This window comes from Perognathus longimembris, chromosome 12 (genome assembly GCF_023159225.1).
Source record: "Perognathus longimembris pacificus isolate PPM17 chromosome 12, ASM2315922v1, whole genome shotgun sequence".
In the NCBI taxonomy this organism is placed as follows: Eukaryota; Metazoa; Chordata; class Mammalia; order Rodentia; family Heteromyidae; genus Perognathus; species Perognathus longimembris.
Genome location: NC_063172.1, coordinates 45,506,932 through 45,579,020, shown reverse-complemented (window position 1 = coordinate 45,579,020; position 72,089 = coordinate 45,506,932). Strand labels below are relative to the sequence as shown.

The 72,089-nt window shown below is 42.1% G+C and overlaps 1 pseudogene; it reads left to right on the top strand.

The window, feature by feature from the left end:
• The first annotated feature begins 47,652 nt into the window (after window positions 1-47,652).
• On the top strand, window positions 47,653-48,646 carry LOC125360615 (annotated as a pseudogene).
• Window positions 48,647-72,089: the final 23,443 nt, after the last annotated feature.

Genomic DNA, 72,089 nt, shown 5'->3' with positions numbered 1-72,089 from the left:
CCTCAAGCCTGCTGGGCAGGCACCCTAGCACTTGAGCTCCCACCCTTTTCTGCACTAGTAATTGTTTTGGATAGGCCCCTGTGGAGAGAGCCACTATCTTCCTATCTATGCGTCCTGCAAGAGACTACAAACAAGCCTTATTTGTTTATTGAAATTAGATCCTCACTAACATTTATGATTCTCCTGATCTTGACCTCTGGAGTTGCTGGGATAAAGTTCTATGATGGACTGTGCTGGCTGGGCCCACAGTTAGGACCTTAAAGAGATAATTCCATTCCCAAGTTTGTTGTAGCAAGTAACTGCCGGGGGTTTTTAGCCTCCCGCGCTCCCCTGTCCTGCAGGAGAGACGGGAAAGCACACCCCATGCAGACGGGTCCAGGAAGAAGAAATAGAGGGCTGACAGACTGCCACCCAGCCCTCCTCTCCACAGATAACAGACAGGCAGCCTGGGAGCAGGTCAGGCCAACTCGTTTATTCAGGAAATGATCTATTCTTTTACATGGGTTGAAGGGCAGGAGGAGGGGAGGGGTATGTGCACCTATGTAGGGGCTGTGATTTGATACCTGAGCTGTCCATCAGCGTTGGCATCATGAGACTTCCCCCAGGGGCGGTTGCCATGGCCCACAGGACCGCCTTGTGGATTAATCACCCGCTGCCATCTTGGTGCACATGTGAGCTGAGGCAGGAGATGAGGCTCCTTATAGCCGCCTTTCTGGTTTCGGGCCCAGAGAGGGTGGGCGGGGCTAGCAGCCATGCAGCCCCAGGGTTGGAGAAGAGGCAGGCCTGACTAGGACCACCTCTTAATTCTGTTGCCCTGGCCCACGGGGTTTCGTCAACAGGAGCCCAAGGGGGAATTGACCTGAATGAGAGACAAACCTGACACAAGGAGGGAGACCAAGACAGGATTCTGATCAAGGTCTCAAACTTTATTTTCGCAGGGCAGCTTATATAGTAATCAGCAAAGGGTAACTCACGTAGACAGGGTCATTAGGTTGCTAGGTTAAAGAACCATGGGATGGTCTTTCTCAGGACAGGGACTGGGTAAAGTTTACAAGGTTGTTAATTAAAACTAGACAAGATGTTAGGCTTAACAGGCAAGGTTGTAAAAGCATCAAACATTCTTATCAGCTAAGACTTATAGTGTCTTCTTGTTAGAGCATGACAAACAGTGCCAGATTTTCTTATCAGTTATGTTTTATAGTTTCTTTATGTTATTTTGGCTCCCGGCATCTCCTCCCTTTTTATTATAATTAAAAGGCCAATTATTGCTTAGGTGGGGGTGGAAGGCCCAAAACATAGAAGACAGTTTTTGTACAGTTTAGACTTTAGAAGACAGTTTTTGTACAGTTATGTCAGGAATGGGGGCATTAACCCATGGAAGGAAGTAGGGACCCATCCCCCTAAAGTGTTTTAATGATCCTTTTTGAGGGGAGAGGATTTTAAATGGATCCAACCTCTATGCAGATGGGTATGCTTCCACGAGCCCGAACGGCAATTGTTTATAGCCCTCGCCCGCAGATACTGCTAGGTTCTACCCTCCCATAGGTGCCCATGGCATATGTCTCTAGCCGGTCCGGATTCCGGCTGCCTTGGAGGCGCAAGGCTCTCTGTCCTGGCCACACAGGTAGCAGGACACAGTGACCGCACCGTTGTTGTCCTGCCTTTGGCTGGCCAAATCCAGCCTATGATAGTGAATTTGAAGGGGTTTAGATGCAAGGGAGTCAATTTGCTGTTTTACAAAGCTCGTAATTCTATTAAAAATACAGGGGCCGACAGCCACAAAAATTAACATTCCAAGCAGAGGGCCTAGTAAAGGGAGAAGATAGGGAAGGAGTCCGTTCAGTCTGGTCCACAATGGGCTGTCAAACAGTTCTCGCCTCCGTTTGATCAGGTCCTCCTGGAGCCTTTTGACCTTGTCTCTAACGATCCCAGATTTGTTGTCATAGAAGCAGCAGCGTTCCTGTAAAGCTAAGCAAATCCCTCCCTGTTCTGCAGTAAGTAAATCCAGTCCCCTCCTGTTTTGTAGGACTACTTCAGCCAGGGAGTCAATTTGATCTTGAAGATCGTTTATGGTGCTGGATAGTGCCTGAACATCCTCTATTAGTTGATTAGACAGTTTTGCATAAGAATGTACAGCTACTACCAGGCCTGCAGTTCCCGAGCCCACGGCAGCAGTTACACCTAGTCCTGCCAAAAGGGGTATAAGTTGAACTGCTCTTTTCTTTCTTCCTCCTATCATATCAAAACTAGGAATGGGTAACGGTTCACTACCTGGAACAATGTCTATGTCTGGAAGTAACAAAGCAACCACACACAATCCGGTCCAGTTAGCAGGAAGCATGGAGAAAGCCAAGTTTCCTCCACATACAAAGATCCTTCCTTTTGGGGAGCAAAGGGGGCTTGTGGGAGAAGAATAATTAGTTACTTGTAAGCATTTGCCAAATGAGATCAAGCCCACATCTATATCTAGGCTATTATTTTGGAAATCACCATATATGCAAATAGAAAAATTACCAACAGGTTGTATTTTAAAAGGCAGACTCGGACTGCAAGTAAGATTGTTATCTGTAAAATTAATTAAGTTATCAGAGGGAATAGCAAGGGGCATGGGCGTTCCTAAAGATATGCATAACCAGCAATCATTAGCCAATTCGGGGTTGGAAGTATTTAGGATGTTAAGTGTGGCCTTTAGGATATCTGAGGTATGGACATCAAGATCTGTTTCCTTGGGCCTTGGGAGGGCCAAGGGGTGGTAATCAATTTTGGGGTAAATTTGTCTTTCTAGTTCCTCAAGCCTTTTTTGTACTTCAGCTTCTCTAATTATATCTGTAGGTCCTCCTCCATCAGAGATATGAATAGGGGCTTTAGTGGGCCAACAGGCATCAGTGCCTGGGGTGCCCATGCAGGAGGCTTGAGTGTATTTATTGTTGCCCACTACTTGAGGAAAATTGTATCAATTGCCTCCCTGAACTGCCAGTTTATTTTTTGTAATATGGCAGTAAAATATCTTTTGCTATCCGTGCCAGTGCATTCCTGTACAATGGAATAACAAGAGGAGTGCATTTGGGTAACATAGCTACAGCTCTGGGGACATTTCCCAGGAATACCATTATTGGATGGTATAATTTTTGGCTTATCAATGCATATCCATTCTTGTTTTCTAAAACCTCCTGCATTACTAGGCTCCATCTGAAGGTATGCATTGCTAGTGCCACAGTCAACAACATTAGTATATCGTTTGGGAATGGTCTTAAATCGTCCTCCCTGACACTCGCATGGGGGACCAAAAAGGGCTTTAAGCAATTCTTGTTTGTTTATCAGGGCCCCCAATCCAGCATGAGTTGTGAAGGGCAGGGCCAACAGGATTGTTGTTATAAAGGTCCACGTCTTCATTGTTATTCCTGAAAAAGAAAAAGGTGTTCTCAGGGGGTCATGTTTCCCTGGAAGATAGGTTATGATCAACAGTTTTAATCAAGCATTCAGGAAGCCAGCGTGCTGCACCTTCTTTGTTGTCAAATATACAAGCGGACCCTCCACCCCAGATTAATACAGGGTCCGGGCCTTTCCATTGAAAGGTCAGTGGATCTTTCCACATAACAGTAGCATAATTATGAATTGTTTGTGGATGCCAGAGACGATAGGCTGCAGATCTTTCATTAGCATCCAAAGTTAAAAAATTAATGACAAGCAAGGTGTGATGGAGAATATTTTTGGGGGATCCTTTTGTGGGGTAAAATTCCCCCATTTTTAATTTCTGAAGGGTATTTTTAAGAGTTTGGTGAGCTCGTTCAACAATTCCTTGGCCTTGAGGGTTGTAGGGAATGCCAGTAATATGTTTTATTTACAATTGGTGGCAAAACTGTTGAAAGATTTTCCCTGTATACCCAGGGCCATTATCAGTCTTAATAATTTTGGGCTTTCCCATGACTGTTAGACAATTAAGTACATGGGCAATAACATTTTTAGAGGCCTCTCCAGTGTGGAGGCTGGCAAAAATAAAGCCACTAAAAGTGTCAATGGTAATGTGAAGATATTTAAGATTACCAAACATCCATCTGCCAAATTTCATTAGGGACCAATCCTCTGGGGTTGACACCTAAGTGAGGGATTGGCAAAAAGGTGACACAATTGTGACATTGTTTGACAATTTGTCGTGCCTGCTCCCTGATAATGTTATAGAGGAGGCGTAGGGTTTGAGCATTAAGGTGATGTAGAGAGTGAGCTTCTTTTGCTCAAGCTATAGGGTCACATTCGGCCAAAAGGGCAAGTTGAGTTGCTTGATCAGTTACTTTATTGCCTGCTGTTAAAGGCCCAGGGAGACCAGAGTGAGCATGAATATGTCCTATATAAAAGGGACAATGTCTAATTAAAATATGTTGTTGGATTAAGGAAAACAATGGAGTGGTATTTGTAGTTGGTTTAATATAGGATACAGTTTCAAGTAAGGGGATGGAGTGGGAAATATAAGCACTATCTGTATACAAATTAAAGGGAGTATTAGGTAATTGAATAAACACTTGTAAAACAGCAAAAAGCTCAACCATTTGTGCAGAGCGATAAGGGGATTGTAGGGAAGTGGTTTGGTTGTCAATAGTAAAGGCTGCCATTCCATTTGAGGAACCATCAGTAAACACCAGGGAAGCGTGGGAAAGAGGTTGACGAGAAGTTTGAGTGGGGAAAACAAGGGATTGGTGTTTTAAAAATTGGAGTTTATCAGCAGGGTAATGATTATCAAAGATTCCTTGAAAGGAAATACAAGACACCGTCCAAGCGTCATCATTTTGCATTAGCCACTGAATCTGAGTGGGAGAATATGGCAATCTTATTTTATCAGGGTCTCTGCCAAACATTTTTCTGCTATGTTCTCTTCCAACTTTAATTAGTTCCGCCACCCAGGTGGCATAAGGGGTGAGAACTTTAAGCGGGGAGGCAGGTAAATGTACCCAAAAGAGGGGTCCCTCTTGCGAGAAAACTCCAGTAGGTGTAAAGCTGGTGGCACAAATAATAAATTGGAGGGGTTTATTGTAAGAAATAAAAGTTACTTGTTGATTTGTGATGGCAGTTTCCACTATCTTTAAGGCCTCTTGGGCTGGGGCAGTTAGTGACCAACTAGAGGTTGGATTTGGGGCCCTTTTAAGGATGTCAAATAAAGGCTTAAGTTCACCAGTGGTTAGTTTAAGGTATGGCCGAAGCCAATTAATGTCTCCTAAAAGTTTTTGAAAATCATGCAAGGTACACAAATGAGAAGTCTTAATCTGTAATTTTTGACTAGTAAAATAACAATGACCTAAAATAAGACCAACAAATACTTGCCAGAGTTCTGCTGTAACACTTAGAAAACAGCAGACTGAATGAGATCCATGTGCCATTAAATCAAATCATATTATTTAACCTTACCTTACCAGCAGGTGGAAGAGAACACAAATGAATAACAATCAAGAGGGCAAAGGATCAGGACAATGTAAAAGTCTCAGCTTCAGTGGATCCGAAGTGGCTTATGTCTTACATCCCAAATCAGTAGGCCAGCAGGAGGGATGGGTTGGATCTGGGCAAGGCTGTAGTGGCATCTCTGAGTCCCCTGGATAGATTGTCACAACTTCTTCTGGGTTTTCTGCAACTTTCTACACAGACTGGTTAAAGACATTTGAAACCTTCCAGTATTCCTTGGTTGTTTACCCTGAGTACTCTGGCTTTTGTTGGCTGGTGCCCTAATGGTTTAAGCAGGGTGACAACTTTAAAAGATTTTAGAAGGCTTGGGCCTTTAACCATCTTCTTAGTCACAAAATCCACAAAGACCAAATGCCAACAAGTCTGCTCTCTGCAGCAGCCACGACAGTTTCTGAGACATGGAGGGGGAAGATACCAATGCTTCCCCAATGCAACCCTGTGGCCACCAAACACAACTCTGATGCTTTTAACCTTGGAGTAAATCTCGGTTGCAACTCTGTCATGATAGGCGTGATATAAATCCAACACTAATCTTGGGAGGGGGTGGGGCAGAGCTGGGCCTGTCAAAATCTTTACAGGACTCCTAGATTTCCTGAGCAGTTTTCCATGAAAGAGAGAGAGAGAGAGAGAGAGTAAGGAATCAGTGAAACCAGGCAGTTTGGAATCAGTGAAACCAGGCAGTTTGGGAGCAGACTGTGGAGCCAGCTTCCTGTAGCCACGGACTGCCACAGTCCACACAGCTAGCACATGTGCAGCTAGCACATATGTAGACCTGAATCCTATAAAGCAAAATATTAATTCTGCATCAGGGAAATATAGGTTAGCAGCCACATTTGTATACTTGTTTTAAAATTACTCTGGTCCCTTGATCTTAAAGAGTTTATGAGAGCACAGAAAAAAAAATGGAGAAGAAAAATCTTAATCTATACCAAAGAATTGTCAGGATTAGATGTACACTTGACTTTTAACATAGATAGAAATAAAGAATAAAAAACTGGTTTTACATCATTGTACTTATATCACGTGCTGTATATTAGAACTGTTTGGAGTTTTTCTTAGACACACTTGCTTGAACCCAAACATGGGTTTAAAACCTGTTTTTTTTTGTTGTTGTTGTTGTTTTACTTTTACCAACAGACATACAGACAGACAGACAAACAGACATACACACAGTTGTGCACAAGCTTTGGGGCGCGCTTAGAATTTTTTTTAATTGGCCATGTAAATTTTCTGGAATTCCAGTAGCAAAATGACATTATTTTGCCCATATTTTAGAACCACGTGGTTAGAAAACAAAAAACTTTTTCAGCAAACAAAAATTTTCACAGATTATCTGAGAAGCCACATTTTGAGAAACCAGTTTAGCTCCAATGGGGAGCTGAAATGGGACACTATGACCAGAGAAGGTCCAGGATATGGGAGACAGGGCATGAACAGAAAATACACAGACATGTGGCAAGGCATAATGGCAAAGAAGCTGGTCAGAGCCTTAGCAGGCTCACAGCAAGACAGCTTCACCTCCCAGCATTTGAATTGCAAGGCACCTTTGAATTGAAAGGCCACAGTTCCAGAGTTCAGGGTGGGTTCCACCTCCAACCAATTCTAATGTCCACCATGTGCTGAATGCTAGAGAAAACTTAGGATTTAGCCAAACAAACAGAATTTAATGCAATCTCCAAACTTAACAAACATCAGTAACAAGAATAAAAAACCTTTCTTTGTGTCTTTCAAAACATATGTTAAACAAACATTGGTACCTTTGGAAACTAGCATCAGCCCATCACCTATCACAAGCAGGCAGGCAGGCAGAGTTTAGAGAGAGGCAGAAAAAGAGAGAGACAGAGAGAACTTCGTCTGCCCAAGTGCTCATAGAAGTTAAATAAAATATTCCAAATTTGTAAGGCTGGGCTCAAACTTGAGCAGCTTTTAGATTGTGCTCCTCCCATTGTAGAGCACTCGGTCAGGAGAAGTTACCTCGGTGGTGTTAGCACTTCCCTAGCCTCAGGTCCTTCCCCTCTGTGAGCAGCCTGCACCTAGGAGAGCTGTAACTCTGCCAGGACTGATGGTGGGCAGTGGGCAGAGATGTTAACTCTAACTCAAGATCTTGCAACTGTTTAAGTAGCTGACACTTTTCTTTTTGGCTTGAAGGGGGGCTTTTAAAGACTGAGCCTCCCAGGAGAGTTTAACTGTTGCTTGCCTGGTTATTTCCTCAAGATTGGGGGAAGCAGCAAGAGTGGGAGCACAAAAGGAAGGTGCTGTATTGTAAGGAGGTGGCCGTGCGATGGAAGCGGCCAAGGGGAGCCAGTCAGGATTATGGTATTTAGCTGCCTCTTTCCCTAAAGTGGCACTATCTCCCCATGGAAACATATCATCATTAGAGCCACCGGATTCTAAACCAGAAAGGACCAGGTAAATGGACTTCGGGCCCCTAAGCTGGGGATCACTGCTGACTTCAGGCATGGGAATGGAAACAGAAGGACAAGGAGACATAACAGAGGGAGGGCGGGGCATTTTAGCAGGCTCCCTCTGGAGAGAAGCCTGGCTCGCTTTGAATTTTTCTTTTAGGAAAGTTTCACTATCCTCAGCTACCTTGGAAACATCCGCCCGATAATGGCGAACTTGTAGTGAGGTGCCAGACTTTGAAGTCAGGCCCCACCACGTGAACCCCATTTTAGAATCGAACCCTGAGCCAATCAGATTTGTACCTGTGTTCTAATCTTGCTTGCACAGCTGATTGTTGTAACCTTGTTCTTTGCCTTTATAAGCCCTGTGTAATCACAGCTCGGGGCTCCCTCCTAACCTCCACTGTGTCGGTGGGTAGGACGAGGCCCGAGTTGGCAGCTCGTTAAATAAAGCCTTGCCTTGCTTTTGCATTTCGGAGTGTCTGAATCTCGGTGGTCTTCTTGGTGGTGGTCTTGCGACTTGGCACAACAGTAGGACCTCATGTATAAGATTCCAATAGGAGAAGGCCAGCACAGGTACCTTCTCGGGACTGAAAGTCTGGTAATAGTCTTTAAGGCAATCACTAACACGACACCTTCTTTTTCATCTATCGTCCCTTCCTGTGGGAACCATGTACAAATATCTTCCAAAAATATAAAAAAATTCTACTAAGTCCTTTTTCTTAACCCGTACTCCTCATGCCTTGACAGAGGCCTTAAGCCCCTGGAGAAACAGCTCACACTTGCTTAGTGTTTGTCCCATAATTGCGTCGCCTCTCTTACCTCACGGATCTGTATCGCAGATGGGCGTTTCTGTGGTGATCTCAGTGCGGATCTTCACTCACCGGCTGGGTGGCGATCCAAGGGAGGGTGCAGCACTGCTCTATGAGGTTGACGTTCAGACCAAACTCCGTTCCTCGGGCCCCACGTTGGGCGCCACTCTGCCCCGGCCCGTGGGGTTTCGTCAACAGGAGCCTGAGGGGGAATTGACCTGAATGAGAGACAAACCTGACACAAGGAGGGAGACCAAGACAGGATTCTGATCAAGGTCTCAAACTTTATTTTCGCAGGGCAGCAAAGGGTAACTCACGTAGACAGGGTCATTAGGTTGCTAGGTTATAGAACCATGGGATGGTCTTTCTCAGGACAGGGACTGGGTAAAGTTTACAAGGTTGTTAATTAAAACTAGACAAGATGTTAGGCTTAACAGGCAAGGTTGTAAAAACATCAAACATTCTTATCAGCTAAGACTTATAGTGTCTTCTTGTTAGAGCATGACAAACAGTGCCAGATTTTCTTATCAGTTAAGTTTTATAGTTTCTTTATGTTACATCCTGACAGCCATTTTGGCTCCCGGCATTCTGTAAACCAGTGCCCCACATCTCCCCCTTCTGTTTTTAAAACAGCAGGAGGTGCCCTACTCGAGGACGCGCCTGTCTTAGGTTGCCCCCCCCCCCATGGGAGGTCTTACCCGTCTTTGGCTAACACCTTAGCTCTTCAGGTAAACCTACCTGCAGGGCCTGCCAGCCCAGTGAAAGAACTCAGGGAGAGTGGAATTGACACTCAAGAGAAAGCCCTGTTATTTCTGCCTCATGCCTATATACTCTGGTAAGCTGCGGATACTGGTGGGTGTTATGACCAACCTCATAGGGTTTCCAAATGGCTAAAAGCAGCACAACGCTGCCAGATCACCATTGACTGGACAGCTCTGGCTTATTGCTTAAGAATTAGGGGAAACCTACTTACCCTAGCAAAAGGCAATGTAAACATGATGTAAATGTGGACATAAGGCAAATGTAAACATAAGGCAATTGTAAACATATGGCATATGTAAACACAAACATAAGGTAAATGGGGGGCCTCTCCCACAAAGGGGAGTAGGTGAGGGAGCCACCCATCTGACACAGTCCAGGGAAAATGGGAGTTTTAGTCCATTTCTGTGCCACTCAATGTAACCCAGGCAGCTTTCCCCTTCTCTGACGGCGAGGTAGAAGCAGCTTCAGGTTCTGGTGACTCTGGAGGTCCATGGCAGCCAAGGTGCTGGTAAATTAATGCATGTGGTTAGTAAACATTTATCATAGACATTGAAGCAAGGCGCCAAACCCTTAACGCCTATTTTGTAAACATTTTATCATAAACATTGAGGCAAGGTGCGAAACATTTACGCCTATTTTCCTCCAACGTGCACCCCTAAACTCATCAGCAGGTGAAAGGCAAAAGGGAAACAACAGTGCAATACCTCATTCCAGCCCTTGTGCAAAGCTGTAGGCAATATCGCTACAGCAAAACATTGCGCCATGAAAGACGCCAAGGCAGAGTCCAGGAAATAAGCAGGGCCAGATGCTGGAAGGAGTGTGTGTGTGGGGGGGGGAGTTGGCTGTCTCCTTTGTTGTCCACCACTGATGCACGCAAGCAGGTTTCCGGTATTTCCAGGGAGGAGCATGCACCACGGTCTTTTATTTTTTCCTAGAGAGAATGAGGAGAAGACATTCCTCAAGAGAGAGTGCTCTTGGGTGGTTGTTCTGGTGAAGAATACTTTAAGTCCCTTGCTGGTATCCAGATTGGGCTCAGTTCCCCAAACGGAAAAACACACCCGAAGCCTCTTCCCACACTGATAAGTGGGTCAGGACTCCTCCATGATCCAGTAAAGGGGTCCTTCCAACGGACTTCCACCTTTAAATACGGTGTCTGATTTGACCAATGTCTCTGAAAAGCCATCAGGGGTTGATCTTCGGGGAAATTTAAAATATTTAATGTAAGCATGGCTGTCCTTAACTGGTCATGGGGGCTGCTCCCCCACTTTTGTTTTAATAATTGGTCCTTTTGAGTCTTATTATGCCTCTTGATTATGACTTGACCCCTTGGATTGTACGGTATTCCAGTGGTGTGTGAAATATTCCATATTTGAAAAAATTTCTGCAATGGGGACTGGGGATATGGCCTAGTGGCAAGAGTGCTTGCCTCGTATACATGAGGCCCTGGGTTCAATTCCCCAGCACTACATATACAGAAAACGGCCAGAAGTAGTGCTGTGGCTCAAGTGGCAGAGTGCTACCCTTGAGCAAAAAGAAGCCAGGGACAGTGCTCAGGCCCTGAGTCCAAGGCCCAGGACTGGCCAAAAAGTAAAATAAAATAAAATAAAATAAAAATTCTGCAATGGTTTGCTTATAAAGCAAGGCCCATTGTCTGTCTTTACTTGTAGGGGAATCCCCAGGATGGCAAAACATTGTAAGAAATGGCTTTCAGCATGCCAGGGGCCCTTTTATCTGAATGGCAGTTGCCCAGCACGCGTGTGAGTGGGTGTCTATGGACATAAATATATATTTTAATTTTCCAAAGGGAGCTTAGTGGGTTACATCAGTTTGCCAGATAACATTAGGCTTAAGGCCTCTGGGGTTAACTGTAGGAGATTGCAGAGGCGGGACCTGCAGAAATGGCATACATGAGCTGCATGTCCTTATGATCTTTTTAAAATCCTTTACAGGGACTAAGGGAAATCTTTGATGTAACCCTCTCCAATTTAAGTGCATACACTCATGGAGTCCTTGAGCCATTTGAAAATTTTGAGGCTGTGCAGTGGCTGTAGCTATAATAGTCCCATTAGTGGCCAGATGATTGGCCATATGGTTACCTTGTGCCAGGTTTCCAGGTAGTTCTCGGTGTCCATGAAGATGTTGCAAGAAGATAAGCTCAGCCCATTTCTTTAGTAAAGACCTGACTTGGATCATCAGGTGAGTAATTGGATTTTTATCTAATGTAATATATGAGGACACTAGGGTTGGTAACAAATTAACCACATATAAACTGTCAGAAAACAGGTTCATCAGCTGCTGGACATGGGTTAGTGCCAGGGCAACTGCGTACAGCTCCTTAAACTGTGCAGACCCTGAAACTGGCTCAAAATAGTGGGTGCTCTCTTCTCTATTGGCAGGGGAGGAGGTGGAGTATACCACCGCGGCAGACCCCGCTTTTCCTCCATCAGTAAAAACATTCACAGCTTTGATAAGGGATTTGGTAGAAAAAAGTATGGGTGAGTCCACTGTAACCTTGAAATTAATTGAGGCTTAAGGGGGCAAACAGAGTCTAGCCTAAGCTTGGCCCCCAAAATCTTAAAGGGAAGCAAGGTCTGAAACTTGTCATTGGATATCTGCAATCCTCCCCTTTGTAGGAGTGTCTGAAGTTTTTCATAGGTGGCGCCCAACACCTGGGTGTCCACTGCCCCAATAATAATGTCCTCCATATATACATATAAAACAAAATCTGATTGGCTCCGAAGAGATTGGAGGACCTGTGGCACATAATATTGACAGAAGGCTGGACTGTTGGCCATGCCCTGAGGTAGAACCACCTACTCATACCTTTGGTCTGGCCCCTGGTAGTTATCTGAGGGAATAGAGAAAGCAAACTTTTCACAGTCCTATGGGTTAAGAGGAGTGGAAAAAAATCCTTGATGTCTATTCAATGAGAGGCAGATCATGAGGAATGCAGGGTATCCATGGCAGACCTCGCAAAGAGGTGCCTGCAAGAATCATCCACTCATTAACTTTCCTTAGGTCCTGTAACATTCTCCATTTACCTGTAGCCTTTTGTATAACAAATACAGGACTGTTCTAAGGACTTAATGAGGGTCTAATATGTCCTAGAGTCAATTGTTCTGATACTATTTCTCTTAATTTTTCTAGTTTGTTTAGGGTGAGTGGCCACTGTTCCACCCAACCCGGGGGGCCGGGGAGCCATCAAATGGCAGGGATGGTAGGAACAGTGGCCTCTAGGATTGGGGGTGAGGCCTCAAAAGGGGAATGGGAATCTTCTACCTCTTGGCCTTAAAAAGAGGAACTCCCTGATAGTTGCCAAGGTTACCTGACAGGCCATGATCTGTGGTGATATAGACCTCAGATTCCCCCAAAATATCCTGTTCCAGCAGATTAGCTATTAAGCCGGATGCCACCAGGGGGCATACTTCTCCCTGCCTACCATCTACATCCCACCAGGCAAGCCAGTCCCTGGTTACCTCAGACCTAGCAAAAAACCCCACCCTCTTCAACAGAGGCCCAGGGATCAGCTTCCATTGCAGGGGGACCTCCTCCTTTCTTAATACTGTCCGGTCTGCTCTGGTGTCAATCAAGCATGGGAACCTTTTCCCTGCTATGAAGATGTCTAATTGTGGCCTATTGGGACGTCCAGTGGACCCCAGCCAGGTCACTGGACTGATAGCCTCCTTTGGGTGACGGGGCTGGAGGGTGCCCTGCTATCAGTTTAAAGGCTTCCTCTCAATGTCAAATTTGAACCTACACTCCCTTTGCCAATGAAGTACCTTCCTGCACCGGGGGCACGGTGTTTTAGGTTGCTTCTTAGCCTGGCGTGAGGGCTGTCCTTGTGAGGCTCCGGGTTTTACTCGGCCTGTAGGACACCCTCTTAAAGTGGCCCTGTTGGCCACACCCAAAACAGACCACCTTGTGTGCGAGCAGCAATTAGCATGGGTGCACGAAGTCATCTGGGCCTGTAAGGCTGCAGCCAGCGACTGTGTCTGGTGGGCCTGAGCACCAACATCCTTGGCGGCGACTATCAACCGTTGTATAGATTTATCCTTCATCCCTGCACAGGCTAGTTTATGATCTGTGGTCATTCCCTCCCAAGACAACATCTTACCAAACTGGTCCTGCAGGGACCCGGGGGGAAACTTTCTTTGGAGGCTCTTTTCTACCCTGTCAATGAAGGTGGCAAGTTCCTCCAAAGCCCCTTGGGTAATTCCGGTTATTAGGGGCTCCGAGGGGCCCTCCTCTAACCTTTTCCATGCTGCCAGTCCCAGGGTTCACACCTGCTCTTGACAGGGGGCAGGAATAGCGGCCTGTTGGAGGCTTGTAGAGAATTGATCATTGGACCCTGACAACATCCCAAAGGTTATGGGGACTGGGAGATCAGCTGCTTGATTTCTCTCAGCCTGAGCCTGGCAATCGTCAGTAAAAAAAAAGCAGTCCATTTTATAAACAGTTGGCTAGGAAGCACAGCCTTAGCTAAATTTTTCCAGTCCTGGGTGGTGCACTGTTGATGAGCCAGACCTTGGAGGAGGGCTTCAGCCCAGGGAGAATTAGGCCCATCCTCAGAAACTGCCTTTTTAAGATCTTTAAGGTCGTGGGCTTCCCAGGGGTACAACTTGGCTGGCCTATTGCGTCCCGGGTTAGCATTCACTGGGAAGGACATGCATGATAAGCATGAACCAAGGCCAAGAGTGGGTGGCTCAGCGGGCTCTCCCAGGCTCGCACGACATGGTGGGGAGCCTCCAATGAGGAGGGTGGGGGTCGGCGGAGGCCATCCTCCACGTTGCCCATCCGTCACGTGTCCCGGGGCAGGGGTGTTTGGCTTGCAACCTGGGGAACTTGGCCCAGGCCCCTCCTTCCCCTCCCGGGCAGCGGGAGGGCTGCCTTCCGCTCCTCCACAATGTTCCCTCCCACATGCTTCCCCTCCCAGTGGCTCTCCTTGGAGGGGCCTGGGGAGAGGCAAGCCTTAAGGGCAGAGAGGATCGTGTAGAGCCCGGGAGGGGGCTTCATCCCTAAGCTAACTTGCTTCCATTTTACCATTTGTTCTACTCCATCCCAAGTAACCATACTGAAGAAGTCAGCGGACACCACCCAGGGCGCACCATGCTTACACACTTCCCAGACCCTCTTGGCCTGGGAGTCCGAGATCTCCAAACCTACGTTTTGTAGCAGGAATCACAGCGCTCTGAGCACTCCGTCATCATGCTGAGATTGTGCCTGCCCCATTGCTCTGGGGGCCACCCCCTCGGACTCCAATTGGCCTGGCCCGCTGAAAGCTTTTACCTCATTGTGCTTTGTGCCCCACGTTGGGCCCCAAGAGTGCAAGGGGTTTTTAGCCTCCCGCACTCCCATGTCCTGCAGGAGAGACGGGAACGCACACCCCATGCAGACGGGTCCAGGAAGAGGAAATAGGGGGCTGACAGACTGCCACCCAGCCCTCCTCTCCACAGAGAACAGACAGGCAGCCTGGGAGCAGGTCAAGCCAACTCGTTTATTCAGGAAATGATCTATTCTTTTACACGGGTTGAAGGGCAGCGGAAGGGGAGGAGTACATGAACCTACATAGGGGCTGTGATTTGATGCCTGAGCTGTCCATCAGGGGTGATGTCACGGGACTTCCCCCAGGGGTGGTCGCCATGGCCCACAGGACCGCCTTGTGGGTTCATCACCGGCTGCCATCTTGGTGCACACACGGGCTGAGGTGGGAGGCGGGGATGGTTATAGCCACCTTTCCAGTTCCAGGCCCTCTAGCAGCCATGCGGACCCAAGGCTGGAGAAGAGGCGGGCCTGGCTAGGACCACCTCTTAACGCTGTAAACCAGTGCCCCACAGTAACAAGTTACAGTAACAAGAGTAGAATGGATACAATCCTAATGATCACTTACAGATTCATGGATAAAGAAATTGTAGTATATAAATACAGAGGAATATTGTTCTGGCTTAGGAAAGAAGGAAATATTGCCATTTGAGACAAGATGGGCGAGACTAGAGAGTACTACAAAGTGAAAGAAAGTAGCTACAGTAAGACAGATACTGAATGATTCCAGCTACCTAAGGTTCCCACAGTAGTAGTGCAACTCCTTGAAGCAGAAATCCCAATAGTGGGTGTCAGTGACTAGAAATGGGGGCAATGGAGAGTTTTTGTTCAATGGATATAAATTTAACTTTTTCAAGAAGATTAAATTCTAGGGACCTGATGGGCAGCCTACTGTTCAAGACAGACCACAAGCACTCTACTACTTATCACTGTGTTCAAGGAAATACAGGGAAATGTCCAACAAACTAACCAATTGAAACCAAATATTATTTCTAAAAAAGAAGACTTCAAGATATCATGGAAGTTTGTTTCACCAGACTTGATAAGTTTGTGTAAATCATAGGGGAATCAGGAGAAGTTAACAAAATGTGAATCAAACCAAGCAATAGACTTGATTATTCTTTATAATTGACCAAATAAAATGGTTCCTGAAACTCGCCAGAAATGAAGTTAGGCTCAACTTTACACTAGATAGGTGAGATTACCTTATAAATGGTTTCATGGGACATAAATTTAATATATAGTTTAGATAGATAGACAGATAGATAGATATAGTCAATGGTGTATAAAGCAGAGTTTTGCTGTTTCCCACAAGTGAAGTTTTAGGAGAAGGATTTTCATAATAGAATAAAACAGTTAGTTAAATATGATCAAAATAAAGCTGGGCATACTTGTAAATATGTGTATATGTGCTGGGGATTCACGCTAGCCTTCTCTCAGCCCTGGGGCAGTGTGGGAGGGAGCCCCTCCCACCTTCTGGCCTCAACCAGAAGAGAAGCAAGCGGTCCCCGCCTCTTGGCTCGGCCACGTGTCTAATGGCAGAGGCCTGGCCCTTGAGGGATTGTGGTCCCCGCCCACAGAGGAAGTTTCATGACATCACCTGATGGGCAGCCCAGTTCAGCCAATTAGCTAGTCACCCCAAGTCCCTCCCCTTCCGCCTTTGTCACCGGAATAAATTCTTCTGCCCACCCTCTGGATGGGTGAGACTCATGGACCATCGAATATGTCTCCCCGATGCCGCTCTCTCTCTCTGCCGCCGTTCCTGACACGTGAGGGGACTGGGGGAGGGAAGGGAGGCTTCGGCAACCTTTCCTCAACTTACTGTAATCCATGAGAACACGCTTTGTCCCTTCTGCCGGCGGGAGGGATTAAAGCCGAGAGTTCTTTCATGGTTTGGGGTCAGGCATTTCCCCTGGGAAATAGGGGGGTAAAAGGGGTCCAGAGCCCCCCAACATATATGTATATGCATATATGTATACATATGTATGATTTGGAGAATGTAGATTCATGGATGCATGAAACCCCTAAAGCCACAAGTGTATACAGCTTCTCTTTCTTCACTGTAACTTAAGAATGCACACATGCATACTTTTATAGATATTAGAATTTGAAGTTCTTAGGCATTTTATCAAACACAGCCTGGTTTTCCAATAATAAGAAAATATGTGTGCCACAATAGTTAGCAAGTCTGTTTCAAAATAATTCATCTCTTTAAACATCAGAGGAAGACTTTTATTTTACTACATATACATATTTTTTCTTTGTTTTTAAAGATGACTCTCACTATGAACCTTAGGCTGGCTTTGAATTTGTGATCCTCCTAGCTCCAAGTACTGGGATTACAGGTCTGCACCATCATGCTTCGACACTGCTTCTCTTTTAATTAAGATAAAAATGCTTTTCAAAGAAGATTTTAAAACTTCACCAAACCTGAGTGATTAATAGGAAGACAATGATTCCACAGGTATTGTGATGTGCTGCCTAAAGCTATCCAGAAATAAAGGGTTGGCTTCTGCATCTGCTGGAGAATATGTAACAGATGGCTTTCAGCTGTTGGCCCTCTCCAGAGAAGTGTTTCCATGGGCAGGAAAGAGCTGCCTTGTCTCGTGTCATGCCCTCTGTTGGGCAGCCCAGGTCCAATCACTGCTCAAGGAAGGAATATGAAGAATGACTTCTCTCTACAACTTGAGTAAGTTCCAAATAGTCCTATCAATTTCAGAATTCCCCTTAGGGTATTTTATTAAGACCCCCCCAAATTCCAACGTCTCTTTTTGTCTAGTTTCACTTCCTCCTTTTCCATGTGTTGATACTATGGGAGAATAAAACATTCCCATCTCAAATATATTTTTGGCATATTTCAAGTTGTTTACTCAGAACTGTTGGCCTCTGCAGACACAGGAATAACACAAAATGCTTTGCTTGAAAAACAAACAGACATCTACTTAAATTAGTGAACTGAAGTCAGAACCTTTTGTATCTCATATCAGAAATTACTTTCACAGGAAAGAAAAGATTGTAGTCCTGTAGGCCATACACAGATGAGGAGAAATGCCTACTACCTGCAAGAACTCATTTGCATAAGCAGTAACTTTGATTTCAACTTATGTCTACCACCTCATCTTTCCATAACTTTCTTCACTTCCTTTCCTGACAGAGACATGTTGATTAACAGAAATTTCTCTCGATTCCTTGGTGTAGCATGATAGAAGTTTCAACCAAAAGTATGTGTCTCATGTGCTTATAATAAACTATATAAGCTTGTCTTGTTATATGACTAATGTTAGGAGTTTATTTTGCTTCATAGACTAAAATTATTGAAACTGTGGTGAGAAAAGAATATACTTAGCCAGGCAACAGTGACTCACACTTGTAACCCTAGCTATTCAAGAGACTGAGTTCTGAGGACAGACCAGGAAGGAAAGTTAATAAAACTGTTACCTTCAGTTCACCACTAGAAAACCGGAAGTGGGTAGATGGCCAAAAGTGGGGCTGCTGGGTAGTAGGGGAGTTCTATGTTTAGCCTTCTGAGGAACCTCCATACCACTTTCCAGAATGGTTGAACAAGTTTATATTCCCACCAACAATGTAGTAGGGTTCCCTTTGGCCACATCCCCTCCAGCATTTGTTATTGTTAGTTTTCCTGATAAGGACATTCTTACTGGGGTGAGGGGGAATCTCAATGTTGTTTTGATTTACATTTTTTTATGGCCAGTGATGTGGAACACTTCTTCATGTGTCTCTAGGCCATTCCCATTTTCTCTTCAGAAAAGTCTTTTTTTAGGTCGTTAGCCCACTTGTTGTGGGGGACATTGGTTCTTTGAGGACTCTATGGTTTCCCTCATAGGGAATAATTAGTACATGTTTAGGCTAGTCCTAGCATAAGATCACAATAGCCCAATGACTATGCCCCTATGAACACATAAGATGATGCTAAGAGAAATGAACTCCACATTTTGGAAACAAGTGTTATATCATTGTTGTAAAATGCCATGTGAAACAATACCTTTTGTTTTTGTCTTGTCTGATTGTTTTTTGTTTTGTTTTGTTTTGTCTCTTTTGTATTCCCTTCCTGTGGTTTTATCTCTGCTATCACTGTATTTGATCTTAGTACCCTGGATACTGTATATATTTGAATTAGAACTAGGTAAGGGAAAGGCAATGCCAAAATCGAGAGACAAAGGATAAAAAGACAAATCATTCCAAAAGCAATACTTACTAAACTATTTGGTGTAAACCAACTGTACAACTCATGGGAAAGAGAGGGGAAGGGGGGAGAATGATGAAGGAGGAGGTACAAAGTTGAACAAGAAATGTACTCACTGCCTTACATATGAAACTGTAACCCTTTTGTAATTCACTTTGACAATAATGGGGAAAAATAAATATTTACAGAATTTTTCAGTATCAAACTGACAAAGGAATTCTCTATTTGAGTGACCACTAAGGAATGACTATTGAAGTTCTATAACAGGAGAAGTTCTATAACTAGAAAAGAAATGAGCATGTACTTGGAATTTCAGAAAAGAGAGATAGCTGTAGTGTATAAAAATAAGGATGCATTCATTTTCAAATAAATGGAAAGACTTGGGGAAAAAAAGAAAAAAAAAACTGAAGTGGTGCTATTGTTCCATATGGTAGAGCAATAGCCTGGAACAGAAAACCTCAAGGACAGTGCCCAGGCCCCAAGTTTCAAGCCCCATGACCTACCCCCCCAAAAGAGTAAATTTAAAACTGCATTGTGAGGCCAACAGTAATCCTTACTAATTATTCTACAGGCTAATCTATTTCGTCATCAGCTTTCCATGGGATCTAACATTTGACCAAGTGATATAATCACATCTCTGTAAAATTGGTAATGTCAGAATTAAATCAAATAATGTGATTTATACCATTTTGCTTGCAAGAAAACTAACATTCATTCTATACCTGTCAAAATCGTGTGTAGTTTATATTAATTGATGTGAATTACATTATCATATTATTTTCTCCTGAATAATTACTTATTTATTGTCAAAGTGATGTACAGAGGGGTTACATTTTCATACATAAGGCAGTGGGTACATTTCTTGTTCAATTTGTTACCTCCGGGCCGGAGCACTGTCTGTGGCTTCTTTTTGCTCAAAGTTTGCACTCTACCACTCAAGCCACAATGCCACGTCTGGCCTTTTCTATATAAGTGGTGCTGAGGAATCAAACCCAGGGCTTCAGGCATGCAAGGCAAGCACTCTACCACTAGGCCATATTCCAAGCCCTTAACATTTGTGTAAGATATAATTTCCAGTAGTAAGAAACAGAATCATTATTTTGGTCACTGATCTCAAGATAATGTTCCATCACTGTCTATCCCAAAGTTATTGAATCATAATTACTGTGATAAGCATCTTCAATAATGTGTTATGTTATTTTGCAGAGAGATGATTATATGCCAAGCTCGAAGTTAATCTAATGTCCTCATGGAAAAAAAAATATTTCAGACTAGAGAAAATAAATAGGGTAACCATAGTCATGAGATTCATCATGTGCTTACTTTTGCTGCCTCAGCATCCCATGTGTTTTAGGGTTCCTTCAAGAAACACTCTCATACTTTAAGATAATATTTTTATTTATAGTTTCTTAAAACAAGAAATTATGGTTTGGATAATGTTCCAATTTTTTTCTTTGAGAATGATCTCAAAGTGGATGGGACACTTGCACTTCAGAGGCTTCACAGTAATGAATCATTAAACCTCATACTCTGTAAAAAAAACTATTTCCCTCTCACCATCCCTTGCCCTAGGTATTAAAGTAACTTCTCACTTTCATGAATACTGTTCACCTGTGTGCATGCCAAAGGAAATCCAATACAAAAACAACATTTGGTGGGGGTGGGGGGCTTAGATTTATGCAAAGTTTCCATAACAAACCAATCAAAGTAGACAGAAATAAATTAGTAGTTTTATAGAGCCAGACTAAGGAAATGGATGGAGAATGATATTATGAGTTTGTGTTTGAGTGATGCAATGTTGAAAAATTAGATTGAAGCATTGGATGTATAACCAAATATACAAACTGTTGAATAATGTACACTAAATAGAGTCCTTGTGATATTCAAATTGTAGGGACAGCCAGCTCCTTGTGGTCCTAATGGTGGAATAAATACTGTGATCATCACTCCCAGATCTTCTGGAAGGCAGCAAATTGCATCAGCATTGTATTGCTCTTACAGAGTCAGCATTGGCACTTTTGTAGAGAACTGATTTTTTAAGAAGTACACAATTTTTAGTGACAATAGAATAATTTCAGTTTTTTTCATTTTAAACTGCTCATGTTCACGGTTGTTGTGGATTCTTAGCCATCATGTTTGCTGTCACTTGGTTGTCAGGAAACCATCAACACTCTTTTCATCAGGAAACCTGAAATCAGTTTTGCTGAGCTAATAAAGTCCTCTCATCTGATGTATCAACTTTGGGCCTTGGATAAATTTCTGGAAGTCAAATTATTCTAAACTGTACTGAAAAGTACGGGATTGTCACAATGGACAAGGGATCAAGCTCTTTCTAATCAAGCAAATCAATTGAATTACAGAGATAAGTTGTGGAACATATAAAATTGCATGCCAAACAATACAACTGTTTAGTTTCTGCTGTTTTAAGCCACTAGCTTGTAATATTTTGTTGTATGTCAATACATGCCAACTACTGTTCCATCAGAAAATAAGTCATGATATAAATAATGCCAATATATGCTACCACATGAAAAAACTTAGGAAACAGGCTAAGGGACAGAGATCAGACACTGAAGATTGTTATCTCCCATGGTTCCATTTATATAAAATATTCAGGAGTGGGGATCAATGACTGTGTAGAGAGGGTGAGTGACTGTTAGGGAAAATGGTGAGTGACAGGTTGTCAAGTATATAGTTTCTTTTTAGGGTGATGGAATATTCAGACTGTGATTATGAAGATGCTTGCAAAATTCTATGAATATAATAAAATCATTAACTTGTGTTTTTTAAACGACTGACTTTTTTTAAAAACAACTTTAGACTTCTTGGAACATGGTGGAGGAGCAGCAGAGTCCTAGCTGAGCTCCCTCTGACATCACAGTTTTACCACTCCAGAGAAATTTTACTCCTAGAAAGACAGCCCAAATAAGTTATAACAGCATAGGGATTCTGGCCAAGGAGGAAAAATCGACTTTGCTGGCCAGAAAACACAGATTTGAGCTCCGGGCAGCTTCCCGCTGCCACTCCAGTGCCTACACAGGCTCAACGCCCTGCACTCCCCACACCTAAAGCACATAGTGGCGACCAGGGAGAAATCCTCCAGACAGCAGCAGACAGTGGTGGATTGCAGGCTGAGCACAGACAGGCTGAAATCACAGAGAAAGCATGAGTACCCCAAAAAAGACATTCTCACTCGCTCCCACAGTGCAGCTTTAGGGAGGTAGCCCTTCCCCCACTGCCAGAGGAAAGCGTCATCTTTGACACTGGCATAGGGACAGACCAGACTGGAAAAGTAGACCTGGAGAAAGTGAGGACAAAGGGGCCATATTTGAAAAGGGCAAGAGGGACCGACCAGTGAGAGCGTGCTTTGCCCAGGAGAATGACCCCTAGCCAGGCGGGAGGCTAATCCAAGGCCGTGGTTCACACACTCATGTGAATTCAGCCAGAGGTGCCCCGCCCTGCCTGCCAGAATTTCTAAATTAAAACAGAAAGCGGCGAGCAGCTACCTGCAGCAACAAAAAACCAGACTGGAGAACAAACAGTTCCCAAGACAGATAAACTGTCCCGTCACAGAGGAAGCCCAATTCCCAGCCCCAAATGGAGCTGAATTCCATAGCCAGATCCACTGGGGGAGGAACCTCCCCCAGGCAAGCAACTCTCAGCCAGGGAAACCAGGCCAGAGGTGCCCCTCCCTGCTGAGTCCACAGCCTATTCAAAGCCAGGCATTAAAGGCAGTGGCCCATGGTTCCCAAGACTGTTCACGTCCCCCATCTACAGAGGACACCCAAGGCCTACTGGCAAGCTGTGCCAAAAACAGATCCCCAGGATTTCACTAATAGAGGAGGGGAGGTAAAAGCAGATCCACCCTCTGCAAACTGAAAGCTAGTCAAAGCAGCCAAGAAGCAAAATAAACTGCAGACCATCCCAAGGAAACCAGAAACTGTAGAAAGCCCACACAAACGAGGAAGACTCCATTTTTTTTTAACATTTTTTAAACATCTTTCTTTTTTCTTTTCTTTTTATTTTTCTTCTCTTTTTCTTTCTTTGTTTTCATTTCTGAGATGTCGTTGGTTTCTTGTTTTCCCTTATTTGTTTGTTGTATCAGGTTTTTTGAGGGGTTGTTCGTTTTTCTCTTTTTTAAAAAATATTTTTCTCTGTTTTGTACATTTGTCTTCCAATTTTTTTCTTTGTTTCTTGCTTCACATTCTTTTTCTTTAAAATTACTTCCCTATGAATAACACCTTCACTCTTTTCTGCTAACCCTCCATTGTCAATCAGTTTAACCTCTTCTTTCTACCAATTCTACTCTTCTCCACATTTCCACGCCACTGAAACTAAACCAAAATCATCACCTCCCCCATACATTTTTACTTTATTCTCTTCACTACCTCTAACCTACCCTCCTGATTTACTTCCAGGACCTCCAGATTCCATTTACCCTTGGTTATTGGATAGAAGATATCCCTGCTCAATCAGAGTGAATCAAAGGGGTTCATAGAGAAAGCCAGTCCAAAAAGAAATTAATATAAGAGCAAAAATTCCTCATAGGGTTGCAACTGTAAATAAGTAACTACTGAATACAGGGCTTAGGATTGGTTGTTATATCCAAATAGTACTCTTTAGGTACACCAAATCTAATTCTATATACAGGTATATAAGGTATCTGTATATAATAGTGTATTTCTAAGATTTACACAACATTGCTCGGTAAGGTCTGCTTTGGGTCTTAAACGGTGCTCACAGGTGCTTGTAGATTGGCATCCCAATCCAAATAGGCAGAAGAAACACAAGAAAGATGGCAAACAATAGAATTTTATCTCCCACTCAAAACAAGCAGGAAGCAGAGCAGTCAATCAAAGACATAGAAGAGAACCCTCAAAATGCTCTACAAAGATTACTGATAAACATGATAAATGAAGGCTAATAGGTATCAAAGAAAACCTAGAGAAATAAGTTAATGGAATAGGTAACCTAACAGAATATTAGCTGATAACTCCCCAAATATCCAGAAAGATAGACCTATATAGATACAAGAAACATTTAGAACCCCAAACTGACCTGACCAGAATAGGACATCACATCAACACATTGTGATCGAAACAGGATCAATAGAGTCCAAGGAAAGAATCCTTAAAGCTGTTAGGGTGAAGAAAATATTCACAGATAAAGGAAAAGCAATAAGAATTACCCCAGACTTATCAGCAGAAACCATGAAATCAAGGAGAGCCTGGAATGAGGTATACCAAACCCTAAATAAAAATAACTACCAAAAAAGAGTACTGTACCCAGCAAAACTCTCATCCATAGCTGATGGTCAAATAAAAGTCTTCCATAGTAAGGAAAAACTGAAACAATATATCTCCACCAAATCAGCTTTACAGAAAATTCTCAAAGATGTACTATACATGGAAAATAATCAAGATCACAACACAGACAGAGAAATGCACCCTAAATAGAAAACCAGAATATTAGATTGAGAATTGCGAAGACACAGCTTTTAACAAGATAGGTATAATGAAAGGAACAAATGATCATCTCTCAATCTTAACTCTCAACATTTATGGACTTAATTCTCCAATCAAATGACATTGGATCATAAGATGGATAAAAATCAAGATCCATCTTTCTGCTGCCTCCAAAAGACACAACTACCCAGCAAAAGTAACATCTTCTAAAAGTGAAAGGCTGGAATCAAATCTACCAAGTAAATGTCCCCCATAAGCAGGCTGCAGTTGCAATCCTAGTATCAGACAAAATTGACTTTAAACTAAAAACGGTAAGAAGAGTAAAAGAAAGTTACTACCTACTAATAAAGCTATCTCTCCTACAGGAAGATATAACCATCCTAAATATGTACACACCAAATATGGGAGCACCCAACTTCATCAAACAAACACAATTGACTCTGAAAACACTCATAGACCCAAACACATTGATAGTAGAGGACATTAACACTCCACTGTCACCTCTGGACAGATCACCACGCCAAAAACAGAACAACAAATCCAAAAACTAAACAACTGCCAACTAGACCAAGTAGACTTCACTGACATCTACAGAATATTCCATCCAGCAACACCAGAATACACATTCTTTTCAGCAGCACATGTAACATTCTCCAAAATAGATCACATCTTAGGGCACAAAGAAAATCTGTACAAATTCAGAAGTATCAAAACCACTCTCTACATTCTCTCAGACCACAATGGAATAAAATTAGAGATCAACTCAAACAGCCACCATAGAAAATACTACAATTCATGGTGACTAAACAACACACTGCTGAACCATCAGTGGGTCATTGAAGAAATTAAAAGAGAAATTCAAATATTTATGGAATTCAACCAAGATGAGTACACGAAGTACCAGCTGTTTTCAGACACAGCAAAGGCAGTACTCAGAGGAAAATTTATATCTCTGAGTGCCTACACCAACAACCTGGAGAAACAGCAACTCAATAACTTAAGGAAGCACCTTAATTTCCTTGAGAGAGGACAACAAGCCAAACCCCAAGTCAATCGATGGAAGCAAATAATTAAAATCAAATCAGAATTAAATGAATTAGAGACAAAAAAATTGAAAGAATCAACAAAACAGAGAGTTGGTTCTTTGAAAAAATAACAAGATAGGCGGATACCTAGCAAACCTGACCAAAAAACAAAGGCAGCACTCTCAAATAATCAAGATCAGAGAAGAAACATGTAAAATCACCACAAAAATCACCAAAATTCAGAACACAATAAGGGACTATTTTGCAAACCTTTATGCCAACAAATTTGAGAACTTGGAACAAATGGATGATTTCCTAGAAAAAATTGATATCCCCAAACTCAACCATGAAGATTTAAACCTTCTAAACAGATCCATATCCACCATTGAAATAGAAATGGCAATACATGATCTCCCATCCAAGAAAAGCCCAGGTCCAGATGGTTTCAGAGAGAATTCTACAAGGCCTTCAAAGCACAACTCACACCAATATTTCTCAAACTCTTCAATGAGATTGAAAGAGAAAGTTCACTACCAGACACATTCTATGAAGCCAGTATAACCTTCTTCCAAAAACCAGGCAGGGACACATCATGGAAAGAGAACTATAGACCAATTTCCCTGATGAACATACATGCAAAAATTCTCAACAAAATTCTGGCCAATCGACTTCAACAGGTCATCAAAAAAGTCATACACTGTGCCCAAACTGGATTCATCCCAGGGATGCAAAGTTGGTTCAATATATGCTAGTCAATTAATGTAATCCACCACATCAACAGGAGCAAGGTAAAGAACCACATGGTTATATCTCTGGATGTGGAAAAGGCGTTCAATAAAATCCAGCACCCATTTATGCTAAAAGCCCTGGAAAAACTTGGATTCCAGGGAACACTCCTGAATATAATCAAGGCAGTTTATGACAAACCAACAGCAAGCATAATTCTAAATGGGGAAAACCTAAAGCCATTCCCTTTAAAATCAGGAGCAAGACAGGGATGTCCGCTCTCTCCCGTTCTCTGAAACATAGTACTAGAATTCCCAGTCAAAGCAATTAAGCAAGAAGAAAATATAAAGGAGATCCAAATAGGAAAAGATGAAGTTAAACTTTCTCTCTTTGCAGATGACATGATCCTATACCTAAACAACTACAAAAGGAATACTTGCAAAACTGTTTGGTGTAAGTGAACTGAACACCCCATGGGGGGAAAGGGAAAGGGGGAGGAGGGAGCAAGGTATGAGGGACAAGGTAACAAACAGTACAAGAAATGTATCCAATGCCTAACGTATGAAACTGTAACAACTGTAACCTCTCTGTACATAAGTTTGATAATAAAAATTTGAAAAAAAAAAGATGCATGCATGAATTCATTCAAGTAATCTGGCATGATAGGTGTCAGGTGAGATTCCTAGAAACTTGTTTTCCTCAGGAGAAAGATGTTGGCTTGTTGGGGTCAGCTGTGCCTTTATGAGGCCACAGCTGGCTTTGGCCCATCCCCTCTTCTTCTGCCTTTAACAGGAAGAGAAACCCCGCCTCTGGGGCCAGCACGTGTGCAATGACGGAGCGACCCCAAAAACTCAATCTTTAGGGGCCTGGGCCTCTGCCCACAAGGGAAGTCCCCTGACATCACTTGATGGACAGCCCACTGTGGCCAACCAGAGGCCCTCCTCTTGTGCCCACCCTTGGGGGCTTGTGCTTCCTCATTTGAATAAATCAGACGTCCTAGAGGCGGTCTCCAAGACCACCATGCGCTCCTGTCTTTCCTTGGGCTGGCAAGCATGGGGTTTTGCAACTACACGCTAACCGAGGTTCACCCAGGACCCCGCTTCCACGTCTAATCCCTACTAGCCATGGGGGACATGAGAAAGTAAGTTTGGATCCCACACAGAAGAGATAGATAAGCCCAGGACCCCTCCCCACATGTATGGGGAGGAGTAGAGCGAAGCCAGGCAATTGGCGGCCCAAATGTGGGGGCACAGAACCCACTCGAGTAACCCCGTGGCTTCTGGTAGGCCTCGGGAAAATTAAAGAGAAGGAATTCTCTGGGCGTGTGGTCCCCACCGAAAGAGAAAGAAAAGGTGGGGCAAAACCAATCTGTGTCCAAGAGACTGAATCCAATTTTGTCACAGGCCAAGGGCCGAGAGATTTCTGCAGACTTCGGGGTGGCGCGCATCCCTTATGCATCTCAGGGCACCAGGCGGCAGCGATGGCTGATTGCTTGGGGTCCGGGACAAGCGGCGTGAATTACGTGTCCCACCGAGAGAGATTGCAGCCCCAGTAATGTTGAGACATGGCAAGCCTAGAGACTCGCGGGGTGCCTGGAGAAGCTTGCCTTCACACCAGTGCCTGCTTTTCTTCTCTCTCTGGGACCACCGATAGCTCCAGTAATGCGGCGCAGCAGACGTTCCCAAGTGCTGGAGCGGTGGGGCCCGGGCAGCTGTGGGCGGTGCCAAGCACATAGTGCGAGAATCTTTGAGCTGTTGGAGCACCGAGCTGGCGGCTTGGTGCCTGTGCCTGGGTAGCGAGAGCGACAGTAGCACAGTGCCCCCAAAGCGCGCGAGCGCCGGAGTGGCCCGCACCCCCACAGCTACAGGCGGCACTTAGCGTTGCAGTGTCCCAGGGCACAGAGCTGTGAATGCTCTCTCCACCCCCAAAGCCAGCCCCAAACCCACTGGATTGCATTATATGGCCGCCGAAAAGAGACAGATCTTAGATTTCTGTTATCAGTGTTTACTAAGGCAAGATGATCTTCTCCCCGCCCCCACCCTTGCTGGTGGGCCCACGGAGGCTTTGGGGCGGAAACTGCTTTATGCTCCCTCCCCCCTGCCCTGCCTTTGAGGCCTGGGAAGGTGGATAATCTGCTTTAAAGAAAAAAAAAAAAAAAGGTTCTCTGTTTTTTGTCAATGTTCGCCAGTCGGAGACTCGTTAATTCTGAGTTTGTGGGCTAAATTCCAAACTTGGTTAACAGATAAAAAAGATTCCAAATTTTCCCACCTCCACCGCGGAAGGGCGGGGACTCAAGAGATGGCAGACCTCCCTCCAGCGATTGTGCTGCAGCTGGGATGGGCTGGTGCCTGTCTGTGAAAAACTCCCCTGCTGTGCTTGCCTACATGCTTTCCCTGTGTTAAACTCACAGCTACAGGCTGAGAGAGAGAGAGCAAGAAAAAAGCCCCAAATTTCCAACAAAAAATGGAGTAATTGGAGATATTTTAAAAAGGGAAACAGAGTTTTGATACAGCAATAAATAATTTGGTTGGATTTCCTATAATTACCAGCTCAGAGATACTCAAAATCAAAAGAGTTTTTCTACATGGTTAAAAGGTTTGCTTGCCTGAAGTGATTTGATCCTGCGATACTCTTTTAATTTGGAGATATTACAAAAAGCAAAGTGCTGGGGCCAAAATCCCTTGTATTTTAACCCTGATAAACACAACTAAGTTATCTTGGATATTAGTCTGATGATTCAGATACTGAATTTCCATGTGAGACTCCTATCTTGAGTTACATATAATCAGGCAGGCGTTTAAAGTATGTTTGTTTAACTATAATGATAAGAGTAAATTCTCGTTAACCCTGTATGTATACAAAATATGGCAAAATAAGCTAATGGTTCTCATTAATTTGTTAAAAAGCTAAATGAATAAATGCCTCTAAATTTGTAATTATGATTCCTGCATTAAAAGAAAAAATTGTCATTTGAGTTCAAAGTCTTTCGGATACAAACAAGGCTAAGACAAAGGCCTGAAAGTACATTCCTAAATGGAAAATTTAAACAAAGTGCCAACAAGTTGCCAGATTAAAGGCACCATAGCTGTTAAAAGCTACAGAGTTTAAATGGGATTTTAGAACTAGGAAAATCTCTTAAAATCATCACCTTGCTTAAGCCAAAAGGGCATCTGCCTACAAGGCCAGGGAATACTCAACAACCAACCAGAATATGCTGGGGGGATTTAAATGTCCTTAACCAGTCTACTTTTCTGGTTTATGCCCAGGATATACTTTATGCCATTCATGCCAACCAGCTCGGAGAACTTGTCAATACTTTGCTTGATCTTTTCAAAAGTCTCTTTTGACAGAATAACATCTCCCTAAAGTCACTAACTGGAAACTTGCGGTTCAAGGCCATCCTCATTTTTCCATAATGCTGTGCCAAGCTACAGGGTGGCCAGATGAGACCAGAACACCCATTGGCCCGGATAGCCATTCCATTCTTGTGGTAATGATAAGAACTTTTCCCAGCCACACTGGACAGTGCCAGGCTGACCAGGGGCCCTTGACCACCTAGCCCCCTTCCAGCAGGAAGTAGCTTCACAAGAAAGACCACCACCCTTATTCCCAACCCAGCCTGGTGCCCTGCCATGTCATGAGAAAAAAAAAAAAAAGGAGAGAGAAGGGGGAGTAGACCCCATGATTAGTAAGGATAGCTATGCTTACATTATATATCTTAAGAAAATATCTTAAGAAATTTTAAATCTTCCCAAAACAGTGGGAAAGAGCTTTGTAAATGCTTTTTTACAGATTGGAAAACTAAACCCAGAGCACTTTCTCTGAAGAAATGTCTCTTCTTGTTCTCTTCAGGAAAGCAAGGAACATACTGGATTCCTTCTGCTCTTCTAAGAGAATATAGAAAACCTGCCTGCATACAACAGTGGTAGTGGTAAAAAAAGCAGCCAGCTTCCCTTCCCTGTTTGTTTGCTTTCTAAACTCTTCATTGAGCGTTTCTTGAGGCACAATATTTAGCTGTGGCAATGTCGCTTGCAGTTTTGTACAAAAAAATTAAAGAAATTTTGCACCGTGTTTCTTCCGCTCCTCTCCCCCTACTGTTTGGTTTAGGGGAGTTCCATTAGAGGGAAATAGGAGCTGAGGGTTTGACACTAACGTTTCATGATAAAAATGTTTTAAAAAAGTAAGCTCAAAGGTTTAGCACCTTTGCTTCAATGTTTATACAAAAAGAATGTTTTACTAACCACATATGTTTAAGTCACCAGTGGTGGACTACCAGAGATGCCAGAACTTAAGCCTGCTTTTACCTCACCACCAAAAGAGGAATGGATGATGTCTGCACTTTCCTGCACTTGGCGCGAGACAAGCTAAAGACTCCAGCTTCTCTGGACAAAGCCAGACAGATGGCCACTTTACCTACCCCTTATATATATGTCTTATGTCAGCATTTGCCTTATGCCTACATATGCCATGTTACAGCATCTCCTGCTAATTTAAAGAAAAGAAAAAAAGAAAGGAGCAGATGTTGGGGTCAGCTGTGCCTTTAAGAGGCCACAGCTGGCTTTGTCCCATCCCCTCTTCTTCTGCTTTTAAGAGGAAGAGAAGCCTCCACCCCTGGGGCTAGCACATGTGCAATGGCGGGGGGACCCCAGAAACCCAATCCTTGGGGGGCTGGGCCTCCGTCCACAAGGGAAGTCCCCTGACATCACTTGATGGACAGCCCCCTCTGGCCAACTAGCGGCCCCTCACTTGTGCCCACCCTTGGAGGTATATCTGTGCCTCCTCATTTGAATAAATCAGACGTCCTAGAGGCAGTCTCTGAGACCACTGTGCGCTCATGTCTTTCCTTGGGCTGGCGAGCATGGGGTTTCCCAACCACACGCTAACCGAGGCTCACCTGGGATCTGACTTCCGAGTCTAATCCCTAACGGAGGGGGGGGGGGATGTGAGAGAGTGAGTATGGTCCCACACGGAAGAGATAGATAAGCCCAGGACCCCTCCCCACGTGGATAGGGAGGGTAGAGCGAAGCCCGGCAGTGGCTATCTCTCCTGATACATTCACAAACCCCATTACTTGTTCTGTCCAGAATCTATAGGAAACTAGGAAGGTTTTCTTCACCCTCCAATATGAATTAAAATGTAGATATCTCCAGGACACTGTATCCAAGTTAATCCTTTCAAGTGCTATCTGTTTTTGTCTCCACACATCTCAACAGAAATGAATGTTGAGTATTCATTTGTTTGTTATTTTCTTCTGAGACATACTATCAGTGGTTGTGTAATCCTCCTTTTTTATGTGAAAACAGTTTTAGAAGAACAGATAGGAAGAATTCAACTTCCAATATATGGAATAGTAAGTAACTAGTGACATGGTAAACTTGGAAAGCTATTCTGTCAAACTTTTCAGAGAAAAATGCAAATGAAATAGTATGGAATAGCACTGTAAGGTGTCAAATGCTTCATTGACTTTTTTATTTATTTAAGCAATAAAGTGGATCAGAATTTCCTACTGGCAGAAAGGACATGGTCCATGGTAAGATAATTATTAATGAGTAAAATCAAAGAAAGTAAAAAAAAAAAAAAAAAAAAGAACAGAAGTTTTGGTCCTGGTGCAAAAGTAAACAGTGGTGTCAGCAATGGCTATTGTGGTTAATGTGAGTATTGGATAGCCCTCCATCAAGATAATTCAGAAAAGCTGGAATATTCTCCTGCTTTAATATAGTGACTACTTGAAAGAAAAAAAGATTCAACAAGAGATCGTTCCTCTAATATCTTTCTAGGAAATTGTGAACACAGTATGGTACTGGTGGGTGAAAGTAACCTGAAAATCTAATTTTAGAGCAAGACATATGAAACCAAATGGCAAATAATATTTGTGTGTGTACCAAACAGCTTTGAATGACAAAGGAGAAACACAGTGAGAAATATGTTTTCCATATGCACAATGTAGGTCAGCTATCTTAAAATATCTAACTAAAAGAACAACTGTAACAACAAAATAACACCAGAAACAACGAAGTGTTTCATAAACATTTGGTATGCAAGTGACCAGCTTACATTTATGCTTCTTTAAGGCTCAGCCTTAGAGTTCTGGCAATAGTATTTGTAGCAATTGCTTCCTGGATCTATAACTTTATGTAGCATTTCTTCCTCCTACCATCCTATTGGCTCCCTGAATCCAGAGATTCACCAAACTGCAGTCAGCCTTATGAATTAAATCAAGGCTTTTCCTAGTTTTTTTTAGGATAAATTATATTTATACACACAAATACATTTATAACATATATTTATATCTATGTAAATATACTTAAACATATAATTCTGTACATATACTATGTATATGCATGATATATGTGTATGTATATAATTATATATAATTTTATATAATAGAATATATATTCATTAAGGCCTTTGATCCATTTAAAGTTGATTCTGGTGAAAGGTGATATATAGGTATCACTATCTATCTATGTATCTCTCTATCTATCTATGCACACACATTGGGACATGCTAAATTATACAAGTCTCTAGTCATTCACATACTGAGGCCAAAGGAAGGTACACACAAAGTTTCAGTATCTATCTGCAGATGGTCATATAAAATAATATTCTATGAAATGAACTCCAAGGAAAGGAAACTAGAGACATTTTTTTAGTCTCCATTGTTGCTGGGTGTTTTTTTTTCTTTTCAATTTTTGTTTTATTTTCCTTTTATCTTTTTTTGTTGGTTTGTATTTGGGAGGATAGAGCACATAAAATGTGGAACAAGGTTGAACAAATGCAGCAATGATACTCACTAGACACTCTGTGGAAAATGAACTGGATATCTTATATGAGGAGATGGGAGAGAAAAACTGGGAGAGAGGGACTGAAGAGGGAGACATGGTTCAAAATCGTACCCATTACTCATTACCTGATTCGTGCAACTATAACCTGCTGTATACCAACTCTACAATAAAAATAAAAAACAATTTAAAAGAAAAAGAAAAAAAAGTACAATGCGCAGATAGGAAGGGTATTGCATGAGGATCTAGTATACTTTTTAAAAAAAATTTTCAAAGTGAAGTACAGAGGGGTTACAGTTTCATATGTAAGGCGGTGAGTACATTTCTTATCCAACACTTTACCTCCTCCCTCCTTCCACCCCTCCATTCTCCCAGTTTCCCTCCCCCCCCAGGAGTTGTACAGTTGGTTTACCCCATATAGTTTTGTAAGTATTGCTGTTGCATTGGTTTGTCTTTTTATCCTTTGTCTCTCGATTTTTGGTATTCTCTTTCTCTTTCCTAGTTCCAATACAGGTATATACAATATCCAGGGTACTACAATCAGTTACAGTGATAGCAAGGGTAAAACCACAGGAAAGAACTATGAAAAAAAGGGAGGGGGCACAAGATCTAGGGTACCTAAGAGGACAATATACAACTTCTTTTCATTGTTAAATTGGAGCTATTAGGAGTAGAGAATATGTGGGCCAACATTTTAGACCAAGCAAGCCCCAGTTTGACTATGTCCTAGAGTGTCTCTGCTGGAAGCTGAAGCAGATGACGAGGGACTGCTGGGCCCCTATAGTCACTAGGGTGCACTTCCTGTAGGATTCCCACATGGAATAAAGACGTTGGAGAGGGATGAAGAGCACATAGAGTAAGCAGGGCTATTATGTTTCCTGTATGTTCTCAGGAGCTTTGTCCTAGGGTAGTATGGTTAAATTTCAACAGGGATTAGCAATGCAAGATGGCAGGCATTGAAGCGTAGTTTTATTACAGATGGTGGAAACCATGAAGTAGGAAGAATTTAATTGAGGGAATTTATTAAACTATTCCTGCCTAAAAGCAGATGGAGCAATCTTGCCTTGAAGCTGACAAATGTGTAAGTTGGAAAATGAGGGAGAGTTTTTGTTATTTTATCCTATTTATTTTGTCATTTTATTTCCATTAAGAATAGAATGACAGTTAAGCTATCTTATAGAAGTCACAGCAATTATTTATATTAGATTTTCAATCATGTTAAATGTGTTAAATGTTACATAAAATGCTTGGATTTGTAGGTACTGGTGCTCGTAACTGTAATCTTAACTACTCAAGAGGCTGAGATCTGAAAAATGTGGTTCAAAGCCTGCTGGAGCAAGAAAAGCTTTGGAGATTCTCTTTAAATTAGCCACCAGAAGACTGGAAGTGGCACTGTCACCCTAAGTTGGTAGAGTGCTAGCCTTGAGTGTAAAAGCTCAGGGACAGCTACCAGGCCCTGAGTTCAAGTCTCATTATCGACAAAAGAAAAAAGCTTAAATTCAAATTATATGGTACAGATATTCAGTAATTAATATATTTATAATATTGGTGAATAGCACTACTATAAAATGTTTTAAAATGTGATGCATACAGTAAAATACAGAAGAGGACAGTACTTTTAAGTTTTACTGTTTAATTTTTCATATGGTTGCCATTTTTTCCTCACTTTGGGACTAATTTGTAGTGAAGTTTAAAATGAAATTTTTACAACATAAATTACACAATGCATACTAAGTTGTCCAGCGGCCTCCACAAAGTATGGAGTACATGGTAAAGGTATTTTGCCAGAGACAGTAATGCTCACTCCATCTGTTTTCTCTATCCTAGGAAAACTTGCAATGTCTCAGAGTTATAGTCATAATTCTAACAAATGTTCTGTGGTCACAATTTCTGTTTTTTATTTCTTAACAATACTGTTGAGGTTTTAATAAGGCCCTGGCCCTAGCAATAGTTATTTTCCTACAGCTGGCTTTTTACTACTTGAGCCACTCCTCCAGCACAGCTTTTTAGTGAGTAATTGGAGATGGAGTCTCACAGATTTTTCTGCCTGAGTTGGGTTCCAACCTTAAGTGGCCTATAAGTGATTAAAGTATGGAAGAGCAATCTCCAAATCTCTAAGCAACCATTATAATTGACACAAATATCCTTGATAGATTTTGAATTCTCATCAGTATTAGAAGAATAATGAACCTGAAAATTGCTCAAACCCTATTTTTTAAGAATATAAGTTAGTATTAGTTTGGGAGGGAAATCAAGAGATTTTTGTTTTGTTAAGCCAGGGGAAGTAACATGGTATAGTTTGATGAAAGCTTAAAAATATAAATTTGTTTACCTAAAACAACAAAAAGAAGAACTTTAGATATTACATTAGCTACCAACTATACTAGAGGAATCTTAAAAAGATGTGATGGAAATTTTAGGGCTAAACTTTAGAATATTATTGTGCCTTGAGAAAGAAAAAAAGTTCAATATTAATAATATATTGCCATTCACACTGGCAAGTGTTTGCAGCACCGTGTTTGTTGTAGCAAACAGAGTTTGGCAAACGATAGACTTTGGGTCAGGTTGGCCTGTCATGTGCTTATGTAAGTAAAAGTTTATTGAAATATAGCCACACCCATTTGTATTTTGTTGTCCATGCCTGCCTCCATGAAAAAAACGCAAAGTTGATTGTGACAGAGACCTTACTTTCAGCCAAGCAAACAATACTAAGCATTTGAACTTTTACATAACAACTTGATAGATCCTCAATAAAAACTGATGACTAATTGAGGATGGATCCTGAAATTTTAGAGGAAAAGAAAACATTTCATGAGAAATATAATTTTAATTACAAATAACTCCAGTGGATTATACCTTAAAACAAATGCAATAATGTTTCTGAGGACAGGCTTGACTCTATGTTTTATTTTTTTCTAATTTAATGAGGATAGTACTTTGTCTTCTGGGTGGTGCTAAAATGGTAGTGATGCTTATGTATGTATAGAAAAGGATCCATTGGTATAGTCCCATGCATTTACTTTAAATTTCCCCTTGTTTTTGTTTGTTTGTTTTGGTGATTTGGTCCTGAGATGATTTTGCTGAGATGAAAAGCCTTGAGTACAAAATAAAGATGTTATCCAGATGGTGGTGTAAGAAAAAAAAATGACTTTGTATTTTTTCGTTTTCTTTATTTTTATTTCAATAGACTGGTTTTAGAGCAGTTTTATGTTCAGAGAGAAAGTCGGTGAAAAGTACAAAGAGTTCCCGTAGACCCACTGTGTAACAGTGATGTAAAACCTCCGATATCAACATTCCATACCTTTCTAGTACATTTCTCACAATAAAATAAACTAAATAGGCATATCATTGTCACCCAAGCCCATAGTTTACATAAAGGTTTACCCTCGGTGTTGTACATTCTATGGGTTTTGACAAATGTGTAGTGACATATTATTAAGCACAATAGTTTCCCTATCCCAAAATCCTATATGCTTCCCATTTCTTTCTTCCTCTCAATATTCCCTGGAAAATGCTGATAGTTTCATTGTTTTTATAGTTCTGCCTTTTTTTTTTTTCCAAAACATAAGAACCAATAGGCAGCCCATACTGATTTGTTTCTTCAGCCTATTAATACTCATTTAAAGTTTTTCCACTTATTTTCATGGCTTGAAAGTTTAGTTCATCATAGAGTTGAATAATAGTGTAGTGTCTGGGTGTATGACCATTTATTCACTTACCTATAGGAGGATATCTTGGATGTTTCCATGTTTTGATAATTAAATAGAGATACTATAGAATGTGATTTTTGAATCATATTGTAAGCATATGTTTAGTTTTTCTTAAAGAAAATAAACAGTGGGACTGGGGAGGAGGGAAGATGGAAGAAAAATGAGGGAGGAAGTAACAAGACTGACAAGAAACGTACTCACTACCTTACATATGTAGCTGTAAACCCTCTATACATCACCTTGACAATAAAATTCAATTTAAAAATTACTAAACCGTCTTTTAAATGGGTATAGCACTTTGCATTCTCACCAGATCTGGAAGAACTTAATCTCCAATGAATCATCAGCTATGGCAAATGAAATTCCCGAGTCTCAGAACCATCAGGTTTATTTTAGGGAAAACAAAAAATAAGGGGTTAGGCAATAGCATAGGCAGCAAAGGATTAGTTTAAAGATGTTTTCCATTTGCCATCTTTGCCAACAATGAAATGTTAAGTTACATGCTTTACTTTTCTTTATTTTGGCAAAGTAAAAAGATATTTTAATGTTGGCACTTTTCTTTGTGGACTGCATAATTAATCATTCTGCCTATCAGAGATCTGCACTACAATTTAGGCATGCAGGACAGTATTCTGTGTCCTATACAGACTGACCAAATTCTTGTATTTACTGAGGAAAGCCTCAATCATCTATCCAGAACCCATCCTCAAAAAGCAAGCATATCCAATTTTCTTTAAAAAGCCATTTGAGAATAGTTTTTCACAGACATCTTTTCCTCAAATTTACTTAGAGTCAAATTTAAACCCTGAGAGTGCTGCCTTTTGAAAATAAAAACAAGTTCTCCATTTTTTTTTTCCAGTCCTGGGGCATGGACTCAAGGCCTAAGCATTGTCCCTGGCTTCTTTTTGCTCAAGGCTAGCCACTCTGCCACTTGAGCCACAGTGCCACTTCTGGCCTTTTTCTATATATGTGGTGCTGAGGATCGAATCCAGGGCTTCATGTATACGCAGCAAGCACTCTTGCCACCATGCCCTATTTCCAGCCCCTCTAAAACTTTTTAAACATTCTGTTCACTGAAATATGCTTTTAAGTATATTTATTGTTTGGTTCAATAACTTTTTAAAAATTCAGATCATTTAAAAATTATCCTTAAATAGTTATACAAAGGAGTTGCCATTTAGCAAAGCTGTTTATGAATATAATGCATCTTGATCAATATCACCCTTTGCAGCATTCTCAAACATTCCTCTTCTACTGTCCACTTTCTGCATTATTCATAATTTCGTAGGATATATATTGAATTCTTGGCTGTACTCTACCTCTCTTCTCATCATTTGTCTTCGTCTTTCTCCTTGATTCCATACCACCTCTCTCAAGTATACATTTCCTGGTGTTTTGTTGAACTTTTACTTTGCTTTTCTAAGGTATTGCATTATTTGAGTTCTCCCTTGAATCTGCTATATTTCTTTTTTTTAATTAATTGAACATAATTTTTTTTACAAGGTGTTGTTCAAAGAGGGTGCAGTTACATAGTAGGGCAGTGTGTACATTTCTTGTGATATCTTACGACCTGTTTTTCTATCCCTTATCTAGGTCAGGTAGACATATATGCAATATACAATGTATCAAGAACATATACAGTATTCACAGACTTGGTCTCTACTGTCTCTCCGTCTCCCTTTGTCAACAGTCATATATCAGGGAGATCATGCCCCTTTGTTTTCTGTGTTCTAGGCTTGTCTCACTCAACATTATTTGTTCGAGTTCTGACCATTTCCCTGCGAATAACAATATTTCACCATTCCTAATCGCTATGTAGTATTCCATTGTTTATGAGTACCATATTTTTTTGATCCATTCATCTGTGGAGGGGCATCTGGGTTGTTTCCATATTTTGGCTATTGTGAATTGTGCCGCGATAAACATGGAAGTACAAATGTCTTTTTGATATCTTGGGTTTTGCTGTTTAGGGTATATGCCTAGGAGTGGTATGGCTGGGTCATAGGGTAGGTCTATATTGAGCTTTTTGAGAAACCTCCATACTGTTCTCCAAAGTGGTTGTACTAATTTGCACTCCCACCAACAATGGAGAAGGGTTCCTCTTTCCCCACAGCCCCTCCAGCATTTGTTGTTTCCTGAGTTCAGAGTATAGGCCATTCTAACTGGGGTGAGGTGGTATCTCAGGGTTGTTTTTATTTGCGTTTCCTTTACTAGCAGGGATGTTGAGCATTTCCTCATGTGTTTCTTTGCTATTTTTATATCTTCTCTTGTGAAGTCTCTCTTTAGCTGTTTTGCCCATTTCCTAATAGGTTTATTGGGCTTGGAGGGGCTTAGTTTTTTGAGTTCTCTGTAGATGACCGATATCAGGCCTTTGTCTGTTGCTGTGCTGGTAAATATCCTTTCCCATATCGTTGGCTGTCTTTCTATTTTGGTGGCTATGATCTTAGCTGTGCAGAAACTTTTTAATTTGTAGTAGTCCCATTTGTTGAGTCTTTCCCCTATTTGTTGTGCCCCTGGGACTCTGTTCAGGAAGTTCCTTCCTGTGCCTATAAGTTCTAGCGTCTTTCCTACTCTGTCCTTCAGTAGTTTCAAGGATTCAGGTCTGATGTTGAGGTCCTTGATCCATTTTGAGTTGATCTTGGTGCATGGTGATAGACTTGGGTCTACTTTGAGTTTTCTGCATATGGCTACCCAGTTCTCCCAGCACCAGTAGTTGAAGAGGCTATGTTTATTCCATTGTATGTTTTTAGCTCCTTTGTCGAATATGAGTTGGCTGTAAGAGTGTGGTTTTATTTCTGGGTCTTCAATTCTAATCCACTGGTCTTCCGATCTGTTTTTATACCAATACCATGCTGTTTTTGTTATGATGGCCTTGTAGTAGAGCTTGAAGTCTGGTATTGTGATACCTCCTGCACTATTTTTTTTTGCCTAGAATTGCTTTGGCTATTCTCGGTTTTTTTTGCTGTTCCATATGAATTTATGGATTGGTTTCAGTGAAAAATGTGGCTGGGATTTTGATAGGTATTGCATTGAATTTGTATAACAATTTGGGCAATATGGCCATTTTCACTATATTGATTCTGCCTACCCATGAGCATGGGAGGTCTTTCGATCTCCTTGTGTCTTTTTTGATTTCCCTTATTAGATTTTTGTAGTTTTCATTGAATAGGTCCATCACGTCCTTGGTTAAGTTGATCCCTAGGTATTTTACTCTTTTTTGGCTACTGTAAATGGAATTGTTTCCATAATTTCCTTTTCTGTTTGTCTATTGCTGGTGTACAGAAAAGCTGCTGACTTTTGTGGATTGATTTTGTATCCTGCTACTGTGCCAAATTGGTTTATTAGGTGTAGGAGTTTGGGTACTGAGTTTTTTGGGTCCTTCAGATATAAGATCATGTCGTCTGCGAATAGGGATAACTTGATTTCTTCCTTGCCGACATGGATCCCTTTGATGTCCTCCTCTTGCCTTATTGCTATGGCTAGGGATTCCAGCACTATGTTGAACAGAAGTGGGGAGAGTGGGCATCCTTGTCTTGTTCCTGAGTTTAGGGGGAATGATTTAAGTTTCTCTCCATTTAATATGATATTAGCAGTTGGTCTGTTGTATATGGTTTTTATTGTTTTGAGGAACGTTCCATCTATTCCTGTTCTCTCCAAAGCTTTTAATAGGTATGGATGTTGTATATTGTCAAAGGCTTTTTGGGCATCGACTGAGATAACAATGTAATTCTTAATTTTAGATCTGTGTATGTGGTGAATTACGTTGATTGATTTACGGATGTTGAACCATCCTTGTGACTGAGGGATGAAGCCTACTTGGTCAGGATGTATGATTTTCTTGATCAGTTTCTGGATCCTGTTAGCTAATATTTTATTGAGGATCTTTGCGTCTGTGTTCATTAGTGATATTGGCCTGTAGTTCTCTTTTTTTGTTGGATCTGTGCCTGGTTTGGGAATGAGTATGTTATTAGCTTCGTAGAATGAGTTTGGGATTTCTCCCTCTGTTTCTATTTCACGGAAGAATTTGAGGAGTATTGGTATTAGCTCCTCACTAAAGGTTTTGTAGAATTCGTTGGTGAATCCATCTGGGCCTGGGCTTTTCTTAGTAGGGAGGTTCTTGATTACCTCCTGTATCTCACCGTAAGTTATTGGTTTATTTAGTTGATTTATTTCTTCTTGGTTCAGTTTGGGAAGTTTGTACTTCTCTAAGAATTGATCCATTTCTGTAAAATTATTGTTTTTTGCTGAGTAGAGGTTTTGGAAATAGGTCCTTATGATTTTTTGAATATCGTGTGTACTTGTAATTTTTCTGGTGGAGTCTCTGATTTTACGTATATGAGTCTCTTCTCTTCTTTTTTTTGTAAGTCTTGCAAGGGGTCTGTCAATTTTTTTTATTTTCTAAAAGAACCAGCTTTTAGTCTTATTTATTTGTTGAATGGTCTTTCTATTTTCAATCAGATTTATCTCTTCTTTAATCTTTGTGATCTCTCTCCTCCTAGTCGTTTTAGATTCTGTCATTTCTTGTTTCTCCAGTTGTTTTAGTTTCTTCGTGACTGTATTCACCTGCTCTGCTTCCATTCTTTTAATGTGGGTGCTGAGTGCAATGATCTTGCCCCTCAGTACTGTCTTAGCCGTGTCCCATAGGTTTCTTTGTGATGTGTTTTCTTTGTCATTGTGGCTTATGAATTCGTTGATTTCATCTTTAATTTGGTCTGTGGCCCAAGTGTTGGATAGCAGCGTGGGGTTTAGCCTCCAAGAGTGTTTATAGCCTCTGTAGTATCCTTTGTTGTTGAGGGTTACCTTCAATCCACTGTGATCAGATATAACACATGGGATGATGTCAATACTTTTGTATTTGCTGAGGTTCTTTATGTGGGCTATGATGTGGTCTATTTTGGAATATGATCCATGGGCTGCTGAAAAGAAGGTGTATTGGGTCTCTGTAGGGTGAAAAGTTCTATATAGGTCTGTTAGATCCATTTGGGAAATGGTGTTATTTAGGTCCTCAGCTCCCTTACTAATCCTCTGGGTGTTGGATCTGTCTCTTGGAGAGAGAGGAGTATTAAAGTCACCCACTATGATTGCGTCTATCTTGCTCTGTAATTCTGTGAGAATTTGCTTGACATATGTAGGGCCTCTTTTGTTCGGTGAGTATACATTTATCACTGTCATTTCTTTATTTTTTTGGCCAGTCTTGGGCCTTGGACTCAGGGCCTGAGCACTGTCCCTGGCTTCTTCCCGGTCAAGGCTAGCACTCTGCCACTTGAGCCACAGCGCCGCTTCTGGCCGTTTTTCTGTATATGTGGTGCTGGGGAATCGAACCTAGGGCCTCGTGTATCCGAGGCAGGCACTCTTGCCACTAGGCTATATCCCCAGCCCCACTGTGATTTCTTGATTCTGGATTTTTCCTTGTATTAATATGCAGTGTCCTTCTTTGTCTTTTTGAGTGGACTTTAATGAGAAGTCCAGCTTGTCTGAGATCAGAATGGCTACACCTGCCATTTTGGTGGGTGCATTTGCTTGGTAGATCTTGCTCCATCCTTTCATTCGAACCCTGTTTTTGTCCCTTGCTGTAAGGTGGGTCTCTTGAAGACAGCAGATGTCAACTTTTTGTTTGCAAATCCATTCTGCCAGTCTGCTCCTCTTTATCGGGTGTTTAAGCCATTTATATTTAAAGAGATGAAGGATAAGAGTGTTTTTTATCCTTCCATTTTCTTGTTGGGCTGTTTTTTCCTCTTTTTTTTTTTTTCCTTTCTTTAGTGAGCTGGTCTTTCTGCTGGACTTTGGCTATTGAAGTTTCTTTCTGATTCTGTCTGTGTGTCTTTTACAATCTCTGTTGGGTGGAGTTCAGCTCTTAATATTTGCTGTAGGGCTGGTTTTTTATTCACATACTCCTTTAGCTCCTCTTTGGTGTGGAAAGATCTGGTTCTCCCTTCAAATGTGAACTCCAATTTCGCTGGATATTTGATCCGAGGTTGTAAATTGTTATTCTGAAGTACTTGGATGGTGTTCTTCCACTCACTTCGAGCTTGGTAAGTTTGTGTGGATAAGTCGGATGTTATTCGAATCCTCTTCCCATTGAAAAAAGTTTCCTTCTTCGCTTTGGCTGAATTCAGAATTTACTCTTTAATCTTGAGGTCTGTAGTCTTGAACATTATGTGCCTTGGGGTAGCTTTCCTGGGGTCTGGCCTGCCAGGTGTCCTATAGGCTTCGGTTGCCTGGATGGGGTCCCCTGTGAGATTGGGGAAGTTTTCTGCAATAACTTTATTGAGAACATGATTAAGCCCTCTGTTCTGGTATTTGGCTCCTTCTTCTATTCCTATTATGCACAGATTATATCTCTTGTCTTTGTCCATTAGTTCCTGGATTAGTCTTCCCTGAAGCTTCAGCTTTTCTTGGAGTGTGGTCATTTTCTGGTTGTTGTCAGCTGTTTCATTTTCCAGGCGAGAGATTCTGGATTCCATATGGTCCACTCTTTGTGTTATGGTTTCAATTGCGGAGTTTATGTATGTCAGAGAGCTATTTATGATTGTCATATCAGCTGTGATTGTGGAAATTTCTTCCTTTAAAGAGTTGTATTTTAAATCTATTTTTTCATGCATTTCAATTCTCAGGATGTGGAGATTTTCTTTAAAGGTGGCTTGCATTGTATCCATTTTTGCTTCCATTTCTTTAATTGAGGCTTGCATTGTATCCATTTTTGCTTCCATTTCTTTCTTGGCTTCCTGCGTGTCCTTCAAGATTTCTGCTCTAAACTCCTGGAATTGTTTTCTGATTTCACTTCTGATGCTTTCGATCATTCCTGTTAACATGGCTTCATTTGCTTTTTTAGTCTCCATCTCCTCTTCAGTCGTGATGCTTTTTGGAGCTGGCGAGTTGGCTTGCCCTTTGATGAACTGAGTTATGTTTCTTTGTGATTTGCGCATCTGGAGGTCTGTGTAGATCTTCCCTCCCTCCTGTGTAGGAGTATCAACGGCAGCAGGTGCTGTTGCTGTGGGCCCCCCACCAGTGCGGGGTACGCCTACCAGAGCAGGCGCTGTCGCCGGGGGCCCCGCCCTCCTGTGCGCTGTGCGTCCACTACAACAGGCACTTTAGCGGGATATGCTGCCCAGAGCGAGCCCAGGGTTGTTGGGTTGTGTTTGCGCCCTCCCGCGAGTCCGTTGGGTGGGGGGCGGTTTGTGTGGAGCCCAGTGGGATCGACTGTCCAGGTGTGGCTTGGCACCCTCAGACCTCGCCTCCGCTGCAAGGGGGGGACGTGATCAGGCTCAGGTGACCCTGCTGGTCTGGTATTGCCCACCAGCTCCTGTGATTTTAGTTGTAAGAGTCTGAGAGGTCCAGGTGCCTTGGGTGGGGCTTGCACTGCCTGCCGTTCCCCGGCCCCTGTTGGGAAGGGGGCGGGGCCATTTCTGCCAGTTCAGGAACCTATGGGGCCTTGGGGATGTTCCACCCTTTCCCTGCTAAACTGACTTCCCAGCGCCTGATGGGGGCTCCCCGCCTGATTTAGGGGTTCTTTGTTCCCTCGGGGTGGGGAGGGGGAGGGAGGGAGATCTAGCTTCTTTGTCGGGCTTGGGTCTCTGATAGCTGGTCTCCATTGGGGGAGGGGGTAATGGGGGACTCACAGTTGCTGCTTTGTGTGTGTCCCTCACAGCCGTTGGCCCTTCAGGGGTTGGCGAAGTGTCGTGGTGGCTTCCCCGGTTCCCTCTTTCTGCTGCGCTGGGTTCCCTTGTCCGAACCTGGTGTGGACCTGAACTTCTTGTCGCTGCCGGTGTGTGTCTTGGTCCGCACCCTGCCTTGTGACCGTGCGGTCTCCCGCTATATGGATTCTGCTCTCCTGGCAGCCTGTCTGCCGATCGCCGGGTTCCCCTTTCCCAGCCTGGCCCTGTTTGGGCCAGGGTCAGCTGGTGGGGGGAGGGTGCCCCGGAGATTCTCTGGCTCCGTGTAGGTTTTCGGTTCTTCTTTTTTTGCTCTTTTTTTCCCCCTGCGTTTTTCCACTGCTTCTGGCTGCTGGTTTTGCTGGGTTCTTGATGGGGTGTTGGGTGTTGGGAGTTCCCAGCTCGCTATTCAGTTGGAGCGAGTCAGGGTGCCTCCCTATTCTGTCGGCGCCATCTTTCTCTTTGTGCTATATTTCAGTTGATGCATCTGTATACACTTGCATACCATGCATGTATTTATTTATAAGTTTATATGCTGAATCTAGCTTCCATATACAAGGAAAAACATACATCTTTTTCTCTCTGGGACTGACTTAATTTTTCCAGATCTTTCCATTTCTTTACAAATGGTACAATATTATTCTTTCCTAATGAATGAGTGTAATTCCATTGTATATATACACCACAATTTCTTGATCCATTTGTCCATTGAGGGCTGTGTGGGCTGATTCCATACCTTGGCTATGGTAAATAGAGTTGCAATGAACTTGTTGTGCTGATCGCTTTGTTGTATTCTATTTTTTAAATAATTTTAGCATGCATTAGCTGTATGAAGTGGGAGTCATCATGATAGTTGCATACATGCAGCGTATCTCTATCAAACTCATGTCTTCTCTACATCTCTCTTAATCTTCCTCTTTCCCCTTTTAAAATAATTTACAGGCTTCAAGGTTCCATTTTCATTCATGAATATAAAATATTTTGACCATATTTATGCTCATTCAGCTATTTGTTCTTTCTGCATCAACTGGCACCTGTCCCCCAATTGAGCCCACTTTTTCTTTTTTTTTCTTTCTTCATTTTCTATAATGTATTTTTTTTTTTTTTTGCTGGCCCTAGGGCTTGAACTCCATGCATGGGAGCAATCCATGTTGCTCCCTAGAGCAATTCCTAGTGCTCTCACTTGAACCACAGCTCCATATCTGGCTATTTGGTATTTAATTGGAGATAAGTTTCATGGACTTTCTTGCCCCAGCTGCCTTGGAACTGTGATCACCAGATCTCAAACTCATAAATAGCCAGGATTACAGACATGAGGCACCAATGTCTGGCTCTATAACACATTTCTTAATTTAAAAAATATTAGGGGACTGGGAATGAGGCTTAGTGTTAGAGTGTTTGCCTAGCATGCATGAAGCCCTGGGTTCGATTCCTTATGTACCACATAAACAGAAAAAAACAGAAGTGGCACTGTGGCTTAAGTGATAAAGCACTAGCCTTCAGCCCATAGAGGCTCAGCGATAGAGCCCAGACATTGAGTTCAAGCCCCAGGACAACCTCCCCCTCCCCCTCCCAATTATTGTAAAGGTGATATACATAGGAGTTACAATTACATAAGTAAGGTAGTAAGTACATTTCTTTTTGCATAATATTACCCCCTCCTATAATGTACTTTTGTTGCTCCAAGACTTTGTTATTTGCTTTGTAGGCTTAAACTTACTTAATTTTAGAAAGGTGGTTGGTAGTATACTCAGTGTTAATTTAACCCAAGTTATTCAGGATGATCTGTACTGAATCCTCTAGTACTATCAAAAAAATTAAAAGAGGGAGGAGATGAACAGCTTGGAGAAATATCTATGACAAAACAGCAAATGAAAAATTAGGAAATGAAGTTAAATCTACACTATGGTTTCATACTTGAAAAAATATTTGAATCTTTTATGTGTATGTGGTGGGGGTGTCAGTGTGTGTATCTGTGTGTCTGCATATGTATGGATATATACAAGCATCATACTTCCCCATATATGCAAAAATATATCTTAAGTAGTAAAATCTAAATTATATATCATATATGCACATATGTATGGATATATGCATGCATCATGAGTCTTCGTATATGCAAAATATATCTTAAGTGCACTGGAAATATGGCCTAGGGGCAAGAGTGCTCGCCTTGTATACATGAAGCCCTGGGTTCTATTCCACAGGACCACATATATAGAAAATGGCCAGAAGTGATGCTGTGGCTCAAGTGACAGAGTGCTAGCCTTGAGCAAAAAGAAGCATGGTACAGTGCTTAGGCCCTGAGTCCAAGGCCCAGGACTGGCTATATATATTAAGTAATAAAATCTAAATTATATATTATATGTATGAAGGTAAAACATTGGAAAAAATAAATCAATTATTTTTGGTTTATTTGGATTAAATTTTGTTTCTCCCTTATATTATCCTGTATAACATAGACACTAAGCTTCTGTATAATTGTTAAGTACTGTCATTACCATCTTCTGTAATTACCTTGACTTCAATGGAATTTATGGTTGCATTTCTTCTCTTGGCTTCTATATACTCCTCTGCTGCTTTCCTCAAATTTTAGATTTTATTTTCTATCTTGTTCTGCACAGTATATTCACAGCTGTACTTTTTCTGGGGTATAAAATCTTCATAGTCAGAAATGTAGGGTTTAAGGTCAGTAAACCAAGTATACTCTGCCTGCCCTCACGTTTATAGAGTTATGAGTTCTGCTGGCATGTTTTCAATACTATGCCCAGCATCATTTGTCACACTGGCCCCTTTCACACCATCTAATGGATTTCGAGGTTTGTTCTCTTTGCATCTCAGCATTGGCCTACTTCTGTGCTAAAAGAAGCTGTGAGATCACCTTCTCAGTGCACCAGAGAGGAATCTGTCTCATCACCATGATGTGAAGCAAAAAAGAAAAGACTTAAATGCAAAAGAGACATTAAGAGTCATCTTTTAAAAAATCAGGCTCCTTTCTGTGGTTTTACTCCCAGAATCACTTACTCCTACAGCAGATCATAAAGACTAAACCTATTTCTAATATAATTTAATGTATTTTAGATCCCTGAAGTGATTCATGTATGAATCTTATTAAATGAAGTTGATTACAAAAATATAGATCATATAATACTCCTTTTAGAGACAGCCTCAATTCATATTGTTCTATATGTTCCTCCAGATTTTCACATGTGTATATGGAAGTATGTGTATGTTTGTGTATTTATGTAAATAGTTCTTTAGCCAGTTTCATGCCAGATATCTTAGCTTCTAAAGAGGCTGATATCTGAGGGTTTCAGTTCAAAGTTATCGCAGGTAGGAAAGTTAATGTTGGAGGATTTTTTTGGCTTCTTGGGCAATCACAGTAGAAGTGGAAATGGCAGAAGAAGTGGAGAGGACATGATGCATTCACTGAAAGTGTCTTTAGAAGATCTGTACAATGGTAAGAAAAGCAAACTACAACTTAGCAAGAATGAACTTTGTAGTGCATGCAGTGGTCAAGGTGGGAAGTATGGAGCTGTTCAGAAGTGTACTGCTTGTCGGGGTCGAGGTGTGTACATCATGATCCATCAGTTGGCTCCAGGAATGGTACAACAGATGCAATCTGTGTGCTCTGATTGAAATGGAGAAGGAGAGGTAATTAATGAAAAGGATTAAAGAAGTTAAGATTCTTGAAGTCCATGTAGACAAAGGCATGAAACATGGACAGAGGATTACCTTCCCTGGGGAAGCAGATCAGGCCCCAGGAGTGGAACCCAGGGAAATTGTTCTTTTGCTACAGGAGAAGGAACATGAGGTGTTCCAAAGAGATGGGAATGACTTGCACATGACATATAAGATAGGACTTGTTGAAGCTTTATGTGGCTTTCAGTTCACATTTAAGTACTTTGATGCACGTCAGATTGCGGTGAGATACCCCCCTGGCAAAGTAATTGAACTAGGATGCGTTCATGTAGTTCGTTCCAGGTGAAGGAATGCCTCAGTATCGTAATCCCTTTGAAAAAGGTGATCTTTACATAAAATTTGATGTGCAGTTTCCTGATAACAACTGGATCAACCCAGACAAGCTTTCTGAATAAGAAGATCTTCTGCCATCTAGGCCCGAAGTTCCTAATGTAATTGGAGAAACAGAGGAGGTAGAGCTTCAGGAATTTGATAGCACTCGAGGCTCAGGAAGTGATCAGTGGCAGGAAGCCTTTAATGATAGCTCTGATGAAGAAAGCAGCAGCCATCATGGACCTGGAGTGCAGTGTGCCCATCAGTAAACTGCAAACAATTGCACAGGTGGAGTTTCTTTCCACATTTGCCTAATTTGTTCTCAGTAATCTAGCTATTGGACTGTCTGATCAATCCAGATAAAGTGATGGTCATCTGTTGGTCTATGTGTAACTTTTAAATTGGTATAATTTAAACTAACTACAAAGCTTTACATCTTCATTTCACCTGTTCTGTAGCAGAATAAAGCACTTGAAAGGAAACAAGACTCCCTTTCACACATGGGTTATAAGTTTCAGTCTTGGTATATATGCTTGATTTTTATCAGTTTTGTGTAGATTTTATGTTTCATACTTTAAATTCAAATCCCACATTGTAAAGTTTGTACAATTCGTCCTGAAGCTTTGTGTTTGGCTGCACCTGCATAAGCTGCTATAAATAGAATAAATAATTTCATAGCCTGTGTCTATCATTTAGGTGCATGGAAAAATGGGCTTTGCACACAATGGGTTTGGAGCTGACTGGGAACAATGGGAAAAATACATTAGTGGTGGTTGTAAATTTTTTTAACCATCTTGTGAAAGGTTTCAGAAAATAAAAAGCAGTTAGTGTAAAATAAAAAAAAAATAGGCTAAAAATGGACCCATAGCTCAACTGGGAAAAAACTAGCCTTGACCATAAAAGCTCAGGGCTAGTGGCCAGATCCTGAGTTTAAGCCCAGGATTGGCACTAAATAAATAAATAAATAAACAAATAAATAAATGTCTTTATAGATAAATGTATAATCATTACAATGAAGATTAGGAGGGTTAACTAGGAAGTACAAAAGTCACTAGAAACAAAAGCAATCTATTGCTTTTCTTTGGCATATTTGAATTATCGACATACTACTTTAATTCGCTGGGAGTATTATTAAGTGAAATGAAAATGACTTGAACAAGTGACTCCATGTATCTATTTGACCATGGTATGACTAGGTAGATAGGCTGTACAGTTATGCACATGTGTGGGACAAAACAGGATGGTGTAAAATGTTGTCATGCTACCAAGAATGGTGTTTAATTTAAAACTGATTAAAAACTCTAGTACCTGCCATTTAATTTTTTTTTGATAAAATCTGACTATAAATGACTGAAATGAGAAAAAAATAAAACTCTTTGGTAGAGGAACACTACTGTAGTTCAATTAGTATATATTACTAAATCCATGGAATTACTAAGGTTATATATCTTGTGCATTATAAACATAGATAAGTTAAGTGCCAGTGTCTCACACTTGTAACCCTAACTACTCAGGAGAACAGAGCTACCGAGAAGTGAGGATCATGATTTTAAGTCAACTAAGTCAGGAAAGACCATGAGCCAGAAGTGGAGCTAGGGCTCAAGTAGTAGAGCACAAATGTTGAACAAAAAAGGTTCAGGGACAGTGTCCAGCCCATGAGTTCAAGACCCAGACTGGGAAGGAAAGAAAAAGGAACAAAGGAAGGAAACAAGGAAGGAAGAGAGAAAGGAAGGAAGGGAGAAAGGAAGGAAGGAAAGTAGGAATGAAAAAGAAAGGAAGGAAGGAAGGAAGGAAGAAAGAAAGAAAGAAAGTGAAAAAGAGAAGGAGGGAGGGAAGGAAGGAAAGAATGAAAGAAAATTAAATTGGATGGCATACAGATCCAAAGAAATATGGACTCTATATTGGCACAGGTTTAGGCTAGTCACAGCAAAGGATCCCAAGAGCCTAATAGCTATACCTTTATGAACACATAAAATGATGCTAAATGAAATGAACTCCATGTTATGGAAATGAGTGTTATATCACTGTTTTAATTACTTTCAAAACACCATGTGAAACTGTAGCTTTTTTTGTTGATGATACTCTAGTATCCATTCCTGTGGTTGTACTCACGCTATCATGGTATCTCATCTGAAATCACTGGATACTGTATATACTGGTATCAGAACTAAGGAAATGAAAGGGAATATCAAAATCAAGAGACAAAGAATAAAAAGAAAAACGACTCCAAAAGCAATACTTGCAAAACTATTTGATGTAAACTAACTGAACAACTCATGGGGGGAGAGGAAAAGGGGGAGGGGAAGGGGAGAATGAGGGAGGAGGTAACTAACACTACAAGAAATGTACCCAAGGCCTAATGTATGAAACTGTAACCTCAATTTGTACATCAATTTGACAATAAAAAATTGTTTAAATTAAAAAAATTAATCGGATGGCATGGACCTAAAACTAAAAGTAGTCATTCAGTAGAAAAAGGCACATGATATTCCTATCCTCGGTTTTACAAAGAACTTCTTTTGAATCATAAAATATATAGAAAAATGTTCCATTTACAACATGCAAGTAAATTAGTTGTCAAAAGGCATGCATAAATCAGCAGCACCCTCCTAACCTCCTGGGGTATATGCCTAAGAAACCTATATTCTCTCATCTAACATCATAACTTACTTAGCTTTTTTTTATTTGAAGAATATAGAAAAGAATTTAATATTTTACTTAAATATCCAGATTTCTGAAACATTCATTTTGTCTTATTAAAATACCTTTTGTTCTTTTGAATTTTAAAATAATGTTTAGTTTTATAAAACAATATTCATTGTAACACTTAGAATATCTTAAAGTTGGGCTGGGGATATGGCCTAGTGGCAAGAGTGCTTGCCTCATATACATGAGGCCCTGGGTTCAATTCCCCAGCACCACATATACAGAAAATGGCCAGAAGTGGCACTGTGGCTCAAGTGGCAGAGTGCTAGCCTTGAACAAAAAGAAGCCAGGGACAGTGCTCAGGCCCTGAGTCCAAGCCCCAGGACTGGCCAAAAAAAAAATTCTTAAAGTTTATCATTTTGATTTATATACAGTGACTTGAAGTTTGCCACATAGTTTTGTGAGTTTGCATAAAGGCATGGAAACACGACATATTTGTAACTCTCCAAGAGTCTTCATGCTATCTCCACAAACCCTCCCCCAGCCCCCTACCGTTGTAGATAAGATTTCCTATCCCCATGGCCTTAGCCCTTGGGAACTCGTCAATTCTCCGTCCCAAGTACTTGCCTTTTTAAAAAAGTCAAATTAACAAAATTATCGTTAATCTATTGATTGGTTTCTTTATTTTGTGGTGCTGAGAATCAGAGTTAGGGTTTACATATGCTAGACAGATGCCCTACCACTGAGTTACATTCCTAGCCCAAACCCAGGATCCTTTTCAGCCTAGCCTTTTCCACTTAGAATAGCATATTATAGTATAGTTGTGTGATAGCATAGACCAGTAGTTCATATTTATTGGTGAAAACAATTCTACCATATGAAGATGCGGTAGGTTTTCATTTATTTATCATCCATTGGACATTTCAGTTGTTTCCAGGTTTTTGAGATTGCTAGTAAAAATCATTAGAAATAGTCACACAGATTTTTGTGCAAACATTCTTTTTAACTATTCATGACTATATGCTTGTTGGGTAATAAAACTGTAGGCATAACATTATAACTACCAAAAGTTACTGGGCACAATAGTTGGAATGTACTTCAAAACTAGTGATCAGGAACATCATTGCACAAAGCCAGTCAAAACTTTTCCAAGGTTTCAGCTCAACCAGTAAGCAGGGCATTGAATTACATGTCTCTTTATTAGAGCATAAGACTCTATCTGCAAATTAATAAAGCAAGGTATTTGGCACAGTGGCTCAAGGAGTTGAACTCCTGCTCAGGAATGCCAAGGTCCAGAGTTCAAACCCCTATACTGCACTAATAATAGTAGTAGTAGTAATAATAATAATAAAAGATGCTGCCAAAATAGTTTCTAAATAGGTTCCATGTGTATTTGCTGCAGCAGAATATGAGAATTTCAGTGACTCTGCACCCTTGCAAGCACATGACATTAAAAATATTAGATGTTCTAGAAGGTGGATAATGGTTTCTTGTTTTAGTCTAAATTTGCATTTGCAACTAATTGCTAACAATGCTACATTTTTATGTAATTACCATGTTAAGGAACTCCTATTACTAGTCTGATGAGTATTGGGGGTTTTATCATGAATCAATACTGATTTTTCCCACATTTATTTATATTTTCTTTTTCACTTTTTTGCTTCAAGGGGTTGAAATAGTGAATTAAACTTAATTTTTGAATTTCAAAACAATCTTGGCATTTGGGAAAAAAATGCCGTTTAGACATGATGTGCTATTTTTACTCGTTATGTTGTTAGATGTGATTCTTCTAATATTTCCTTATTGGGGTTTTATTTATTTATTTATTTATTTTTGGCAGTCCTGGGCCTTGGACTCAGGGCCTGAGCACTGTCTGTGGCTTCTTTTTTCTCAAGGCTAGCACTCTGCCACTTGAGCCACAGCACCACTTCTGGCCATTTTCCATATATGTGTTGCTGCGGAATCGAACCCAGGGCTTCATGTATACAAGGCGAGCACTCTTGCCACTAGGTCATATTCCCAGCCTTTGTTGGGGCTTTTAGCCTCCTGAGCTCTCCTGACCTGCAGGAGAGATGGGAAAACACGCCCCAACCAGGCGAGCCATGAAGAGGAAATGGCCAAAGGACTGCCCACACCCAGCCCCCCTTTTACCAGAGGACAGACAGTCCGGGAGCTAGTCAGTGCTAATTCTCACTTTATTGGGAGGAGGGTGCCACTCTTAAATGAGTCAGAGAGCAGCAGAAGGGGAGAGGCACGTGCACCTACGTAGGGGTTGTGAAGGGAGGCCTGAGCTGTCCGTCAAGGGTGGAGGGCCAAGAGACCAATCCTAAGAAGCAGCCTAATTCTACGTCACAGCCCACAGGACCACCTCCAGGTTCACCACTAGGCGCCATCTTGGCCACACGTCGTCCCAAGGCTGAGAGGTGGGGTCAGCTAGAACCACCTTTCTGGGTTCCACGTAATAGCCACATGTGACCCTGTGGCCAGAAGATAGGCGGGGCCAGGTAGAACTGCCTTTCTGGGGTCCGTGTAACAGCCATGTGGCCCCAGGGTTTGGAAAACAGGCAGGGCCAACGAATTGCCTCTTAATAGTGAAAGGCATCCGGGCAGGCACGCCCCACATTTCCAAAGAGTTTTTCATGTTTACTCAGGAGGGGTATTCATGATCAGTGTCTTTGAAATATTATCTCTTTTATTTTTTACTGTACTGGGGTTGAACTCAGGTCCTTACACTTGTAGGCTAGGTGCTCCACCACTTGAGCCACACCTCTAGCCCTTTTTCTTTTAAACATGGTTATCTTTGAGGTTAGGCTTCCTCTTTTGCTCTGGTGGCCCTGGGCTTCACTCCTCCCACATACTCATCCCAACATCTTTTCATACCATTAATGCAATTAATTCTTGTACAAATCTGCTTTTAATATCAACAATGAGAAAAATGAATGACAGGAAAGTCAAATTGAGGTGTATTGGACCCGGGTAACTGTAACCATAATCAAGACATGGGGAATGCAGAGGTGAGTGGACCAATGCACACTTTATTTTAGGAGGGCCAGGGTTTATATGGGGTTAGAATTAAATTCACAACTTCAAGAGTAAAATTAATACAGAAAGATATCCATATCAATACAAAAGTTGCGGATGTCATTACTAAAAGGGATATTAATAGATACTACAAAGGATGTCGCTACAACAAAGGGGTCAACACTACAACAAAGGATCAAACCAGTCAAGGCAAAACTCTAACTATCACCTAACTATTATTTCCTCAATTGACTTCCCTATTTACTGTAAAAAGTTTTCCCTGGAGCAGCTGGGCAAACAAGTCTCCCCAGGAAGGCTCTATTCAGGGGAGGAGAGTCTCATGACAAAGTGGCTTCCTTTGGCCAACAAACACAGGAGACTCTTTTAATGGAGATGTTTCCCCATTGGCCTATTAGTTTGGTAATAAGGCATCAGAATATCTGTGCTGACGATAAATCCCCCACTGGTCAGAGAAATTATTCTCCCACAATTCCCCCTTTATTTATTTTTCTACAGCTGCTTCTCTAGTAAGCTTAAGGGCAGTGAGTAAAATATTAGAAGATCTATTCTTAGTAAAACGCTTCATTACTGCTATGATAGAACAGAATCCTAAGGTAAAAACACATAAGTATTGAGGCAATAAAAGCACTTCCAACACAATGCATAATACTTTGCCACCACCCCCTGGGGTATAATCTTTCTAAGTTCTGGGCTAGGCCCTGGGCAATCTCATCAATAGAAGAGGCATTTGGTAAGTCCTTTTGAAAAGCTTCAAAAACCTCCAAGTATAAACTTTGCTCACTTAAACAACCATTTACTATGGCTCCATCTATAAGCATTTGAATATTATTCCATTCACATTCAGAGGCATTGTATTTCTAAGATGTTACAAAGACATGACAAGAATTCCAATCACAGGTCAAAAACAATCCTTGCTGCAAAGCCAGATATTTCTGTCCAAGCCAGAACACACTCCTCCTTTGATGGCTTCTATCTCATCTTGAAGGTGGCCCTATACTCCTGCCGAGCCAGCCGGCAGGGAACGGGAATCCTGATTGAGGGCGGCGAGGATTAAGGAAAAGGAAAAATACAAGACAAGAGAAAAAAGACAAGAGGCAAAGATGGGGTATGGGAAGTCTGCATCTCGAGATTGAAACTCAAGACTGCAGCCCAGTTTATTCTTAACTCCCAGCTTATGTGCAGTTTTGGAACCAGGGAATAGCATAGGGTTGTTAAAATTCCAGAACACAAAGAGGCTTAGAAGTTTGCAACATTTGATTACAGTAAACACAAGGTAACAAAGCAATTCCGGATAGTGGCTGTGGACAAATATCTTTGGATTTAGCACATCCTGGTGATAATAGCAGAGCCAGAGGTGAGAATGAATTTAGTTGCAAGTTTGGCTCCCGACATTCTGGTGACATCAGCACAGCCAGAGGTCAGGACAGCTTAGCTGTTAGCTCGGCTCCTGACATTTACTTCCAGCTGATATTGCCATAAATTGGAGGAGTGCTAGTGCCAATGCAACATAATGTCATGAGTCTGTACAGATTTTCATAATGCAGCTTTGAATATCGCTGCACTAGTTGCAATGGCAATCAGTCCTACAAGTCCTGTGATAATTAGTCTAATTGCACGATGACTCCTCTTCAAAAGCTGCTTGAAAAAGTGCATTACTAGTCCTTGTACAGGTTCTCTGGCTCAAGGACGATGCATGTGAACAGGCACCCAAAGTGAGTGTAGTTGGATCAAAATTACAATCTTTCTTGACACAGTATGACATGGTAGGGGTGCCCAGGCTGAAGATGTAGATTCTTCCAGAATCTTTCAGGCAGAGAAAACTAAAACTGGACATATGTGCAAACAGAAAATGGAGAAAAGCTTAGTTTGAGAAAAGTGATCAGATACATTTGAAGTGACCTCTATACATGATAAATTATAGGTGTTCTCATTTCTATTTCCATTAAAATGCTGTTATCATTAAGGAAAAACAAAAGCTTCTTCACCTGATTCTATAACTCAGGATTTTTTTTCTCATTGATAACTTGTGTAGTGGGTAGTCAAATTTTATAAGATGTTCCCAGTCCTTAATCTATCCAGACATAAAAAGTAAATCTAGGTTCTCAATGATGTTTCACGTGTAAATTGTACAAAAGAAATGCATCATCTTTTTCTTAATAATTTTTCACAGCAAAATTTTCTTTTTATATAACATCTTTTTGGTCAGGTTTATAAAAAAGATGATTCTCATACTTAATAAGAGGTGGTCTAGAAGTAGGGAGAAGTTGTTCTAGATAATCTAATAAGAGTATTTGAATATATATAAATATATGTATATATACATATATATACATATATATGTATATATGTATATATATATATATATATATATACATACATATATTATATATAGACTGTTATAGAATCAACTTTTTTGACCCGGGTAACTGCAACCGTAGTCAGGACAGAGGGGATGCAGAGGCAAGTGGACCAATGTACACTTTATTTTAGGAGGGCCAGGGTTTATATAGGGTTAGAAATCCACTCACAACTTCAAGAGTAAAATCAATACAGAAAATATTCATATCATTACAAAAGTTGCGAATGTTGCTACTGCAAGGGATGTCGCTACTACAAAAGGTATCGCTACTACAAAGGTTGTTGCTACCGCAATAAAGAATCAAACCAGTCAAGGCAGAACTCTATCACCTAGCTACTATTTCCTCTAGACTAATTAATTATCTTAGAACAATGATTTCTCTGTAAATGCGCCTCTGGATATCACTGTTGTCATATCAATGGCAATCAGTCAGACAAGTCCTGCGATAATCAGTCCAATTGCACTACAACTCCTCTTCAAAAGTTGCTTGAACAAACCGCATTACTAGTCCTTGTACAGGTCCTCCGGCCCATGGATGATGCATGGGAACAGGCACCCAAAGTGAGTGGCACTGGGACAAAATCACGATCCTATCTTGACACGATAGGGGTGCCCAGGGTGAAGGTGTAGATTCTTCCAGATGACTGCCAGGCTGTCCTCCATCATAACCCAAATGGGATGAACAGGGGTCAAGGTGGCAGTAGGTAGCAGTGTCTCCCAGTGGCTCCAATAGAATGTCACATCTCCTGCTGGGCTGCCTGCAACTTTTGGCATAGACTGATTACAAAGGTAGGATATAAAGCCTGATTTCAGCAAAATCCATTATTTTCCTGATTGCTTTTTAAGTACATTGGCTTTTGCAAGCTGGTGCCCCACTGAATTTCAAGAGAGCTTTAGGCCCTCAATGGCCCTTCGGTAATTTTGCCAGGGCAATAATTTTTAGTAATCAGACATTTTTAATAAGGCTTGGGTTTTCTAGGACAACATACAAGGTTTGGCCTATAGCCATCTCTCACAAGTGCAGTCTCTATTCTTGAACCCTTTTTAGCACTGCTTTCTATATGTCTGGTTTATCCTGTCTCATCTTTTCAAAATAACTATAATCCTTCAATCCTTAATGGGAGCTGATGGGAAAAGATCATCCATCTTCTGTAACTTTTTCAAGCTGACAACAATGCTTACGTTAATCTTTAATAATTATATACAATTTTTCTTGGGGCTACAGCACTGTAACATTTTACTTTGTAAAAGTATTTTCCTGACTGGCTGGGGTAACTGATAGACAAGTTAAAAGATCGTCCTTCTTCCATAGGAAAGACTAAAATACCAGACCCATAAGGGGGACAAAGTAAATCAGAAATAGATGTAGGAACAGAAACAGGGGCTTCCGTCCATAAATATGAACGCAATAAAGGAGGGTTAGAAATATAGGCTCAATACATTACTTCTGACGTAAGCCCTACAGGTTATCAGTGCATACCTATCCATTAGAATGGCCTTATCACTTGGATGAAGATGTCTCATCCCTGTCTTGATGAACAGGGGTGTTTGTTGCCGGATCCATTGGAGCAGGTGCTAGAATGATCAGCTCTCTTCTGTAGAAACATAAGCATACCCTAGCCCCTGGGTTATTATCTCCACGGGAAGACAATCTAGCCCCACACCAAATCAAGGCCAGACAGCCTGTGGCTTGTTTAACAAAGTTGGGGCTAAGAAGTGGTGCTCTGCTCTGGCCATTATATCTCCTAGAGGCAAATTTTAAAAATTAAGAACAAATAATGCTTCCTCAATAATGGCTCAGGCTACTTCATAAAGATTTTCCATAGAAATCTTGTACCCCTCGGTATTATCCATACTCCCTCCCCCTTTTATTTTGAGCTTGTTCTACTATATCTTGACCTTGAGGATTATATTTAATTCATGTAAGGTATTATGAAATTTTACAGCTAGCATGTTCTTCTTTTGCGGGAGCAAAAGAGACAAAAGCATCTACTTGAGAATTACCATATACCATAGGATCTGGCAAATTAGAATGAACACGAATGTGAACTATATCCAGGGAGTGCTGTCTTTGGCATAACAGGTTTTGTAATTGTTTGAATAGTGAATCTAGTGCGGGTTTTATTTGAGAAATATTATCAGAATATATATTGCATAATGCATGGGCTATATCGGCAGAGCCAGTGATTAAATTAAAAGGTATTAAGAAATTTTGTAAAGCAAACAAACAAACAAACAAACAAAAAACAGCCTGTAACTTGTTGTTGTGCCAATTGCTAAGGAGTGAGAAAAACTTGATATTTATCTTTTATCCAAAATGTACATTTGTTATGTTGAGTACCATCTACAAAGACCATTGGAGCATTTAGAATGGGCTCAGAAAGTAAAATATTATTAATAATATAAATTTGTTTCTGAAAGAATTGCCACAAAGGGCTAGAAGGTAAATGGTATAAAATTTCTCCAGTAAAGCCATTCAAGGCCAAAGGGAGGATATTAGAGGTTTGTAGTGCAAATTCGAATTGCTGATTAGGTATAGGTATGATAATGAAATATATGTTTTGCCTGCTGATTTGTAGGCACCTTTTATGACCTAGTATAATAATAAAACCAATCATTTTAGATGTGTTAATTTATGAGGACATTTTAGCCAAATCTCCTTGAAGAATGGACAATAGATTATGTAAAGCATAGGTAGGGATCAGTTAATATCTCCCAGTAACTTTTCAAAATCATTAGGAGTGTTTAATTCTTCAGTCCAAATCTTTATTAACTGCTTGTCTGTCCCGACCCGCAGGACATCAACAGGGGAGACCACCTACGAGAGAGAATGAAGGGAAAGGGAGACGCAAAGAGAGCAGCAAGACAAATGGGAGTCTGTTCAAGCTGCCAATTTATTTTGATTTTTCACACACTTATATACTCTTAAAGCAGGAGGGGGCAATCTTGGAGCAGGAGGGGGCAGTCTTGGAGCAGGAGGGGGCAGTTCTTCAGCACCTGTAGGAAGTTGGCTTGGGGTAGCAGGACGTTGGCAGGGAGAAAAGGTTACTGGTCATGCTATAGGGAAGAGTTGCTAAGTGACCTGACCACAAAATGTTCCTATACACTGGGTCCAACCTGGGTTGCTAAGAGACTTGACTGTAGGACATTCTGGTAGGTTTATTCTCAAGAATTATCTATTATTATTGCTCTTTGAACTGGGCCATCTAGCGTAACCAAGGTGGTGCTGACTCAATGGTTGGTTTCTTAGCATGTTTTCTATGGTGGCTTCTAGCCAGAGGCTCAAGTCAGGGTCTCGGTCCCTGACATCTCCTCCCTTTACTTTTATTTAGGACCAAGCAAGAGCTGAGGAGACTTAGAGGGGCGACAGGGGCTCCATCCCACAAGGACATTTTCCTGGAGGCAGCATCAGGAACCGTGGGCGTCCCCTCGGCCCCTGAGCTTACTGGAAAGGCGCAGTTTTTGAGTGGGGGCGGAAAGGGGTTCCTGCGCAACCGCCACGCAATGGAGTATGCCGCCGGGGTACTCAGGCTTATCGGAGGACTCCACCGAGTCTTTACCTCGCACAGTCCTGGCTGTGCCCTCTTTGCTCCTCAACACTTGAGCCCATGTCCCAAGCACATTAGCATCCCCGCCTGAGATTTGGGGAATGTGCAGGGGGGCTAGGGGCGATGCCCCTGTCCTCTAGGTCTAGCCGATGATAATGGACCTGAATGCGCTTCTCCGAGCTTTCTCTGAGCTGTGTTTGAACAAACCGCTTTAGTCATGAGAAGGCCCATGGTCCAAAGGTTAAGATGATAATTAGGCTGACCAGTGGTCCGAGGAGGGAGGGAAGCAAGGTGGTGAGCCATGGAGAGGTGGAAAACCATGTTTGAAACCAACCAAGCTCCTTTTCTCTTTCTCGCTTACGCTTTTCTAATCCTTCTCTTACTTTGGCCATGCTATCTCTAGCGACCCCGGTGTGATCAGTATAAAAACAACATTCTTCCTTGAGGGCCGCACACAGGCCTCCTTGTTGGAGGAACAGCAAATCTAACCCTCGGCGGTTTTGTAGTACAACCTCAGAAAGGGACGTGAGAGATGTTTCCAGGGAGGAAATGCCTTTCTCTAGTTGTTCTATATCCTCGTCTATGGAGGCCCTAAGTTCAGAATAATGTTTATTGGTTAAAACCATGGACGCTATGCCTGTCCCTGCCCCTGCGGTTCCTAATCCTAACAGAACAGCTAAGGTGATGGTTGAGATAGGCTCTCGTTTTTGTCTAGGGAGGGACATCTCTTGGGCTGGTACACCTTCCCACAGGGCAGAAAACTGTTTCTGGGAGTAATATGTTAGGCGAGGAATAACCTGAACTAGAATACAGAACAGCGGGGAAGCAGCCGTGTTAAGCTCTAGGGAAATGCAAGGAGTTAGGCCATCGGTGCAGGCCCACCAGGTGTTGTTGGTGGGAAGGATGTATCTGGAGGTGTCTGTGCTGTGGAGAAAATCAGTGGTGTTACAGAGAGGCTGCAGGTAGGATGAGGGTTTGGCTCCGGCAGTGATCAGGCATCTGCCCTGTCCCGTAATCTGGGAGAGTGTTAATCGGGACTCAGGTGCTTGTTGCCACCTGCAGTCTGCAGGGTTGGAGGTCCGGGAGTAGGGCAAATCGACTGCCACTCCTTCATAGAAGGAGGGGTGGAATGATAACATAGCCAGCAGGGTCCTAGATCTGATCGGGTGGCGTTGAGGACCTCATGGGTCTTAGTAATGAGGTTGGTAATAGTATCCCAGGTGAAGAGAGGTGGAGGGGGAAAAGTAGGAAACATAGGTAAAGGTAAAGGAGTCATGGATGAATTGTTGGGAGGGTTGGCAGGTAGGGCAGGAAAAGGGCTTTTGAACAAGCACATTGGGGCCAACAGCCACAGGGGCATGAGCGTTAACAAGCTCCTTTTGGAGTTTGATGGAAAAAAGGAATCCGGTATCATAGCCCAATTGATACAGGCGCAGGCCCCAAGAGTATCCGCCGCTCCAGCCGGTGGCCTTTTTACACGCCTCAGTAAAGGAAATTTTGAGTGGGGTGCACCACCCTTTTGTGGTGGAGCTGGCCTTGCAATTGTCAATAGTAGAAAGCCAATCACCCCCATATGTATAATTACTTTTAACAACAATATAGTCCCATGAGGAGCTGGGCTCCCAATATGCAGAGCCTGATGTTTCACATCCCCATGCCTTGCAATAGAAATAATCACGGCCACCACAGCTACAACTGGTTTCGCGGGGGCGATGAAAACCTGGGCAAGTATAAAAGGAGTGTCGAGAAAGGAGGGACCTTCTAACATAATTAGTACAGCCAGGCATGGAGGAACGTGAAGCAGAAATTAGGAGGCTGGTGGCGCCCGCCTGTCCCCCAAAATGGGAAGAGGGCAAGTCTTTTTCTGGAGCAACACCTAAAGAGGGGGGGGTAGGCTTCAAGTCCCCATGAAGGTGTTGTGCCAAGGACCATCTTGCAGAGGTCAGGATAGAGATCTGGCCACCATGACGTGGTGGTGACTTTAGAAGTACTCCATGCCGCTTCACCTCTTTCCATCATAACCATCCAGGTATGGTTAAGGGGCTGGTGTCGGGAGGGCGCAGCATTTTCCATCGTCGGGGGCATCAGCAGGAGAAGGAATAGCAGCATCTATAAAAGAAGCAGTGTCATCCTCAGGGGACTCTTCCGAGACCCTGGGCGGGTTAACAGGTTTTATCAGTCTACCAGGGAGCCATCTAGGGGCATTATGTTTTGAATCAAGAATGCAGGCCGAGCCATGACCCCAGATTAGGACTGCATCTGGTCCGTTCAAAACATTAGTCAGTGGATCCTTCCACATGGCCAGGGGGCGGCTGGCATTGGCGGAAGGGTGCCAATGACGATCAGCCGCGGATCTGCCTTCTTTGTCAAGAGTTAAAAAATTTAGAACGAAAAGAGCATGATTTAGGCACTCTCGGGGGGTGGCGTATGTGAGATTAGAGGATTTAAGCCTAACCAACCAGGCTTTAAGGGTCTGGTGGGCACGTTCAACAATGCCTTGCCCTTGGGGATTATAAGGAATACCTGTAGTGTGGGTGATGCCAAATTGTTGGAAAAATCTTTTTAGGCTTGCGCTGGTGTAAGCAGGGCCATTGTCTGTTTTTACATGTTGGGGCTTGCCACGCACCAAAAAACAGGCGAGAAAGTGGGATATTACATCCTTAACTGCTTCACCAGTGTGGGGAGAGGCAAAGAGAAACCCACTGAAAGTATCAATGGTTACATGTAAATATTTTTGGTGTCCAAATTCCGGGACATGAGTAACGTCTGTCTGCCATACTTTGTTGGGTAGCAGTCCCCTAGGGTTGACTCCCATATGGGGGGTCGGATGAGAAATTACACAAGATGGGCACTGTTTAACTATTTCCCTTGCCTGTTGTCGAGTAATTTTAAATTTGAGCCTAAGGGTATGTGCATTTAGGTGGTGAAGGGAGTGAGCGTGAAAAGCATCCTGTAGGGGGTCCTGTAATACTGAAAAGACGCTACGTGTAGCCGCATCTGCCAAGGCATTTCCTTCAGTCAGTGGACCGGGTAGCTCACCATGTGCCCTAATGTGTCCAATAAAAATAGAGTGAGGGCGCTGTCTCAGGTTTTGTTGGATTTTGGCAAACAGGGGTGTTGCATTAGAGGAGGGTTTAATAAACGGGGCAGTGTCTAACAGGGGAACAGATTTTGCAATGTACACGCTGTCAGTGTAAATGTTTAGGGGGCTTGAGGGGAATTCCTCCAATACCTTGAGAACAGCAAATAGCTCCACCAACTGCGCGGAGGCATATTGTGTAGGGAAGGAGAAACTCCACCCTTGAAAGGCATATGCCGCCACACCATTGGCTGAACCGTCCGTAAACACAGTGGGCACATCAGGTATGGGAGAAGGGGAGACTGCCTTCGGGAATTGAAAGGGATGAAGGGAAGCAAAGTGGAGCACGGGGTCATCAGGCATATGATTATCGAGTAATCCCATGAATCCTGAGAGGGCGAGGCCCCAACAATCCAATGTTTGAAACAAAAACTGTGTCTGGTCTCGAGTATAGGGTGTCAATATAATATCAGGATCTTTACCAAATACTTGACGGGACGTTTGCCGTCCATGCATAACAATGGAAGACACAAGCTGGGGATAAGTAGGAAGGACCTTAACATGATTAGCAGGCATATGGATCCAAAGGAGGGAGTGTCCCTTTTGCCGGCTAGAGTGAGTGTCAGGAACAGGCTACCAAAAGACTCCGGTAGGTGCATGTGGGGTGGGGAGAATTATAAAGCTTAGCGGGTGAGCATAATTAATCTGAGAAGAAGCTTGAGAGGCAATGGCCTTACTCACTAACAGAAGAGCCTTAGAGGCTTCGGGGGGTAAGGTGTCGCGGGGAAGTTGGATCACTGTTTCCCTTTAAAATTTCATATAGGGGGAGCAAATCGGAAGTGGGGAGTTTGAGATAAGGTCGCAGCCATTGGATATCTCCCAAGAGCTTTTGGAAGTCATTTAGCGTGGCAAGGTGGTCAGTGCGCAATTCAAGGCGCGGAGCAAGGATCTGATTGGCATGGAGCTCTAAGCCAAGGTAGTGAAAAGGGGGCGTTCTTTGAATCTTATCAGGGGGTAGCTGGAGGCCAGCAGTGCTGAGGGCCTGAGACAGATCCTGAAAGGAAGTATCCAACATCAGGGTATCTGGGGCAGCCAGGAGGAGATCGTCCATATAATGGAGAAAATAAACTGAAGGCCACCTTTTTCTTACAGGGTCAACGGCTTGAGCCACAAATTTTTGGCAAAGGGTTGGGCTATTAGCCATGCCCTGAGGCAGGACTCGCCACTGATATCTTAGCATGGGTCCTTGGAAGTTGATACGGGGAAGACTGAATGCAAAATAAGTTTTATCCTCAGGGTGGAGAGGAATTGTAAAGAAGCAATCCTTAAGATCAATACCCATCTTGTGGTATCCCTCAGGAATGGCAATAGGAGAAGGCATTCCAGGTTGGAGGGCGCCCATGGGCTGCATTACTTTGTTAATGGCTCTAAGATCCTGCAGGAGGCGCCATTTTCCTGATTTTTTCTTAATAACAAAAATAAGAGTGTTCCAGGGTGAATTAGAGGGCTCAATGTGACCCGCATCGAGCTGCTCCTGTACCAGCAGCTCAGCGGCCTGTAATTTTTCCTGAGTGAGAGGCCACTGGTCGACCCAGACGGGTTCCTGGGTGAGCCAGGTAATTTTGTCCGCATGGGGTACAGGGGGAGCAGCGACCTCAATTAAAAATTTTTATAACTTAGTCCGTGTTTATCATGCTTTTCTTTGGGGGTAATGGGGTCCCTGCGACCTTGGAGGTTTTCTCCCAATCCCTTCCCTGGAGTGTATCCCATCCGTAGCATTTTCTGGGTGACTGTCTCATTAGGGCTATATAGGACAGCCTGCATCTGGGAGAGGATGTCTCTTCCCCAGAGGTTGACTGGGAGGTCAGGGATCACATATGGTGTAACGGTACCCTGGTTTCCCCCTCCATCGGTCCAAGTCAGGACCTTGGAAGACTGGAGGGTATTGGTAGAATGTCCTATTCCTTTTAGGTCAGTCATGGAAGGTGAGAGACTCCAAGCAGAGGGCCAGTATTTTTTAGAGATGACCGTGGCATCCGTGCCGGTATCCAAAATTCCTTGAAAGTTTTTTCCATCTAGTTTAAGTGTAAGGGTGGGCCGAGTGTTGGAGTAAATATCTGAAGAGCCTATCTCGGCTTCTCCCTTAGGTTGGCTAGTCTGAGCGGGATGGTCACTGGGGGTTACCGGGAGCAATATTAATTGTGTTAGGCGGGAGCCCGAGGGAATGGAAACAATGCCTCCTGTGGACAAGACCAAAAGTCGAATTTCTCCAGAATAGTCACTGTTGAGTATTCCTGGGTGGATTTGAATACCTTTTAAAGCTGAAGAGGAGCAGCCAAGAATGAGGGCATGAGTGCCGGGAGGGGGAGGCCCCCAAACTCCGGTAGGAATGATTTGAGTGCCTTTGAGGGGGTCTAGTACTGTGTTGGTGGTGGAACAGAGGTCCAGGCCTGCGCTGCCAGGGGTGGCGCACTGGAGGGATTGAATACTTGGCTTGGTTGGGGAGCAGCCTGCAAGGCCCCCTGGGGCGCTCCCGGAGGTGTGGGGGCCAGGGGCTGGCCCCGAGGGAAGTTTCCCGACTTCCGAGGGAGAAGCTGACGTCCCTGACTATCAGTCTTGGAACGGCACTCATTTGCCCAATGAAATCCTCGTCCGCATCGGGGGCAGAGAGAATTGGGCAAAGGGCGTGGAGTAACACCTGGGGAGGGCATGGTTAGAAGGGCTGCAGTTCCCCGGGGAGACTGCTTTTGAGGACACTCTCTGGAAAAATAACCAGGCTGTTTACAGGTAAAGCAAAGGCGATTTTGTGAAATGCCACCAGAGGGGCGAAAATTGGCTGCCTTAAGGGCTGCCCCAATGGCCAATCCAATAGCATGGGCGGAACCGACCCCCGCGCAGAGGCGGACATAATCAGAAAGGGTGGCTCTCTCCCGATGGGGGTTGGCATTTTCGAAAGCAAGGTGTTTAACGAAGGTACTTTCGTTTTCCCCGGAGCCGAGCAGCCTCTCTGCCGCATCATTAAGTCGGGAGATAAAATCACTATAGGGCTCATCCGGTCCTTGTCGGACTTTTGCCAAGGAAGTGGTGGCGGACCCCTTTTGAGGGAGCCGCTTCCAGGCCTTAAGGCCCGCCATTTGAATTTGTGTTAAGAGTCCCGGCGGAAAGGCCTCCTGAGTTTCATTTTTATCATAAGGCGCCGTGCCTAGAAATTTGCCAACCGTCCAGTTTTGGGAAGTAGGGCTCTCGCTGTTACGGCGGGCTAGTTCCCAAGCCTGTTCAGAATAATCAGTCTTCCACAGAACAAAATCTCCCCCAGAGAGGGTGGCACGGGCAACAAAATGCCAATCATTAGGAGTGAACCATGTCTCACTCTGGTTTTCAATCAAGGCCAGTGTAAACGGAGCCGTGGGTCCGTACTGACTGCAGGCAGCTTTGAGACGTTCAAGAAACCGAAGGTCTAGCCTTTTGTAGTGCTGGCCGTGGCCAGTAGTGGGCTCTTCACCCGTTCCTGTATCAGGATCGTCCTCCCCACCCTCAGCTGGGTTTTCCTCCTCCCTTTCTAGGGGCGGCGGGGAATCTTCTTCCTCAGACTGAGGGGGATATTGAGTCTGACTGCAGGTGACCGGGAATGCCAGGCGGGTCTGAGCTTTTGTCTTAAGTGGAATGGTTTTAGGTTGTTTATTTTGCAGTGCCAGGTCAGAGAGTTCCTGGTCTAGGGACCGAAGTTCCTTTAAGAGACTCAGGTGCTCGCGGCACGTCTCCAGAGTGGCCCGCAACTGGCGGATGCTGTCAGGGAGGTTCGAAGGGACCGGTATGGCGATAGGAAGAGAGCCATGGTGCCCATCAAGGAGCGGGCCGCAGAATGGGTGTTTTTGGGGGAATTTGTATGGCGGCGGCTGGGAAAATTGGGGTCGTGGGCCCTCTCCGAGGCTATCAGAGTTATGATAATGAGCGGCCTCCTCCTCTAGAATGGCGGCGTTGCCAGGGTCAAGGGGTTTGGGGCCCTCAAAGTCTGCTAAGGAGGGATAAATTTGTTTAGGCGCGGAAGGCACTGTCCCCTGTTCCATATCTGACAATTCTACCACTGAGGGTGGGCCCTGAGAGGAAGCTCTGGAGGGGGGTCTACTCTGTTTCATAACCTCCTCTCCTTGGGAAATAACTGACTGAATATCGGGGGCAGGGGTGTGGGAGTGGACTTTTAAAATGTCATTGATTAAGTTCCAATAAGAAAATGTAACTACAGGCACCTTTTCCGGGCCGAAGGATAGATAATAGTCTTTGAGACAATCCCCCACACGAGCCCATCTTTTTACATCTATTGTTCCTTCCTGTGGAAACCATGGACAAAAATCATCTAAGCGATTAAAGAAAACTTTTAAATCTTTTTTACGAACCCTCACTCCTCGCGTCTTGAGTGCCTCCTTGATGCCCCTGACAAACTGGTCATGGGCTGAAATGCCCTGTCCCATGGTTCGGCGATCTGCCTAGGCCAAACTGCGTCCCTATCACCGTTTCTCACCTTAATAGGCTTCTCTTTTGGTTGGGCCGGGTGATCCCAAAGAGAATGATGACCTCCAAGCGCTTGGATCTTCCGACAGGGACGTTCTCGTCTCATGAGGGAAGGTCGTGCCCCACGTTGGGCGCCAATTGTCCCGACCCGCAGGACATCAACAGGGGAGACCATCTACAAGAGAGAATGAAGGGAAAGGGAGACACAAAGAGAGCAGCAAGACAAATGGGAGTCTGTTCAAGCTGCCAATTTATTTTGATTTTTCACACACTTATATACTCTAAAAGCAGGAGGGGGCAATCTTGGAGCAGGAGGGGGCAGTCTTGGAGCAGGAGGGGGCAGTTCTTCAGCACCTGTAGGAAGTTGGCTTGGGGTAGCAGGACGTTGGCAGGGTGAAAAGGTTACTGGTCATGCTATAGGGAAGAGTTGCTAAGTGACCTGACCACAAAATGTTCCTATACACTGGGTCCAACCTGGGCTGCTAAGAGACTTGACTGTAGGACGTTCTGGTAGGTTTATTCTCAAGAATTATCTATTATTATTGCTCTTTGAACTGGGCCATCTAGCGTAACCAAGGTGGTGCTGACTCAATGGTTGGTTTCTTAGCATGTTTTCTATGGTGGCTTCTAGCCAGAGGCTCAAGTCAGGGTCTCGGTCCCTGACACTTGTCTTCTAACTAAATAGCCTAGATACTTAAATGGATCTGTTTAAATGAATTTTATCAGGAGCAATTATTAAACCATACTGTTGCAAGTACAAAGGCAAAATTTGCAACAATTCTGATACAATATTTTTATCATGTGCAGCAAATAATAAGTCATTTTACTGAAAACCTGCAAGGCAAACTGGAGTAGCAATTAAACAATCATCTTGGTAGCCATAATTTTCTTATATCCAAATTAAAACAACAATTTAGGAAAGGTCTGTTTTTCAATTCTCATACCTAGAGATCCATTTTTGATCTCCCAAGTCTGGAGCCCAGGTGCCACCCATTGCTTCAGGCTGCTTGTTTTCACTTCCAAGTTTCTTATCTAGCAAGGCATTCTAAAGCCTTTTAAAGTAGAGGCTTTCACACCTTTACCTCAGCCTTTATTTTCATGGAAAAACTGAAGCCCAGGGGGCACATTGCCTCCTGGCTGCCTGTTTTAAAAGTACCATTTTTTTTCTATATACACGGAGTTAATGAGAGTTGTTTATTTCTATCCCCATTAGTTTATGTATGTTAAAATACCTGATTATATGTAACTTAAGATAGTCTTATTATTACATCACAGTTTACACTTATAAAATTTAGTACCTGAATCTTTCTGATACCCAAAACAATTGTAATGAGTAAATTTAGCATTGTGCCCCAGAATTATAAACATGAGATTCCAGGCATAGCATATTTGCCTTTTTAATACATCCAAATTGTAAAACTTTACAGGAATCAAATTATATCTGGTAAGTAAACTTTTAACTCTCCTTTAAAATATTCCAGTTATAATCAATCCTAAGAGGCAGTTTTAGAAGTATCAGTCAAATCATTCATTTTTACCACTAGGTTTCCAATGTTCACCTGAAAACAAAAGAAAGAAAAGAAAGGCCTCCATTTGCCTGTCCTATAGAATAGGCCTATCTCCATCCTACTCCTTAGTACTTGATAAACTGCCTTGGTGCCAGCTTGCCTTCTTCCACCATGAATGGACCCTCCTATGACTGTCCCACCACCAGGACTGGCTAAGCTGCATCTCTGTTAGTTTACCCCTTACTCCTTTGGATAGGCTCATGCTAAGTTCTTATGCTTTTTAAATTTATTTTTAACCATGAATTAGAGATTTTTAACTATAGTTTCTCTTTAAAATAAAATAATAATCCTTTAAAACTTTTGGTAATGCCCAAACTTGATGGCCTTTTGAAGTTTAAAGTTAAACTATCACATTGTTATCTCATACAGTTTCAATCTTGAACACATTCACACCTACATACGAGTGCGTGCTCACATACATACATTTCCATATACAAGTATTTATGTAAAAGAACTTAACTATCGGCCGTACATTTTTTAAGTGGCAAGAGGTATTTTTGCCAATCTTATTTTTGCAATCACTAAAACTTAAGACAAAACCTTTAATGAATGATTTTAGCATTTTTTAGTCTCATTCACCAGGGCCTGCTAGTTTTAGCAAGACATTTTAGCATACTAAGGACTTTTCAGCTGAAGATAACTGGGTTGGGGTCCCCTGGAGTATAACTGAGCCCACCCAGCACTTGACTCTAATGTTTAGCCCAATTTTAGCTAGGGGCATTTTACAGTTTTTGAAATACTCTCAGGCAAAGATTAGCCAGTTGTATTAACCCGGCTCTTAGCAGCCTGCACTTTTTCAACTGTCTTCTTGCAGAAGGGGACACAGCACATTGTAGACTCCGATGTTTTTCCCCATAGATGTGTAAATGGACAACAGAAACATGGAAAACAAAAGTTTATATTTAAAACTGGTACCAACCTCAAAGACAAAAGTAGTCAAGACAAAACAGGACATAGAAGTAGAGGCGTTATGCCTTGGATGACATTCCAGTGTCCACAAGCTGCCAGCCAGAGTGATGGAAAGCCCATAGGGCACTGAAAATTCTCAGGAAGATCCTTCCCAGTGGAGATTTCCATTCCCCAGCAATCAGCCTGCTGAGACCGCCTGCCAGAGTCCCCTTTTCCCAATATAGCAGTCCACACAAAACATAACTAAGCATAACTAACATAACTGAATTATATTTAGATTAATACAATTTCCAGTGAAAAATTAGATTCACATGCCCAAGTTGGTTCAGGTACACTGAACATTTTCCAATAACTGAATAAGATGTCAGAGTTTAAATATAAATTATTATAAAATAAAATAAGAGTTCGGTCACATTCACCACATCCTGGGTTCTCTGTGTCCTTATGGAGTTACTGACAGCTCTGTTGGATGAAATATGGGGTATAATGAGTCACTCGCTTCAGCTTTTGGCCCTATATCAATAAGAGTAGAAGTCACAGTCTAGAGAGAGAAAAGCAGTAATTTTCAATGAAATATAGTACAAATATTTAGCATAAGGCTAATTCACTTACATTTTTAAGCAAAAAAATGCTGTATTATTTTTAACTGTAGGCAGAGTATTTAGAGAAGATTTCCAGCTATGTCTCATGTCTAACTGAAACTTTATAATATTAATATTAACTTCCTGTTTATTCTCACTCCTACAATTGGTAGGTACAATTGTGTAGTATTTATATGACTTTGATAATTGTATATATGTTGTCCTAGTGAAAGCAACATTTGTCATTTGCAGTTTATTTTACTTAACACAAAGTCCACCAGGCTTATTTATGGTGTTATAGGTTAATAGGTTTTCTTCTTTTTTTTTTTTTTTGCTAGTCCTGGGCTTGGACTCAGGGCCTGAACACTGTCCCTGGCTTCTTCCCGCTCAAGGCTAGCACTCTGCCCCTTGAGCCACTGGCCATTTTCTATATATGTGGTGCTGGGGAATCGAACCCAGGGTTTCATGTATATGAGGCAAGCACTCTTGCCACTAGGCCATATTCCCAGCCCAGGTTTTCTTCATTTTAAAGATGAAAAATATTCCATTCCATGGCCACATTACATTTTCTTATTGATTCTTAAGAACATATATTGTTCACATATTATGGCTTACAGAGAAGAATCATGAAAAATTAAGAACAGGCAGTGAATAATAAAATAATTATATAGTAAGTTTATTTAATCATTTTATATATTTCTGGAAGTGCTATTGCTGGATTATGCAGTATTGTAGTCTATTATTTTGTAAAATCTTCATACATTTTCTAGAGTAGATCCACAACTTACATTTCTACTAAGAGTACATAAGAAGTATTCAATATCATTACAACTTGGCCTGTACAGATTATCTTTTTGGTCTAATGACAGCTGCCTTAAGAGATGTGAAGTGATAATTCATTTTGACTTTGCTTTGCACATATTTTAGATGATATTTTGTGGTAGAAAACTAAAAGCTGTTTCTTCTGTGGTCAGAAGCAAGGCAAGTATGTCCAGTTTTCCTAGCTGTACTCAGTTTAGTAGTATAAATCATACCCAGAACAATGATACAATAAAAAGAACTAAAACACACTCAAATCAGAAAGGAAGAAAAAAATTCTCTATTTACACGTAATATGATCTTATAGATAGAAAACTCTAGATGCCATAAAAATACTATTAGAACTATTAGCAAATCCAGTGAAGTGCAGGATTTTAAAAATCAACAAATAATAATCACTTGTCATTTTAACACAAATTAAACTAGCTGAATGAGAAATTAAGAAAACAGTAACAATTCTACTAGCACAAAAAAGACACTTAAGAAGAATTCTACCTGTACTGAAAGATTAAACACTAAACTGTAAAAGACTGATGAAAGATTTTTAAGACACCAATTAATGGAAAGGCATCTGGTGTTCATGGAATTCCAGGTTGATTAAGATCATAAATGTGCTCAAAATGATTCACAGATGCAATGCTGTCCTTATCAAAATATGAGTGATTGTTTTCTGTAAAATAGCAAATATCTGTTTTGAAATTTATTCAA